Below are 60,665 nucleotides of genomic sequence, written 5' to 3'. Positions count from 1 at the left end.
TAGCAAAACAGAATACGAAAAACAAACGTTTCTTATTGGACAACTTCAGGCCGTTTTCGATCGGTTTTCTTCCATGCGATGCCAAATGAACACAACCCAGGAGTGTCAGTCTGTGTGTAATGTGTCAGGTGTGAGATCTGTATTTGAGACCAGAAGATACAGCCTTTTATTCTCTGGTAGTGTTAAAGGATTAGTTAACCAGGTTTACATTTCCTCAGGCTTGTTCAACATTACAGGCCGACTGATCTACACAGACCCTTGCATCATAAATATCTACCTCATTGTTCATTTGTAGAGGAGTCAAGTCACATTAGGGTTTTGACCCTCGAGAACACGGCCCTCCTCCTATTCAGTCCCTCTGCTCTGGGCTCAGTTCCTCCTCTCTTCTCTCCCTTTGGTCTTTTTCCCTAAGTGCTACTTTGTTTATGGATTAGAAATTGCTTCCTTCCTTCCTCCGGCAGCTCGCCCCCCTGGGGCCAGTGTGTGTGTGTTGTATTTACCACGGGGGTGACCTGTAAACCCATATATGATGGAAGTAATAATGCTCCCGTCTCTCTCCTGTCCCATTCTACTTTGGACACCATTTTGAGATCTCTGGATCCACCTCAAGTCGTAAGTGGTTTCTTTTTAATAATATAGATGATGCGCCTCACCCTCTTCTCTCGCTCTCCGTTGGAGAATGAACAGTATGATGTCCGATGTTTCCGTGGTCGGAGGAGATGGGAAGGTCACCGTCTGCTGTTAACCTTTCGGTCTGTTTTGTCCTTCAGAAGAAAGAGCCAGACAACAAGAACTTACTTATAAATCAATTGACTTTATTTAAAATCAGCAACGTCAGGCAGTTTACACTATGAACAATAAGAAAATAAAAAGACAGAAACATAAAATAAAAAGATGAAAGATCCAGATAACAACCACTGCTCTTGGCACCGGATAGAACATTATGAAAACAACTAATATTATACTAGGCTTGTGTGGGGGGGGGGGTAATCATGTTGTGATGGTGAGAGCCGGACTAGTGAACTTAAATACCAGCTTTTTACTTCGTCTCAGAGGACATGTTCCAGGCTGATTACGCTGTTTAACCTATCAGCTGACCACATCTAGGTCCAGTTAACCAGACAGATTAACCCTTCAGTGTCTGGATAGGTGCTGACCACATCTAGGTCCAGTTAACCAGACAGATTAACCCTTCAGTGTCTGGATAGGTGCTGACCACATCTAGGTCCAGTTAACCAGACAGATTAACCCTTCAGTGTCTGGATAGGTGCTGACCACATCTAGGTCCAGTTAACCAGACAGATTAACCCTTCAGTGGCTGGATAGGTGCTGACCACATCTAGGTCCAGTTAACCAGACAGATTAACCCTTCAGTGTCTGGATAGGTGCTGACCACATCTAGGTCCAGTTAACCAGACAGATTAACCCTTCAGTGTCTGGATAGGTGCTGACCACATCTAGGTCCAGCTAACCAGACAGATTAACCCTTCAGTGGCTGGATAGGTGCTGACCACATCTAGGTCCAGCTAACCAGACAGATTAACCCTTCAGTGTCTGGATAGGTGCTGACCACATCTAGGTCCAGTTAACCGGACAGATTAACCCTTCAGTGTCTGGATAGGTACTGACCACATCTAGGTCCAGTTAACCAGACAGATTAACCCTTCAGTGGCTGGATAGGTGCTGACCACATCTAGGTCCAGTTAACCAGACAGATTAAACCTTCAGTGTCTGGATAGGTGCTGACCACATCTAGGTCCAGTTAACCAGACAGATTAAACCTTCAGTGTCTGGATAGGTGCTGACCACATCTAGGTCCAGTTAACCAGACAGATTAACCCTTCAGTGTCTGGATAGGTGCTGACCACATCTAGGTCCAGTTAACCGGACAGATTAACCCTTCAGTGGCTGGATAGGTGCTGACCACATCTAGGTCCAGTTAACCGGACAGATTTAAGTCTGGTACCTGTTTCAAAATGTATTCCAATGAAAAATCTCCATGGAGAATGTTTAGTCCAGGACAAATCTGTGTCTGGGAAACAGATACCATAGGATGTAGCAATCTGATACCCGACGGTGAAGTCCATGACGTGGCATAGAACCATTGGTTGTGGTGTGCAGCTCGACTGGAACAGACCTAATCAGCACAACTTTCAGATTGAACCATGTTTTATATATCATGACCCTCACACAACCCCACTCCTGAACCCCCGACCTTTGAACCCCACTACCGTCACTCAGGTCAGGGGGTCATGTCCCTTATAATCATCTTCACCATCATCATCATCATCATCATCAATTCTTCATTAAAAACAAGGAGGAATTTTCATATGACATATGCTTCGTTTTAAAATGGTCGTTCACCACAAAAAAATACAATTATGTAAAAAAAAAATCTAAATTAAAAAGTAAGATAAAGAGGATCTGTATACATCCAACAGAAGAATCAAGACATCCCTCTCCCAAAAAGAGAAATTAATAAATCATGATATACAAAACATAACATCATATAAAAACATGATCGGTTCTCCACGAATACTAGGTTTGTCTGTATACTGGACTGGCCAATGCCTGTATACTGGACTGGCCAATGCCTGTATACTGGACTGGCCAATGCCTGTATACTGGACTGGCCAATGCCTGTATACTGGACTGGCCAATGCCTGTGTACTGGACTGGCCAATGCCTGTATACTGGACTGGCCAATGCCTGTATACTGGACTGGCCAATGCCTGTATACTGGACTGGCCAATGCCTGTATACTGGACTGGCCAATGCCTGTATACTGGACTGGCCAATGCCTGTATACTGGACTGGCCAATGCCTGTATACTGGACTGGCCAATGCCTGTATACTGGACTGGCCAATGCCTGTATACTGGACTGGCCAATGCCTGTATACTGGACTGGCCAATGCCTGTATACTGGACTGGCCAATGCCTGTGTACTGGACTGGCCAATGCCTGTATACTGGACTGGCCAATGCCTGTATACTGGACTGGCCAATGCCTGTATACTGGACTGGCCAATGCCTGTATACTGGACTGGCCAATGCCTGTATACTGGACTGGCCAATGCCTGTATACTGGACTGGCCAATGCCTGTATACTGGACTGGCCAATGCCTGTATACTGGACTGGCCAATGCCTGTGTACTGGACTGGCCAATGCCTGTATACTGGACTGGCCAATGCCTGTGTACTGGACTGGCCAATGCCTGTGTACTGGACTGGCCAATGCCTGTGTACTGGACTGGCCAATGCCTGTGTACTGGACTGGCCAATGCCTGTGTACTGGACTGGCCAATGCCTGTGTACTGGACTGGCCAATGCCTGTATACTGGACTGGCCAATGCCTGTGTACTGGACTGGCCAATGCCTGTGTACTGGACTGGCCAATGCCTGTGTACTGGACTGGCCAATGCCTGTGTACTGGACTGGCCAATGCCTGTGTACTGGACTGGCCAATGCCTGTGTACTGGACTGGCCAATGCCTGTGTACTGGACTGGCCAATGCCTGTATACTGGACTGGCCAATGCCTGTGTACTGGACTGGCCAATGCCTGTATACTGGACTGGCCAATGCCTGTATACTGGACTGGCCAATGCCTGTGTACTGGACTGGCCAATGCCTGTGTACTGGACTGGCCAATGCCTGTGTACTGGACTGGCCAATGCCTGTATACTGGACTGGCCAATGCCTGTGTACTGGACTGGCCAATGCCTGTATACTAGACTGGCCAATGCCTGTGTACTGGACTGGCCAATGCCTGTATACTGGACTGGCCAATGCCTGTATACTGGACTGGCCAATGCCTGTATACTGGACTGGCCAATGCCTGTATACTGGACTGGCCAATGCCTGTATACTGGACTGGCCAATGCCTGTGTACTGGACTGGCCAATGCCTGTATACTGGACTGGCCAATGCCTGTATACTGGACTGGCCAATGTCTGTATACTGGACTGGCCAATGCCTGTATACTGGACTGGCCAATGCCTGTGTACTGGACTGGCCAATGCCTGTATACTGGACTGGCCAATGCCTGTATACTGGACTGGCCAATGCCTGTTTACTGGACTGGCCAATGCCTGTATACTGGACTGGCCAATGCCTGTATACTGGACTGGCCAATGTCTGTATACTGGACTGGCCAATGCCTGTATACTGGACTGGCCAATGCCTGTATACTGGACTGGCCAATGCCTGTATACTGGACTGGCCAATGCCTGTATACTGGACTGGCCAATGCCTGTATACTGGACTGGCCAATGCCTGTATACTGGACTGGCCAATGCCTGTATACTGGACTGGCCAATGCCTGTATACTGGACTGGCCAATGCCTGTATACTGGACTGGCCAATGCCTGTATACTGGACTGGCCAATGCCTGTATACTGGACTGGCCAATGCCTGTATACTGGACTGGCCAATGCCTGTATACTGGACTGGCCAATGCCTGTATACTGGACTGGCCAATGCCTGTATACTGGACTGGCCAATGCCTGTATACTGGACTGGCCAATGCCTGTATACTGGACTGGCCAATGCCTGTATACTGGACTGGCCAATGCCTGTATACTGGACTGGCCAATGCCTGTATACTGGACTGGCCAATGCCTGTATACTGGACTGGCCAATGCCTGTTTGAGATACATCCTGATTATGACGTCCTAGAAAACTTATGGTAGGTTGCCTCTAAATAACCACAGATTTAGGATCAGTCAACCCTAACCGTACCCTGACCTTAAAGGACCAGTGCAGTCAAAAAAAGTGATTTACTCGTTGTTGTTTTTTTATATATAATCTATTTCCATACTATGAGGATGGAATAATACTGTGGAAATGTTAAAATGATGATGATGCCCTTTTAGTGTAAGAGCTGTTTGAAAAGACTGCCTGAAACTTCAGCCTGTTTTGGTGTCCACAAGTTCATCTGAAAAAAAAGTCTTAATTGCCCAAAATCTCACACTATCCCTTTAACCATTTGGGAAATGAGATACCATCTGACCCTGCATCAGCAAATAGGGACAGCTTCTAGCGACTCCTTTATGATACCATCTAACCCTGCATCAGCGATTAGGGACAGCTTCTAGCGACTCCTTATGATACCATCTGACCCTGCATCAGCGAATAGGGACAGCTTCTAGCTACTCCTTTATGATACCATCTGACCCTGCATCAGCGAATAGGGACAGCGTCTAGCTACTCCTTTATGATACCATCTGACCCTGCATCAGCGATTAGGGACAGCTTCTAGCGACTCCTTTATGATACCATCTGACCCTGCATCAGCGATTAGGGACAGCTTCTAGCTACTCCTTTATGATACCATCTGACCCTGCATCAGCGATTAGGGACAGCTTCTAGCTACTCCTTTATGATACCATCTGACCCTGCATCAGCTATTAGGGACAGCTTCTAGCGAGTCCTTTATGAGACCATCTGACCCTGCATCAGCGATTAGGGATAGCTTCTAGCGACTCCTTTATGATACCATCTGACCCTGCATCAGCGATTAGGGACAGCTTCTAGCGACTCCTTTATGATACCATCTGACCCTGCATCAGCGAATAGGGACAGCGTCTAGCGACTCCTTTATGATACCATCTGACCCTGCATCAGCGATTAGGGACAGCTTCTAGCGACTCCTTTATGATACCATCTGACCCTGCATCAGCGATTAGGGACAGCTTCTAGCTACTCCTTTATGAAGAGGACAGGGAAGTTTGAAGTGATTGATAAGGAGAGGTTTAACTGATCTAGGGGTGGGTCTCAATAGTCTAACGTTGTTCTCCTCGTCTCCTCGTCTGCATTAAGGTTGGGGACCATTCTGTTTTCACTTTCTTAAAAAAAAAATAGAATTCTAAACTGAAATTGACCTCAACCCTGATCTGCACTAGTCAGGGTAAAAAATAGCACAGTGAGGAAATAGACTCCTTGACTCACTTTCCACCATATTGCTTTCCCCGTGTTGTGAAAATGTGAATTTCTATCTTCAGGAGACTTGATATTCACCGTGAACTCTACTACCAAAATTCCTACCAACCCTGTGCTAAACTATACTAGACCATCAGACGACAGGAGGAGAGGCGGGCTGGAGGAGTGGTGTCCTGAACTCTACTACCAACCCTGAGCTAAACTATACTAGACCATCAGACGACAGGAGGAGAGGAGGAGGGCTGGAGGAGTGGTGTCCTGAACTCTACTACCAACCCTGAGCTAAACTATACTAGACCATCAGACGACAGGAGGAGGGCTGGAGGAGTGGTGTCCTGAACTCTACTACCAACCCTGAGCTAAACTATACTAGACCATCAGACGACAGGAGGAGAGGCGGGCTGGAGGAGTGGTGTCCTGAACTCTACTACCAACCCTGAGCTAAACTATACTAGACCATCAGACGACAGGAGGAGGGCTGGAGGAGTGGTGTCCTGAACTCTACTACCAACCCTGAGCTAAACTATACTAGACCATCAGACAACAGGAGGAGAGGAGGAGGGCGTCATCCCTCCCTACGGTGATGCCGTGATTCTGTTGTTTAGAAGAGGAAGAAGGATAAATAGATATCTAGTCTGCCATGGGGGAGGAAACCGTGTGTGTGTGTGTTTTAGACATACACCATTCTAGGTGCTTCTCTATGATGACCCTTCAGTGTTTGGGTGAATATATGGATATTTATATGTGTGTGTGTGTGTGTGTGTGTGTGTGTGTGTGGTGTGTGTGTGTGTATATGTGGTCATTAACATTGCGGAGGTCTTTATCTGACAGTGACTCCCAGTTTCTCCAGCACCCTGACACCTTTCTCCTGGTACTCCTCCCTGGTCAGCCAGAAGTTATCTTTGTCCTTCATGATGTCCGCCAGCACGGCCCCGCCCAGGAACACCATGTGCTTACGCCGCGGAGGGTCCTCGATGCGGATCTTAAATTTCTACAGAGGGAGACAATTCAGCATTATGTCCGAGGGGAGGAGTTTGGGGAGGAGTTTGGCACAGGATGGATGAATCTTGGCCTCATCATATAACGCCTAGTAATTCAGGATGCAAGGTGATTTGTAGAGCAGCGACTATATGTTCTACTTCTGTTGTGTACTATGAGCTGACTACTTAAGAGATGTTTCTTCTGTCTCCACCTAGTGGGTTAACTACAACACTGCACCACGTTGAGGAAGTGGGCACTGTCCCAATACTTTTCAACATACATCCTTCCTCCCACCCTTCAGGTCCATTAGGGACCGGTTGGACCTTTAGACAGGTCATCATTGCAAATAACAATCTGTTATTGACTTAAATTTACGAATAGAGAGTTAAATAAAAATAAAAAATATATTTTAAAAGAGTTGTTCTCACCGAGAGTTTGTCCACGTCGCCTTTCAGCACGCGTTCCAGGTAGAGCTGTTTGAGCTCCCTCTCTAGTCGAGATGGAAGACCTGGATACATGGTGGACCCACCTGACAACACTATGTGTTTATAGAACTCAGACCTGAGAGAGAGGTGAGAGATGGGGGGGGGGGGGGGGGGGGGGCAGAGAGAGAGAGGTGAGAGAGGGGGGAGGCAGAGAGAGAGGTGAGAGAGGGGGGAGGCAGAGAGAGAGAGGTGAGAGAGGGGGGAGGAAGAGAGAGGGGGGGCAGAGAGGGGGGAGGCAGAGAGAGAGAGGGGAGATTAAAACAGGTGTCGATAAAAAAAGTAGTGTGTGTGTGTATTGTCGGTCTGTGTCTGTGTGTGTATTGTCGGTCTGTGTGTGTACTGTCGGTCTGTGTGTGTACTGTCGGTCTGTGTGTGTACTGTCGGTCTGTGTGTGTACTGTCGGTCTGTGTGTACTGTCGGTCTGTGTGTACTGTCGGTCTGTGTGTGTACTGTCGGTCTGTGTGTGTACTGTCGGTCTGTGTGTGTATTGTGTGTCTGTGTGTGTATTGTCGGTCTGTGTGTGTGTGTATTGTCGGTCTGTGTCTGTGTGTGTATTGTCGGTCTGTGTCTGTGTGTGTATTGTCGGTCTGTGTCTGTGTGTGTATTGTCGGTCTGTGTCTGTGTGTGTATTGTCGGTCTGTGTGTATTGTCGGTCTGTGTCTGTGTGTGTACTGGCGGTCTGTGTGTGTACTGGCGGTCTGTGTGTGTACTGGCGGTCTGTGTGTGTACTGTCGGTCTGTGTGTGTACTGTCGGTCTGTGTGTGTGTATTGTCGGTCTGTGTCTGTGTGTGTATTGTCGGTCTGTGTGTATTGTCGGTCTGTGTCTGTGTGTGTATTGTCGGTCTGTGTGTGTACTGGCGGTCTGTGTGTGTACTGGCGGTCTGTGTGTGTATTGTCGGTCTGTGTGTGTACTGTCGGTCTTGTGTGTGTACTGTCGGTCTGTGTGTGTACTGTCGGTCTGTGTGTGTACTGTCGGTCTGTGTGTGTATTGTCGGTCTGTGTGTGTACTGTCGGTCTGTGTGTGTACTGTCGGTCTGTGTGTATGAGTGTCTGTGTGTGTACTGTCGGTCTGTGTGTGTATTGTCGGTCTGTGTGTATGAGTGTCTGTGTGTGTACTGGCGGTCTGTGTGTGTACTGGCGGTCTGTGTGTGTATTGTCGGTCTGTGTGTGTACTGTCGGTCTTGTGTGTGTACTGTCGGTCTGTGTGTGTACTGTCGGTCTGTGTGTGTACTGTCGGTCTGTGTGTGTACTGTCGGTCTGTGTGAGTATTGTCGGTCTGTGTGTGTACTGTCGGTCTGTGTGAGTATTGTCGGTCTGTGTGAGTATTGTCGGTCTGTGTGTGTACTGTCGGTCTGTGTGTGTACTGTCGGTCTGTGTCTGTACTGTCGGTCTGTGTCTGTACTGTCGGTCTGTGTCTGTACTGTCGGTCTGTGTCTGTACTGTCGGTCTGTGTGTGTACTGTCGGTCTGTGTGTGTACTGTCGGTCTGTGTGTGTTAGTTACCTGGTGTCGATGTCTGCTGCATGGATAGTGTTGAAGAGCAGCTCTGCCACCCCGACTCCCTCTACGTTGATGAGATGGGGCTGGAACAAAGCCTCTGGAGCCTCGAAACGCTCCCCTCCCACCTTGATCACCCTGCCGTCTGGGAGCTGGAGGGGGGGAGGGAGGGAAGGGGGAGGGAGGGAGGGAAGGGGGAGGGAGGGAGGGAAGGGGGAGCGAGGGAGGAGGGAGGGAGATTGAAAGTCAGAGGGTGGTGTGTGTATGTTGTTCAGGCTTATCAGGCTTACGTGTGGTGAATGTGTAGTAGTGTCTTGTTGATGATCACGTGTGGTGGTGAGTGTGTGTGTGTGTGTGTGTGCGCATTTACTGTAAAACGTGTTCATCTGTATTTTATGCGTTGTGTGTGTCTTTGTAGCTTGCGTGCGTGTGTGTGCGTGTGTAAAGGCTCTATTCAGCTCAGGCCGTGGGAGGAAGTTGAGAGCTGCCCAGCCACCGCCGCCCTGTGGCCACAAAGGATATGATGTCACGCCCCCACAGACACACTACCCACCTTGTCTCTCACACACACACTACACACACACACTCTTAAGATGTGTGTGTTTTATAATGAGTTCCCTTCTTATGAAAGAAAAGCAATATCATGGAGGAATATTCCACCCACTCTCTGGAAGCTGCTCAGCACTTCCTGGTTCCTCTGAAGCTCCACCGACATTAACATATAGAGACCAATCCAGTTCTGTTACTTATCAGCTGCTCAGAGTCGTGTGGTGGTATATTCTGTTACTCATCAGCTGCTCAGAATCGTGTGGTGGTATATTCTGTTACTCATCAGCTGCTCAGAGTCGTGTGGTGGTATATTCTGTTACTCATCAGCTGCTCAGAGTCGTGTGGTGGTATATTCTGTTACTCATCAGCTGCTCAGAGTCGTGTGGTGGTATATTCTGTTACTCATCAGCTGCTCAGAGTCGTGTGGTGTGGTGGTATATTATGTTACTCATCAGCTGCTCAGAGTCGTGTGGTGTGGGGGTATATTCTGTGGGGGTATATTCTGTTACTCATCAGCTGCTCAGAGTCGTGTGGTGTGGTGGTATATTATGTTACTCATCAGCTGCTCAGAGTCGTGTGGTGTGGGGGTATATTCTGTGGGGGTATATTCTGTGGGGGTCATTGGGGGGGGTTCTATGCACCATAAATGTTATTTTAGACTGAAGCTCCAGACAACAACAAAACAGCTGCAAAAACGCTATTGATACTGGCCTGTTATTTAGGGTCCAAAAGTTCTGAATTGGTCACTAGGGGTCTATTTACACTGACCGTGCAGGACTCAACCAGCACAGAGGTTAGTTACTGACCTGGTACGACTCACCTGGTACGACTCACCTGGTAGGACAGTGGTACTGACCTGGTAGAACTGACCCAGTAGGACTGACCCGGTAGGACTGTGGTACTGACCTGGTACGACTCACCTGGTAGGACAGTGGTACTGACCTGGTAGAACTGACCCAGTAGGACTGACCCGGTAGGACTGTGGTACTGACCTGGTACGACTCACCTGGTAGGACAGTGGTACTGACCCGGTAGGACTGACCCGGTGGGACTGACCCGGCCGGACAGTGGTACTGACCTGGTAGGACTGACCCAGTAGGACAATGGTACTGACCCGGTAGGACTGACCCGGTAGCACAGTGGTACTGACCTGGTAGAACTGACCCAGTAGGACAGTGGTACTGACCCGGTAGGACAGTGGTACTGACCCGGTAGGACTGACCCCGTAGGACTGACCCGGTAGGACAGTGGTACTGACCCGGTAGGACTGACCCGGTAGGACTGACCGAGTAGGACAGTGGTACTGACCTGGTAGGACTCGACCAGCACGGTGGTCTCCAGAGCCAGTTTCTGCTCCTGTTCGATGTTGTAACCCACGTAGCACAGTGGTACTGACCTGGTAGGACTCGACCAGCACGGTGGTCTCCAGAGCCAGTTTCTGCTCCTGTTCGATGTTGTAACCCACGTAGCACAGCTTCTCCTTCATCATTCGCACCGTCTCAAAGTCCGCCGAGTGGTTGAACGCATAGCCCCTCAGCAACAACAGCTGGAGATCAGAGACGTAGAGAGGTGTTTCCACCAAGCTTATTAGGGAAAGGGGGATACCTAGTCAGTGGTACAACTGACATGTGTCTTCCACATTAAACCCAACCCCGCTGAATCACCCTTAACATCCACGTCTTCAGAACCCGGGGAACAGTGGGTTAAACTGCCTTGCTCAGTGGCAGAATGACAGATTTTTACCTTGTCAACTCGGTTACTGGCCCAACACTCTAACCACTAGGCTACCTGCTGGTTACTGGCCCAACGATCTAACCACTAGGCTACCTGCTGGTTACTGGCCCAACACTCTAACCACTAGGCTACCTGCTGGTTACTGGCCCAACACTCTAACCACGAGACTACCTGCTGGTTACTGGCCCAACACTCTAACCACTAGGCTACCTGCTGGTTACTGGCCCAACACTCTAACCACTAGGCTACCTGCTGGTTACTGGCCCAACACTCTAACCACTAGGCTATCTGCTGGTTACTGGCCCAACACTCTAACCACTAGGCTACCTGCTGGTTACTGGCCCAACACTCTAACCACTAGGCTACCTGCTGGTTACTGGCCCAACGCTCTAACCACTAGGCTACCTGCTGGTTACTGGCCCAACACTCTAACCACTAGGCTACCTGCTGGTTACTGGCCCAACGCTCTAACCACTAGGCTACCTGCTGGTTACTGGCCCAACACTCTAACCACTAGACTACCTGCTGGTTACTGGCCCAACGCTCTAACCACTAGGCTACCTGCTGGTTACTGGCCCAACACTCTAACCACTAGGCTACCTGCTGGTTACTGGCCCAACGCTCTAACCACTAGACTACCTGCTGGTTACTGGCCCAACACTCTAACCACTAGACTACCTGCTGGTTACTGGCCCAACACTCTAACCACTAGGCTACCTGCTGGTTACTGGCCCAACGCTCTAACCACTAGGCTACCTGCTGGTTACTGGCCCAACGCTCTAACCACTAGGCTACCTGCTGGTTACTGGCCCAACACTCTAACCACTAGGCTACCTGCTGGTTACTGGCCCAACTCTCTAACCACTAGACTACCTGCTGGTTACTGGCCCAACACTCTAACCACTAGGCTACCTGCTGGTTACTGGCCCAACACTCTAACCACTAGGCTACCTGCTGGTTACTGGCCCAACGCTCTAACCACTAGGCTACCTGCTGGTTACTGGCCCAACTCTCTAACCACTAGGCTACCTGCTGGTTACTGGCCCAACTCTCTAACCACTAGGCTACCTGCTGGTTACTGGCCCAACTCTCTAACCACTAGGCTACCTGCTGGTTACTGGCCCAACACTCTAACCACTAGGCTACCTGCTGGTTACTGGCCCAACTCTCTAACCACTAGACTACCTGCTGGTTACTGGCCCAACTCTCTAACCATTAGGCTACCTGCTGGTTACTGGCCCAACACTCTAACCACTAGGCTACCTGCTGGTTACTGGCCCAACACTCTAACCACTAGGCTACCTGCTGGTTACTGGCCCAACTCTCTAACCACTAGGCTACCTGCTGGTTACTGGCCCAACACTCTAACCACTAGGCTACCTGCTGGTTACTGGCCCAACACTCTAACCACTAGGCTACCTGCTGGTTACTGGCCCAACACTCTAACCACTAGGCTACCTGCTGGTTACTGGCCCAACGCTCTAACCACTAGACTACCTGCTGGTTACTGGCCCAACACTCTAACCACTAGACTACCTGCTGGTTACTGGCCCAACACTCTAACCACTAGGCTACCTGCTGGTTACTGGCCCAACGATCTAACCACTAGGCTACCTGCTGGTTACTGGCCCAACACTCTAACCACTAGGCTACCTGCTGGTTACTGGCCCAACTCTCTAACCACTAGACTACCTGCTGGTTACTGGCCCAACACTCTAACCACTAGGCTACCTGCTGGTTACTGGCCCAACACTCTAACCACTAGGCTACCTGCTGGTTACTGGCCCAACGCTCTAACCACTAGGCTACCTGCTGGTTACTGGCCCAACTCTCTAACCACTAGGCTACCTGCTGGTTACTGGCCCAACTCTCTAACCACTAGGCTACCTGCTGGTTACTGGCCCAACTCTCTAACCACTAGGCTACCTGCTGGTTACTGGCCCAACACTCTAACCACTAGGCTACCTGCTGGTTACTGGCCCAACTCTCTAACCACTAGACTACCTGCTGGTTACTGGCCCAACTCTCTAACCATTAGGCTACCTGCTGGTTACTGGCCCAACACTCTAACCACTAGGCTACCTGCTGGTTACTGGCCCAACACTCTAACCACTAGGCTACCTGCTGGTTACTGGCCCAACACTCTAACCACTAGGCTACCTGCTGGTTACTGGCCCAACTCTCTAACCACTAGGCTACCTGCTGGTTACTGGCCCAACACTCTAACCACTAGGCTACCTGCTGGTTACTGGCCCAACACTCTAACCACTAGGCTACCTGCTGGTTACTGGCCCAACACTCTAACCACTAGGCTACCTGCTGGTTACTGGCCCAACGCTCTAACCACTAGGCTACCTGCTGGTTACTGGCCCAACTCTCTAACCACTAGGCTACCTGCTGGTTACTGGCCCAACACTCTAACCACTAGGCTACCTGCTGGTTACTGGTCCAACACTAACCACTAGGCTACCTGCTGGTTACTGGCCCAACTCTCTAACCACTAGGCTACCTGCTGGTTACTGGCCCAACTCTCTAACCACTAGGCTACCTGCTGGTTACTGGCCCAATACTCTAACCACTAGGCTACCTGCTGGTTACTGGCCCAATACTCTAACCACTAGGCTACCTGCTGGTTACTGGCCCAACACTCTAACCACTAGGCTACCTGCTGGTTACTGGCCCAATACTCTAACCACTAGGCTACCTGCTGGTTACTGGCCCAACTCTCTAACCACTAGACTACCTGCTGGTTACTGGCCCAATACTCTAACCACTAGGCTACCTGCTGGTTACTGGCCCAACTCTCTAACCACTAGGCTACCTGCTGGTTACTGGCCCAATACTCTAACCACTAGGCTACCTGCTGGTTACTGGCCCAACTCTCTAACCACTAGGCTACCTGCTGGTTACTGGCCCAATACTCTAACCACTAGGCTACCTGCTGGTTACTGGCCCAACACTCTAACCACTAGGCTACCTGCTGGTTACTGGTCCAACACTCTAACCACTAGGCTACCTGCTGGTTACTGGCCCAACGCTCTAACCACTAGGCTACCTGCTGGTTACTGGCCCAACTCTCTAACCACTAGGTTACCTGCTGGTTACTGGCCCAACACTAACCACTAGCCTACCTGCTGGTTACTGGCCCAACACTCTAACCACTAGGCTACCTGCTAGTTACTGGCCCAACACTCTAACCACTAGGCTACCTGCTGGTTACTGGCCCAACACTCTAACCACTAGGCTACCTGCTGGTTACTGGCCCAACACTCTAACCACTAGGCTACCTGCTGGTTACTGGCCCAACGCTCTAACCACTAGACTACCTGCTGGTTACTGGCCCAACACTCTAACCACTAGACTACCTGCTGGTTACTGGCCCAACACTCTAACCACTAGGCTACCTGCTGGTTACTGGCCCAACGATCTAACCACTAGGCTACCTGCTGGTTACTGGCCCAACTCTCTAACCACTAGGCTACCTGCTGGTTACTGGCCCAATACTCTAACCACTAGGCTACCTGCTGGTTACTGGCCCAATACTCTAACCACTAGGCTACCTGCTGGTTACTGGCCCAACACTCTAACCACTAGGCTACCTGCTGGTTACTGGCCCAATACTCTAACCACTAGGCTACCTGCTGGTTACTGGCCCAACTCTCTAACCACTAGACTACCTGCTGGTTACTGGCCCAATACTCTAACCACTAGGCTACCTGCTGGTTACTGGCCCAACTCTCTAACCACTAGGCTACCTGCTGGTTACTGGCCCAATACTCTAACCACTAGGCTACCTGCTGGTTACTGGCCCAACTCTCTAACCACTAGGCTACCTGCTGGTTACTGGCCCAATACTCTAACCACTAGGCTACCTGCTGGTTACTGGCCCAACACTCTAACCACTAGGCTACCTGCTGGTTACTGGTCCAACACTCTAACCACTAGGCTACCTGCTGGTTACTGGCCCAACGCTCTAACCACTAGGCTACCTGCTGGTTACTGGCCCAACTCTCTAACCACTAGGTTACCTGCACTGGGACAGTGAATGAGGACCGTAGCTGGAGTACAACTACAGACCAAAAGCTGCATGTTCCAGTCGCATCGGGGACAACCATCACCCAATTATCCTAACCTGACGCGTTTCCTAACCTGACGCGTTTCCCCACCTGACGCGTTTCCTAACCTGACGCGTCTCCTAACCTGCCACGTTCCATTCTCCTAACCTGACGTGTTTCCCCACCTGCCGCGTCTCCTAACCTGCCGCGTTCCATTCTCCTAACCTGCCGCGTTCCATTATCCTAACCTGCCGCGTCTCCTAACCTGCCGCGTCTCCTAACCTGCCGCGTCTCCTAACCTGCCGCGTTCCATTCTCCTAACCTGCCGCGTCTCCTAACCTGCCGCGTCTCCTAACCTGCCGCGTTCCATTCTCCTAACCTGCCGCGTCTCCTCACCTGCCGCGTCTCCTAACCTGCCGCGTCTCCTAACCTGCCGCGTCTCCTAACCTGCCGCGTCTCATTCTCCTAACCTGCCGCGTCTAACCTGCCGCGTCTCCTAACCTGCCGCGTCTCCTAACCTGCCGCGTCTCCTAACCTGCCGCGTCTCCTAACCTGCCGCGTCTCCTAACCTGCCGCGTTCCATTCTCCTCACCTGCCGCGTCTCCTAACCTGCCGCGTTCCATTCTCCTAACCTGCCGCGTCTCCTAACCTGCCGCGTTCCATTCTCCTAACCTGCCGCGTCTCCTAACCTGCCGCGTCTCCTAACCTGCCGCGTTCCATTCTCCTAACCTGCCGCGTCTCCTAACCTGACGCGTTCCATTCTCCTAACCTGCCGCGTCTCCTAACCTGCCGCGTCTCCTAACCTGCCGCGTTCCATTCTCCTAACCTGCCGCGTCTCCTAACCTGCCGCGTCTCCTAACCTGCCGCGTTCCATTCTCCTAACCTGCCGCGTTCCATTCTCCTAACCTGCCGCGTCTCCTAACCTGCCGCGTTCCATTCTCCTAACCTGCCGCGTCTCCTAACCTGCCGCGTTCCATTCTCCTAACCTGCCGCGTTCCATTCTCCTAACCTGCCGCGTCTCCTAACCTGCCGCGTCTCCTAACCTGCCGCGTCTCCTAACCTGCCGCGTCTCCTAACCTGCCGCGTCTCCTAACCTGCCGCGTTTCCTTCTCTTCTTTCCATAGTTGTACTCCATTTAACCAAAACAGTGAATGAGGGGGCAATCAATGTGTATGAGATCCAGGGGTCAGAGGTGAGGGGTCAGAGGTACCTTAATGAGGTAGCGGGTTATGTCCCTCCCAGCGATGTCCAGGCGTCGTGTCAGATGGGGCAAGCTGAAGCCCTCGTACACCGGACAGATGTGTGTCACACCGTCCCCAGAGTCCACCACAACACCTGTCAGCAGGCCTGAGGGCAGAAACACACAGAGAGGTCAGACACGCACACAGAGAAATCAGACACGCACACAGAGAAATCAGACACGCACACAGACAGTGGTCTCACACACACAGGTCACAAAGACAGGTCACACAGACAGAGGTCACACACACACACACACACAGAGGTCAGACACACACACACACACACACAGAGGTCAGACACACACACACACACACACACAGAGGTCAGACACACACACACACACACACACAGAGGTCAGACACACACACAGAGGTCAGACACACACACAGAGGTCAGACACACACACAGAGGTCAGACACACACACAGAGGTCAGACACACACACAGAGGTCAGACACACACACAGAGGTCAGACACACACACAGAGGTCAGACACACACACAGAGGTCAGACACACACACAGAGGTCAGACACACACACAGAGGTCAGACACACACACACAGAGGTCAGACACACACACACAGAGGTCAGACACACACACACAGAGGTCAGACACACACACACAGAGGTCAGACACACACACACAGAGGTCAGACACACACACACAGAGGTCAGACACACACACAGAGGTCAGACACACACACACAGAGGTCAGACACACACACACAAAGGTCAGACACACACACACACACACACACACACACACACAGAGGTTAGACACACAGAGTAACATAATTAACACCCCTCCGATACGTTTCACAAGCCCTCTGAATGGGAGGGAGTAAGCTGTGTTGAGTTGGGGCTTAAAGTGAACCAGAGAGAGTTGAAGAGGCTGTGTGTTCCTCTAGTCTAGTACCTTGGGCGTAGAGCGTCAGCACAGCCTGGATAGCAATGTAGACCCCTGAGAACTGATACGTCTCAAACATCACCTACCAGAGACAGAGAGACAACTTTAAAAGACTGCCGTCAAATACAGTCTTACAGCTGGACTGCTTCTGTAATGATGAAAATGTGTAACACACTGTTAATGCTGAACCCACTGACCCTCACACAGCTTTAGAGTTCTGTTAATGCTGAACCCACTGACCCTCACACAGCTTTTAGAGCTCTGTTAATGCTGAACCCACTGACCCTCACACAGCTTTATAGAGCTCTGTTAATGCTGAACCCACTGACCCTCACACAGCTTTATAGAGCTCTGTTAATGCTGAACCCACTGACCCTCACACAGCTTTATAGAGCTCTGTTAATGCTGAACCCACTGACCCTCACACAGCTTTAGAGCTCTGTTAATGCTAAACCCACTGACCCTCACACAGCTTTAGAACTCTGTTAATGATGAACCCACTGACCCTCACACAGCTTTAGAGCTCTGTTAATGATGAACCCACTGACCCTCACACAGCTTTAGAGCTCTGTTAATGCTGATCCTCACACAGCTTTAGAGCTCTGTTAATGATGAACCCACTGACCCTCACACAGCTTTAGAGCTCTGTTAATGCTGATCCTCACACAGCTTTAGAGCTCTGTTAATGATGAACCCACTGACCCTCACACAGCTTTAGAGCTCTGTTAATGATGAACCCACTGATCCTCACACAGCTTTAGAGCTCTGTTAATGATGAACCCAATGACCCTCACATAGCTTTAGACCTCTGTTAATGCTGAACCCACTGACCCTCACACAGCTTTAGACCTCTGTTAATGCTGAACCCACTGACCCTCACACAGCTTTATAGAGCTCTGTTAATGCTGAACCCACTGACCCTCACACAGCTTTATAGAGCTCTGTTAATGCTGAACCCACTGACCCTCACACAGCTTTAGACCTCTGTTAATGCTGAACCCACTGAACCTCACACAGATGTTCCTACATTAGTTCTCATACGGTAATGAGGTCAGAGTGGTAGCTAGCTGTTGCTATGCACTTGGAGTCAACTTGCTACACACCCCCCACCCCCTCCGACATACACACCTCGATGATCTTCTCTCGGTTCTTGGTGGGGTTCATGGGCGGCTCGGTGAGCAGGATCTTGCAGTTCCTGGAGTCGATGTTGAGCTTCTCAGGCCCGAAGGTGTAGTCCCACAGGTGCTTCATGTCGTCCCAGTTCCTGACGATGCCGTTCTCCATGGGGTAGTTGACCTCTAGCATGGAGCGCAGCTCGCTGGCCTCGTCGCCCACCATCAGGTCCTATAGACGTTGAGGGGTTTAAGGTTCAGATAGACACCCCTGGGTCGTGTTCATTAGCACACGACGTGACAAAGCATTTTGCAACAGTAAACAGAAACAAGCGTTTTTTTTCTTATTGGAAAAGTTGGTGTTGTTCTCCGTGGGATAGTTTGGGTTCGATCGGTGGAGGGCCTCATGAATACGGCCCTGGAGAAATCAGACCGTTAGCTTAGCTGTACCGTCACCTTTCACCAGCAGTAACAGAGGGGCATGTAAACACTGCCTCCATGACGGCTCCACGACGGCCTAGAGACACAGTAATGGGATATACACATACGCAGCAGCGCTCAAAAAAAAAAAAGAGGCAAGTCACATCCGTCAGCAATTACCCAGCATGCATTCTTTAAAAAACAGCATGTTTCCATGCATTCACTCTTAAAACCTGTTCCCTTTCTGACCAGAGCACAGGGCTACAATCCTAAACTTGAGAAACATGCAAGTAACTTACTTACTTTATTTTATGAAAATAAAACCTAACATAACTCAAACGGAAAGCATTTGCATTTCTGCGCAGTCCAGACACCATCGACGTCAATGAGAAGTTTGCCTGACAATCTGTGCATGCAGGTCAAGTTCAGATTCAGTCTCATTTGAGCAAGGCTCAGTCAGAGTTACATGCAAACCAGGCATTGGGAATCACTACATGATTGGTTAGCCAAGTGTTAGTCACACAGTACAACGTTTCCTAGTTCACTGGCACACACTGAGCCTGATGGTCATCAGCGCAGAAAACTGTTGCCCACGGAAGCTACTTGACACGTTTAGAAACCGTAGCCTGGTCCCAGATCTGTTTGTTTTGGTTTGACTTGTGCCAACTGCTATGGTCAATGGTTGGGACAAACAGATCTAGGACCAGGTTAAAGAAACAGTTGATACAGTGTGTGTTTTGGCACTGAAGGAGCCCCCGTCTGGCAGTGCCATGTGTTTTCAATGAAGACCTGCTGCTTCCATCCTGTCTGTTCTGCCAATCAACAGCCATGTACACACACCATCACACACACACCACCACACACACACACACACCACCATCACACACCACCATCACACACACACACCACCATCACACACCACCATCACACACACACCATCACACACACACCATCACACACACCATGTACACGCACCACCACACACACACACCATCACACACACACACCATGTACACGCACCATCACACACACCATGTACACGCACCACCACACACACACACCATCACACACACACCATGTACACGCACCATCACACACACCACCATCACACACACCATGTACACGCACCATCACACACACACACACCACCATCACACACACACACACACACCATCACACACACACACACCATCACACACACCACCACACACACACCATCACACACGCACCATCACACACGCACACACACACCATCACACACACACACCATGTACACACACACACACCATGTACACACACCATGTCCACACACACCATCATCAGACACACACACCATCATCACACACACACACCATCATCACACACACACACACACACCCACCATCATCACACAAACACACCATCATCACACAAACACACCATCATCACACAAACACACCATCACAACTTTCAATTCATTATCTGAAAGCTGATTGACATTTGCTGCACTATTATTGTTGTTAATAAGTTCAACTTGTCTTCCTAAACCATATCTGAAGACAGTTTAAAATCTCCCTCTACTGTTGTATTAAAGGTACAGGTGGGGGAGCATAAAACACAATATGACAAGGCCCCCAGCCAAAAGTGCACGAGTAGTCGCCCGATAGTCATCTCATTGTCCCTCGTTTGTTTGCATGTTCGTCCACCACTTGTAGGTCTTCCACCACTGATGTCACTCAACCCTGATCATCATCTTCTCTCTCTGCATCAACGACTACCTGTCCACTCCAAACATCTTGGAGAGAGCACCGAGGTTTCTAATCTTGGTGAAGGCACCAGGGTTAGATGCACAAGATGCACAACTGTAGTGTTTTGTGTTTTAATCAACTTAAAACGACGACAAAAGACAGTTATGCTCATCATCATTGAGTAGGGATATCATCATTGATTAGGGATATCATCATTGATTAGGGATATCATCATTGATTAGGGATATCATCATTGATTAGGGATATCATCATTGAGTAGGGATATCATCATTGATTAGGGATATCATCATTGATTAGGGATATCATCATTGATTAGGGATATCATCATTGATTAGGGATATCATCATTGATTAGGGATATCATCATTGATTAGGGATATCATCATTGATTAGGGATATCAACATTGATTAGGGATATCATCATTGATTAGGGATATCATCATTGATTAGGGATATCATCATTGATTAGGGATATCAACATTGATTAGGGATATCATCATTGATTAGGGATATCATCATTGATTAGGGATATCATCATTGATTAGGGATATCAACATTGATTAGGGATATCAACATTGATTAGGGATATCAACATTGATTAGGGATATCAACATTGATTAGGGATATCATCATTGATTAGGGATATCATCATTGATTAGGGATATCATCATTGATTAGGGATATCATCATTGATTAGGGATATCAACATTGATTAGGGATATCAACATTGATTAGGGATATCATCATGAGCTAGCACCAGCAGTGTGATCTGTACATGAGCTAGCACCAGCCGGGACAGTCTCCCTCTAGCGCGAGTGAAGGGAGTTGGGAACAGCTGAATGTATGGGTCTTAGAAGTTGTTCACATACAGAACCTTTATGTCCCAACTCACAATCTAATATGCTTCCCCAAAATAACATTTTTTTGTTGTGGGAGAACATTTATATTCATTGCTGATTTGAAATGATTTATACTTTTACTTTTGATACTATATTTTAGCAATAACATTTATTTTTAATAGTTAAGTATATTTATTTCCTCAAGTAGTATTTTACTAGGTGACTTGAGCCATTGTCTATTAAAGGTATGTTTACTTTTACTCAAGTATGACCATTTAGAACTTTTTCCACCACTGCATGTGCATATAGGCACATTCATTTCTTAAATTTTAAATGAAAGTATGATCACTTATCTGAGAAGGTACCAAAAAAACGTCTGAACAATCGGTTACCTGAGGGTTGACTCAACACCGAGGTTTTTTTCTTCAGTTTTGAAATTGGCCACTAGGGGAACACAACTCTAACTGAATAATGAAACATCTGATTGGCTAAGAATACAAACTGTTATGGATATAACAACCAGATTAATTGGCTGAAACATAAAACAGCGGGAAAAGTTGATTATAAAGCTAGTTTTTTATTATACATTTGAATCCAAAGCTGGAAGTGGGCTTAATGGGTACGTGGGCTTAATGGGTATGTGGGATTAATGGGTATGTGGGCTTAATGGGTATGTGGGATTAATGGGTACGTGGGATTAATGGGCACGTGGGCTTAATGGGCACGTGGGCTTAATGGGCACGTGGGCTTAATGGGCACGTGGGCTTAATGGGCACGTGGGCTTAATGGGCACGTGGGCTTAATGGGTACGTGGGCTTAATGGGAACGCTGACCCTATATAGGGAACCGGATGTCATTTCAGACACAGGCCATGTAGCATTCAAGTTCCTTCTGCTAAACTAACTTGAGATGAAAAACAGGAACAAAACAGTGAAATGAGTGGACTCTTAAAAATCGCTAGATTTCTGTCTGCCTAGTCATTAGGAATCCATTTTTCTCCACAGAAGTACTTCAAATGTTATAATTAGCCAAATATTTAGCCAAATAAAACACCAATTAGAGACAAATTAAATATAGAAAACAACAAATAAAAGGCACTCCAAATGTAGTAGCTATGTAGTAAAAAACACAGCATCACTCTCTCTCTCCCCGTCAGGCAACCAGGGAGGACATGGGCCTGCACACGCCAGCCAGGAATTCACACCACTTACCATCTTCTGAATACTCTACTTCATCATGTGATGACAGGTGAAGGATTTGGAGCATAAAGTAGAGAGTCAGCCAGTAAAACAAAGAGAGAGGAAGGGATGTCATTTTAAAAATAGGTGTTACTAGACTCAGGGAGTCAGTATGACAGACATAGATGAGATTAAGCCTAGTCCATGCTTCTTGGTCCAGGAATAGGGTTGTTGTGTCGGGGTAACTTTTGAACCAACGTTGGAGTGTTGCACAGGAGAGGGGAGCTTCGTAGTATTACCTTAATCTCAATGTTGCCCACTTTGGCTGTGGAGCGAATGATTGGCCTGCCCACCAAGGCAGGGAAGATGTGCTCGGGGAAGTTGGAGCCTGCATAGCCACACTTCACAAACTGAGAGAGAGACAGAGAGAGAGAGAGATTTATATATTTTCTTTAGTTAAAATATTTTACTAGGCAAGTCAGTTAAGAACAAATTCTTATATACAATGTCGGCCTACCAAAAGGCCTCCTGGGGATTAAAAATAAAGATACAGAGAGCGAGAAAGAGATAATATATTCAAATATATATATATATTAACACTGTATATTGCCCTGGCAATACTGGTCTGTTCCTTCCATGTGAATAAATATTGTTTGTATTGGACTGGTTTGAATTAAAAGACAGGAGGAAGAGAGAGTGAGCACGGGTGGAGAGGATGTGGAGAGATGAGGCAAATGTGGAAGACATGGGCTTTATTTGAACTCCCCAAAGCAAAATAGCCTAGTTATTATGCCTAATCTCAGTTACCCAGAAGTAACGAGAGATTAAGTTAAGGCAAAATTATAGTCCACACTTCTTTGGGCATCAGAAAGCAATTACTGATAATATTTGTGACCTTCGCTTCAGTAGACTTGAGTAAGGGTCACAAGCTCTAGCCTAGCAGTGAATGTGTGTGGTGTGTGTATCTTAGAATCCTAGCTGTGGTTAAGAAACTAGTCTCACTTCCGCTTGACTCATTTCTTCAGCCCTTCACAGTGAGCACTTTTTAGCTGCATACACACTATGCCAGCGTCGCTTCAAATCGCTGAGAGTCAGAAGTACAATCCAAAAACAACCACTAAGACCCCTTTGGTGTGTCCAGATTTGAAGGATCCGAGTACTGTAAGCTATTTTTACTACCTATGTCCTAAATGACGGAGGGACCTCAGAATCCCTAGAAACAGTTGTCAGGAGCACAGCCCCGATGCTGTTTCCCAGATAAAACTATTTTATAGCGTTCCATAAAAAAATATTGGAAATCTTACCGGATATTGCCAGCTAGCTATTAACACACAGGCATGGGTTATGGTTAACGTGAACTAGCTTAACTAATTATGTCGTTATAACCTGAGGCATAAGGACCAGTATAAACAAATGTGAATTTACTAAACATTCAAAACATGTCGACATCAACATTGAGTGAAAATGTAGTTAATTGGCTAACGCTGGTTAGCTGACCTAACTAGACTAGCTTACCAGCTAACTAACTAACACGAAAGCTGGGTCAAACGATTTAATAGGTTTGAGCTAACAGGCCGATTTAATTTTTGCACCGTGAAATTGATTGTTATTGAATGTATTGGGAGATGACAACATAGCTAGCCAGCGGTAGATAATTGTAAAAACGGACAGACATTCCTGCCTAGCGTTACCCACCGACTTAACTAGCTAACGTTAGGGCGCTAGCAACACATCATCCACTTCCTGCTTCAGATAAAAATGTTCTCCTGCCATTCTGCCTTGGAAAAATACAGCATTAATAGAACTCGGTCATATGCAGCTTTCCATTCATAAACTTACCCCGGTTCCATTGTCACAAACCACCACTTTCCTTCCCTGGCTATCCATTTTGCAAAACCCAGGAGCCAGCAAACCTCCCCAGCTCAACTTTCTTCAGCAAGCCGGAAGTCACCACCCAGACTGTCTTGGCATCTTCCGGGGGGGGGGTTCGAATACCTTTCGATGGCATTCATCCTTCTTTCCTTCCTAGAAATGTCACAGAACAAAATAAGTATAAAATCCAGGGGCCAAGTAGGCTACTGTGGCTATTTGATCGTAATGTAGACCTACCAGAGTGGCCTACCATAAAACAACAATGAAGAAAATACATCCCATAACACTTGAATAGCTATTTTATCGTACAGCCGACAGCAGCAGCCAATGTGTTGAGTTCAATGCCTACATTCCATGAGACTTTTGGGGGGGGGGGAAATGCAGGGCTTGACCTTCAGACAAGGTGACTGAAAATGTTGTGTTGTTTAAGGCAAGAAACCACTTTATAAAATAAAATGCATTATTATTCCAATACCAATATTGAACGAATCAGACAAATAAAAGCTACCCTCTGCCCATTCAAGCCTGTCTCAAAATACAACACTGCCCCTTTAAGACAAAAAAAGCTCTTTACTTGACTTGCTTTTCAGAGATATCTAGAAATGTACATGTTTTGTGCTCTTTTAGGAAACAATCACCCCCTTATTGTTGACTAATTATGATCTATAACTGGGCTAATAAGTCACTAACAATCACTCTCCTATTGTTGACTACTAATGATCTATAACTGGGTTAATAACTCACTAACAATCACTCCCCTATTGTTGACTACTAATGATCTATAACTGGGCTAATAACTCACTAACAATCACTCCCCTATTGTTGACTACTAATGATCTATAACTGGGCTAATAACTCACTAACTAGCAAAGGATATGAACAAAATGTGCACAAGTGACTACATGCAGTTCTTTCTTTGATCTCAAAACAAGCGCATCTACTCTGGACCACAGCTGTAAACACAGTCCAGTTCAGAGGAAATAGCACAGATCCATATATGACAATAGTCTGTTTGCATATAGACCTACTGCAGATGTGATTGGCTATGCCACATTGGTCTGTGTAGATTAAGGCTCTGTCATGTGCATGTACTTTGATTAGAGGGAACATTGGTGCCAATGCACAATCCTAAACAGTAACATAAACATTGATCTCTGACATAGACCCTACAATTATTACTTTAAAAAAATACCATCCAATGTACTGTACAGGTGGGCTTGAGACATTTTATTTATTTTTTAAAATGTATTTCCCCTTTATTTAACCAGGTAGGCTAGTTGAGAACACCTTTATTTAACCAGGTAGGCCAGTTGAGAACACCTTTATTTAACCAGGTAGGCCAGTTGAGAACACCTTTATTTAACCAGGTAGGCCAGTTGAGAACAAGTACTCATTTACAACTGCGACCTGGCCAAGATAAAGCAAAGCAGTGCGACAAAAACAACAACACAGAGTTACACATGGAATAAACAAATGTACAGTCAATAACACAATAGGGAAACAATCTATATACTGTGTGTGCAAATGAGGTAAGATTAGGGAGGTAAGGCAATAAATAGGCCGTAGTGGCAAAGTCATTACAATTTAGCAAATAAAACACTGGACTGATACATGTGCAGAAGATGAATGTGTAAGTAGAGATACTGGGGTGCAAAGGAGCAAAAAATAAATAACAATATGGGGATGAGGTAGTTGGATGGGCTATGTCTGTGGGTTCAAAACCATACATAATTGGTTTGAACCCTAACTGCCTAGGTAAGCAAGTGTAAAGAACATCATGTTGCTAGTTTAGCCAATACCACTTCCCCCTGATTCAGCTCATAATGAGACTTGAACCGAGAATCTCTGCCCACCCAAACACACTTGACTTTCCTCTTGAAGCATTCCAACCCATCATGCTATTGAAAAGGGCATTCTTCAACAGCACGAGGGGCGACACTTCAGGCTGAGCAGTGAGTTTCACAGCTCCCCATCTGATACACTGGCTCTGACCTACCCCAGGAGGATTCACTTTATTACAGCAGTGGCTAATAACAAGTGTGCCTATGGTCTGGGAGACCTACGGTGTATTGCTCTGTCAGAAGAGGGAAGGTGTCTGTGAGGCCTTGAACCCCACTAAATGGTCATGTAGCTGGAGAATAAAAAAACTAATGAGAATATTTAATTAGACAAGTCAGTTAAGAACAAATTCTTATTGACAATGATGGCCTAGGCACAGTGGGTTAACTGCCTTGTTCAGAACGACAGATTTTTACCTTGTTAGCTCGGGGATTTGATCTAGCAAACTTTCGGTTAGTGGCCCAACGCTCTAACCACTTAGATACATTTTACAGTATTCCCTCTCTTAAGAAATATCCTTGTGCACATAGCCCCCAAGTGCAGTGAGAATGTTTCCCCAACTCCATGTAAGACCACTGGACGTGATCCCATTGCTGCCACTAATGTAGTAGGAGAAAATGAGAGCTGCAGCAGGGACTCGAACTATGGCTAAAAAGAGCCTAATGCAGCCTATGACACAAAAGGGAAGATGCAGTACAATGCTCACAAACACTAGGTGTTACAGTCTTTTAAAATACATTCTTTGTCATTACAGTCGTTTCAAATACTGTAGTATGCTCACAAACGTAATGAAGACCAGGTCCCATGCCATCCTCATACACTGCAGTAGCATGGCATCATACACTTTATTATAACAAAATAATGTAATTTGACACATTTGTTTACATGGCATTTTTCAAAATGTTCCCTCAAAAACTCACTGGATTATTGATGAACAAGTTCTATACCCATATGGTGGGTAGTGAGTATAACTACCGCATATATCATTTTATTGTGACAACTCAAAGTCAGTACACAAAAACAAAAAAGTCCACTGCGGATGTTTATGGATTTATGACCGGAAACGACGACAGAATCTCACTGCGCAAAGCTTGTCGGGATACAGAGACTGCTTGAGCGCCATATTGGAGTGTAACTAACTAGCTATTGTTATAAATAGGGTCGGGGCTGCTGCTGGCTGAGTTTACATGTTTTCTACAAGTTTGTTCTAAGGAAAAGAGAAAGTTATCGGTGGGTCATGAAAGAAATGTCAGCGTAAGTTGCACATATGCTTAAGACATTGTAATGTTGTTCACTCTTCAACATGTGTGCTGTTGTAGAAATATGATCGAATATGTAACGTTAGCTAGCTAGGCTAACACTGCTAGCTAGTTGCTAACGAACGGCTATCATCACAACAATGCGAGGCTGAGGGAGTTAGCGTAGCTAACAAAGGCCTAGCTATTTGGTGCATCTGTTAACTTTGCTAACTTGCTCCCCGACATCATATATATTTCTAAAGTAGCTTGATGACTCGATGGGTTTTTATATGTCGTTGTTTTGTATTTCATCATAGCTAACTAACGTTATCTAGCTAATTGTTGATTAACGGTATTTTGTTTATAATCAGCGCTAGCTAACTTGTTAGCTAACGACGTTAACGTTCCAGCCTTTGAGTTCCTGTTTTATAACTAGATGGTCATATAGATGTATTTTCGTTAACGTGTGCTAGCTACCCAACTTAATAGCCAACGTTGTTGCTAACTAACGTGCTTACAAATGCGCTAACATTAGCTGGCTGGTTTATTTTGTTGTAAACGTCCCTGTCTCTAGTGACCTATACCTGGTAATTTGGAGCTGACGCCTGCGTCCCGGCATCATGGCAGACAGATACTGACCTCGTTAGTTACCTATTTGTGCTTAATCTATCCAGACCAGCTCAATGAATCGGAAATGAATGAAGCACCATCAAAGTAACTTTAAGTTAGTCCCCGGTTTGTGTCTTTGTGTTTACTTTTCATCCAGTGTGTGCACTAAACATAGGATGGCTCTTCAAATGCGAATATTGTTTATGGCATGTAGCTCACTATAGAGTAAATTTGGTGGCTTGGGGAAACAAAGCAAAAAAAAATATTGCTAACATTTAGGTAGCTACGTGATAACTAGTAAACAGATTGCTCAAGAAAGTATTGACTTCCGGTGAATCAATCTAGTCAGGGCTGAATTCCACAAAGCCTGGTCACTCAATTCCTTTGGTGGAGTTAATCAGGAACTTCCTTCACTGTTGCGTTTAGTCGGCTAGGCTGCAAACAACTTTGAACAATTCAACAGGGCATCTATCATATCTATAACATACTATTCCTCCTCTCTGTTGACTTGTACAGGAACAGTAACAGTATGCATGGCGGGCAGCAGCCTCAGAAACACTATGGCATTACCTCATCCATTAGCATGGCCTTCCCCAGGGAGGTGGACCATCAGTACACACACAAGCTCAGCGAGGCCATGAAACCCTTTGGGGTGTTTGAGGATGAGGATGAACTCAACCACAGGTGAGATGTTGTTCTCATGAAATAAAGAAAAAATGCCTGCACAGAGATGAATACTCCCATAGTTTATTTGTATTTTTTATTGTGCAATGTTTCCACCCGGAGGTCTTTGTCAGACTTAACCCAACTAAGTAAAAAAACAAAATGTGTTTACTTACACACCTGGGCCCATATTAAAAAAGTGTCTCAGAGGAAGTGTGCTGATCTAGGATCAGCCCCCACCTCTCCTTATAATCGTATTCATTAAGATCTAAAACATAGAACTGATCCCGTATCAGCCGCACTCGTGCACTGAGACTTTAAGTGAATACAGACGCTGGTTGAAGTTGAGTGGTATTTGTTCATTTAGATTCCCTTTATTTTGCTGAAATGTTTTCCAGGTTAAAGAGTTACAGGTTTACGTTCTTTTCATGTGTGTTTGGGATATGCTGGGTTTCGTATGTGTGTTTGGGATATGCTGGGTTTCGTAGTGGACAGGTGAATTGATTGACATTATGCTACTTCCCACAGACTCGCAGTTCTTGGAAAGTTGAATACATTTGTCAAGGAATGGATTGCCGAGATCAGTGAAACGAAGGTAGGTTCCTAGGAAGAACAACGATGACTGAACTGTGTGTGCATTAGTGGTTGCTTTACAGAGAGCACATCATTCCTACTCTGCTATGATATCAATGGGAGAATGATGTGTAATACATGTTGACTGATATTGACATTAATTCCCCTCAGAACCTCCCACCATCGACGATAACCAATGTGGGGGGGAAGATCTTCACCTTTGGGTCTTACCGGCTTGGAGTTCACACTAAAGGTAATGTCCTATCCTGACTTCTTAAAGAGAACACGTGCATGTCTGCATGAGACACCTGTTGTGTGCTGTCAAATGTGTAGCTAAGTTTTGTTTGTGTGCGTTTGCGTTGCAGGGGCGGATATTGATGCCTTGTGTGTATCGCCGCGACACGTGGAGAGGACAGACTTCTTCGACTCATTCTTTGCGAAGCTCAAACTGCACGAAGAGATCAAAGACCTACGGGTGAGGTTAAATAAAATAAACTTTCTCAGGATAATATTCGTATAGTAAAAATAAAAGAAAGGAATCTCCTATTTTATTGAACAGTGTGCGAGAGGATGACAGTGTAGGGGAAAATTAAGAGCGATTGTGTCAAAAGGCAGTAGACCGGATTGTAACCTACGTTGACACTGTAAATGTGCCGGAGGCCGAGGCATGACCACCAAAATTGCCAGTCCTCAAGTTATCTCCTTAATGTATATTATGGCTATCATCTCTGTTCTGCTGTACCTTTGACTTGGCCTGTCAAATTGCTTTAAACATGACACTTATTCTTTCAGGCGGTGGAGGATGCCTTTGTACCTGTGATCAAATTCAAGTTTGACGGCATCGAGGTAAAGGGGGTTTTGGATGTACAAATGGTGTCTATTTCAACACTCTGTGAGATGGGTATACCATCAGAGTGGATTTTCACCAACCCAAATCTTTAACGATGGAGCGAACACATTCATTCAACATTCACATCCAACACATTTACGTTCATATTGATCTAGAACAGAACCCAGGTCAGGCTGTAGATCAACCTCAACACAGTCTTGAAGTTAAGAACAGACCCTGGAAATGAGAGGTTTATGATGCAGCTCGTTTCTCACCATGCGTCAGACCCAAGATTGCGTGTATTTTTTGCATATTTGAACAGAAAGCATAGGTAGCTATAGTACACTATTGGCATAAACATAATTATAACATAATCACTATTTAATCATCACCCAAAATCACAATATCCTGTAGTAGATACAGACTATAAGTAGTATTGTACTTCAACATTTTAGAATTCACAAACCTTCAATAGGAGTACTGATCTAGGATCACGTTTGGCCTCTCCCCCCCCCCCCCCCCCTTTTTTTAAAGTCCTACTGAATTAGCGGGTGGTCCCACCTGATCCTAGATCTGTACTTCTACTGAATTTGAGCCCAGTGTAGTTAAAGTGTACCTGCTCTGTCTTGTTGCTGGGCAGATTGACCTGCTGTTTGCGCGGCTGGCTCTGCAGTCCATCCCAGATAACCTGGATCTGAGAGGAGACTCCCACCTGAGGAACCTGGACATCCGCTGTATCCGCAGTCTCAATGGTACTAATGCTCTCTTCCTGTGGTGCTAATGCTCTCTTCCTGTGGTGCTAATGCTCTCTTCCTGTGGTGCTAATGCTCTCTTCCTGTGGCGCTAATGCTCTCTTCCTGTGGCGCTAATGCTCTCTTCCTGTGGCGCTAATGCTCTCTTCCTATGGCGCTAATGCTCTCTTCCTGTGGCGCTAATGCTCTCTTCCTGTGGCGCTAATGCTCTCTTCCTGTGGCGCTAATGCTCTCTTCCTGTGGCGCTAATGCTCTCTTCCTGTGGCGCTAATGCTCTCTTCCTGTGGCGCTAATGCTCTCTTCCTGTGGCGCTAATGCTCTCTTCCTGTGGCGCTAATGCTCTCTTCCTGTGGCGCTAATGCTCTCTTCCTGTGGCGCTAATGCTCTCTTCCTGTGGCGCTAATGCTCTCTTCCTGTGGCGCTAATGCTCTCTTCCTGTGGCGCTAATGCTCTCTTCCTGTGGCGCTAATGCTCTCTTCCTGTGGCGCTAATGCTCTCTTCCTGTGGCGCTAATGCTCTCTTCCTGTGGCGCTAATGCTCTCTTCCTGTGGCGCTAATGCTCTCTTCCTGTGGCGCTAATGCTCTCTTCCTGTGGCGCTAATGCTCTCTTCCTGTGGCGCTAATGCTCTCTTCCTGTGGCGCTAATGCTCTCTCTTCCTGTGGCGCTAATGCTCTCTCTTCCTGTGGCGCTAATGCTCTCTCTTCCTGTGGCGCTAATGCTCTCTCTTCCTGTGGCGCTAATGCTCTCTTCCTGTGGCGCTAATGCTCTCTTCCTGTGGCGCTAATGCTCTCTTCCTGTGGCGCTAATGCTCTCTTCCTGTGGCGCTAATGCTCTCTTCCTGTGGCGCTAATGCTCTCTTCCTGTGGCGCTAATGCTCTCTTCCTGTGGCGCTAATGCTCTCTTCCTGTGGCGCTAATGCTCTCTTCCTGTGGCGCTAATGCTCTCTTCCTGTGGCGCTAATGCTCTCTTCCTGTGGCGCTAATGCTCTCTTCCTGTGGCGCTAATGCTCTCTTCCTGTGGCGCTAATGCTCTCTTCCTGTGGCGCTAATGCTCTCTTCCTGTGGCGCTAATGCTCTCTCTTCCTGTGGCGCTAATGCTCTCTCTTCCTGTGGCGCTAATGCTCTCTCTTCCTGTGGCGCTAATGCTCTCTCTTCCTGTGGCGCTAATGCTCTCTCTTCCTGTGGCGCTAATGCTCTCTCTTCCTGTGGCGCTAATGCTCTCTCTTCCTGTGGCGCTAGCGCTCTCTCTTCCTGTGGCGCTAGCGCTCTCTCTTCCTGTGGCGCTAATGCGCTCTCTCTTCCTGTGGCGCTAATGCGCTCTCTCTTCCTGTGGCGCTAATGCGCTCTCTCTTCCTGTGGCGCTAATGCGCTCTCTCTTCCTGTGGCGCTAATGCGCTCTCTCTTCCTGTGGCGCTAGTAGTAATAATACATTACATTTAGCTGATGCTTTTATCCAAAGCAACTTATGCAAGCATGCGTTTTACACAGGAATTGTACCCACAACCCTTGGTGTTCAAGCACTATTCTCTCTGTACAGGACTAGTACATAGGGTTCAAAACAGAAATGCTATTGCAACCTCTTTGCAATAAGAAATTGAGACTAAAAGCGCAAGAGAAGTTTTGTTTTAATACAAATGATGCCATCAGCTGAGTACATACATTTAGAAAGTTCACAAAAGATCTCGTAGTCTTCCCTCCTTGTAGGTGTCACCTCCACAGCTATACATTTTGTAATTCCAATGAGTTTCCCTCCTTTCTCCTGTGGAGTGTCCATGGTCCTCTCTTTCTTTAGCCAGATAGTCAGAATCACACCCGGTTTGTCTTCATTGTCCTGGGTCTGACCCTGCTCTCTGATCATAGGTGATTTCCTCTTATCTGATTAGGTCAACCTTTCAAAATTAGCATACACACAGTTTCATGTCCTGAACTCCATTAATACTCACAGTAATCATTCACTAAACAGGAGACAAACTACAGTTTATCTTCAAACATGTTACATTTTAATGGAATCCATCAACAGTAATATACTGAACAACAACAGTTAAGAGGATATGAATACTTTCTGAAGGCACTGTACGTAGGAATATTACATGGTACTACTTAGAATATAGTACTGTAATACATGGTACTACTTAATACTAGGACATAGTAATACATGGTACTACACAGAACCTCGTATTAGCACATGGTACTACATAGAACCAAGTACTAGTACGTGGTACTACATATAACCTAGTACATGGTACCACATTGAACCTAGTATGTAGTAATACTTGGTACTACATATCTTACTACGTACTAGGTTCTATGGTACCACATACATGGTACCCATACCTGTAGCCAGGTTAAACTCTGTTATAGTATAACACCATACCTGTAGTCAGGTTAAACTCTGTTACCCAACTACAGCACCAGCTTTGGAATGACATCAGTGTGGAACTAACATCCCTCCCTTTACTCTTGTTGTGAGCAATTAGACTTGTCTGAGACTAGCGATTTCTTCTCTCTCCTCCTCCTCCAGGCTGCAGAGTGACAGATGAGATCCTGTACTTGGTACCAAACAAGGAGAACTTCAGACTAACCCTGAGGGCCATCAAGCTGTGGGCCAAACGTGAGTCAGCACCTAGAATAGAATGTCATATATTTGTCATTTTATATTTACCATTTTAATAATTTAGGATATTGAGGTCATTTAATATCTACCATTTAATATTATAGGCTGTAATGTATGATATTTAGCAAGACGATTTTATCCAAAGTGACTTAAAGTAATGGGTTCATACATTTTCCGTACGGGTGGTCCTGAGAATGGAACACACTACCCTAGCATTGCAAGCACATACCACCCTGCATCCAACTGCTGGCTTGCATCTGAAGCTAAGCAGGGTCCGTCTGGATGGGAGACCAGAAGCTGCTGGATGTGGTGTCGGAGAGCCAATAGGGGGAACTCTTGCCTCTGGTCTAAGAAGATCCCAGGGCAGTGAAGGGGACGTTTCCCTGTGTAGGGTGCCATCTTTCGGGATGGGACGTGAAATGGGTGTCCTGACTCTCTGTGGTCACTAAAACTCACATGGCACTTATTGTACGAGTAGGGGTGTTGACCCCGGGGGTCATGGCTAAATTCCCATGGCCACCTAATAATCCACCTCATTCCTAATTGGCATGTATCACTCCTCACCTCTCCGCTGATAGCTGATGTGTGGTGAGCGTGTATCACTGGGGTGGATGCTACACATTGGTGGTGGATGAGGCGAGTTTCCCCCTTACTGTGTAAACAGCTGTGACTACATGGGCTGATAGAAAGTCACTATATAAATCTATTATAACCAGCTGAGTTACAGAGGACCTCTCTATACATCTATTATAACCAGCTGAGTTACAGAGGACCTCTCTATACATCTATTATAACCAGCTGGGTTACAGAGGACCTCTCTATACATCTATTATAACGAGCTGAGTTACAGAGGACCACTCTATACATCTATTATAACCAGCTGGGTTACAGAGGACCCATCTATACATCTATTATAACCACCATTGCAGACAGTTGACCTTGTAACTGTACCTAACCGGATACAGCACTCTGCTGTAGGGCACTGTGTGACCTGGGACGTGCTGTAGGGCACTGTGTGATGTGCTGTAGGGCACTGTGTGACCTGGGACGTGCTGTAGGGCACTGTGTGACGTGCTGTGTGACGTGCTGTGGGGCGCTGTGTGTCGTGCTGCGGGGCACTGTGTGACGTGCTGTGGGGCACTGTGTGACGTGCTGTGGGGCACTGTGTGACGTGCTGTGGGGCGCTGTGTGACGCGCTGTGGGGCGCTGTGTGACGCGCTGTGTGACGCGCTGTGGGGCGCTGTGTGACGCGCTGTGGGGGGCGCTGTGGGACGCGCTGTGGGGCGCTGTGTGACGCGCTGTGTGACGCGCTGTGGGGGGCTGTGTGACGCGCTGTGGGGCGCTGTGTGACGCGCTGTGGGGCGCTGTGTGACGCGCTGTGGGACGTGCTGTAGGGCACTGTGTGATGTGTTCATTAAGGCACACGTAACATTTCTAGATATATTTTAAGACTGGGGAAACTAAATGTAGCTTTTTTTCTTGTACTTCCCCTTTTCTGGCTGGTCTTTTCTTGGCTGGTCTTTTCTTGGCTGGTCTTTTCTGGCTGGTCTTTTCTGTTTTGAACCTACTGAATATGACTCATTTTGTTAACACATTTTAATGCACACGTGAATGTTAGTTGCTTTGCAATAAAGCATCTGGTAAATGGCATATATGATTACCCCTGTCCCCCCCCACCCCCTCCCTTCCCTGTCCCCCAGGCCGGGGGATCTACTCCAACATGTTGGGCTTCCTGGGTGGAGTCTCCTGGGCCATGCTGGTAGCCAGGACCTGCCAGCTCTACCCCAACGCTGTGGCCGCCACTCTCGTACACAAGTTCTTCCTCGTCTTCTCCAAATGGTACACAAGGAGCCCCATTACCCTCAATTTACATTCCACATCCAGGACTCACAAAGCATCTCAGAGCAGGAGAACTCATCTAGGATTGTGCCTTTTTTTAAATCACAATGTATAAGGGAGACCTGACTCTAGATCAGCACTAATCTGAGGCACTGTGTGTATGGGCTCTGATTGGTTTAAATGGGTGGTGATGATATGGGCCCCTGATTGGTTTAAATGGGTGGTGATGATGTGGGCTCTGATTGGTTTAAATGGGTGATGATGATGTGGGCTCTGATTGGTTTAAATGGGTGATGATGATGTGGGCTCTGATTAGTTTAAATGGGTGATGATGATGTGGGCTCTGATTGGTTTAAATGGGTGATGATGATATGGGTAGCCTGTGTAGTCGATGACCCGCTATGATAAAGAAACATTGTTGCTTTGAAATCTCCATTGTTTTTGAAAGGCTATCAATTCACTCAATCTGTTCTGTAGGGAATGGCCAAATCCTGTGCTTTTGAAACAGCCCGAAGACAGCAATCTGAATCTGCCTGTTTGGGATCCACGAGTAGGTGTCTGCTGTTGAGTTTGTGTGTGTGTGTTTGAGATACACAAATTGATAAAATGCTTATTTTGAAGATGCTGTGTCTGTGGGAGATGAAGCTGCTCTTGCGCTGTATCAACTCTCCTCTCCACCCGTCTCCAGGTGAATCCGTCAGACCGGTACCACCTGATGCCCATCATCACGCCAGCCTACCCCCAGCAGAACTCTACCTACAACGTCTCCTCTTCCACACGCACCATCATGAGCGAGGAGTTCAAATACGGTGGGTACCTAACTCCTGATCTAGGATCAGCCCCCCCCCACCACCATCCCTCTGTCCATAATATTGTGTTCATTATGAGCTAAAAGGCACAACTGATCCTGGTTCAGGCCACCAATACATAAATATGTAGGCAGATGTGACTGCGAGTCGCTTTGGATAAATGTGTCGGCTAAATGGCCCAAAAAATAAATCAATATTTCTCTCTATATGCAGCAGGATTCATCTCAATGCTTTCTTTTACATCCTATTATTGCACCGTGCAGTGAGGAAGGCTTTGTGCTAATTCTGTATAGTGGTCCTGTATGATAGAACATGGTGGTGTTCATTCTAAATGTCTCATCTGGGAAACCTAGAAGTAGAATCTTGTGTAATTGTGTCAGATGTTTGATTATGTTCTGGGGGTGTCTGTATGAGAGGAGACCCTAACCAGCCTAGAGAATTCTCCCTCCTCCCCTAAACAGAGACTCTCTCAGGAAAGCAATGGCCAAATGTTCCTTCCACTTCTGAAATCCAGAAGATGTGAAGTCCTGATTTGTCTAAATGATCAGTGAGGGGGGGGGGTCTGTGCAACCGGAAGGAAGTTCCTCGTTAATCGTTGCATCCCACATTCTGTTGACGGATGCTATGACACCATCCTATGTTACATGCGTCTGTCCACAGGAGATGACTAAATGTGTTCCACCAACAGGTCTCAGTGTCACAGATGACATCCTTCAGGGGAAAACCGACTGGTCCAAACTGTTCCAGCCACCCAACTTTTTCCTGAAGTACAAGTACGTATTTATATATATATTTTTAATGTTTAGAACTGTAATTGGTTGTGAATGTTGAAATAGTAGGTGTTTATTTGCAGCCAATGTGCTTTTGTCTTTAACAGGCATTATATTGTTCTGACTGCCAGTGCTTCCACAGAAGAAAACCAATTAGAATGGTAAGTGTTTTGTTTTACATGGGAATGTGGTGCTCCTAAGGTCCTACAAAATATCTGTTTGTTTTACCCCCGGGCATTTTACCCCCGGGCATTTTACCCCGGCCATTTTACCCCAGGCATTTTACCCCCGGCCATTTTACCCCCGGGCAAACGAGTCAAACGGGTAAAAGCAACACTTTTCTATTATATTGACGAGATGGTCGAGTGTCTGCTCTGACAATGGAAATACTTGTCCTCAAAAATGACGGCCAATAACACACTGATAACACACACGGCCAATAACACACTGATAACACACACGGCCAATAACACACTGATAACACACACGGCCAATAACACACTGATAAAACACACGGCCAATAACACACTGATAACACACACGGCCAATAACACACACGGCCAATAACACACTGATAACACACGCGGCCAATAACACACTGATAACACACACGGCCAATAACACACTGATAACACACGCGGCCAATAACACACATGGCCAATAACACACTGATAACACACACGGCCAATAACACACTGATAACACACGCGGCCAATAACACACATGGCCAATAACACACATGGCCAATAACACACATGGCCAATAACACACATGGCCAATAACACACACGGCCAATAACACACACGGCCAATAACACACACGGCCAATAACACACACGGCCAATAACACACACGGCCAATAACACACTGATAACACACACGGCCAATAACACACTGATAACACACACGGCCAATAACACACTGATAACACACACAGCCAATAACACACTGATAACACACACGGCCAATAACACACTGATAACACACACGGCCAATAACACACTGATAACACACACGGCCAATAACACACTGATAACACACACGGCCAATAACACACTGATAACACACACGGCCAATAACACACTGATAACACACACGGCCAATAACACACTGATAACACACACGGCCAATAACACACTGATAACACACACGGCCAATAACACACTGATAACACACACGGCCAATAACACACTGATAACACACACGGCCAATAACACACACGGCCAATAACACACACGGCCAATAACACACACGGCCAATAACACACACGGCCAATAACACACACGGCCAATAACACACACGGCCAATAACACACACGGCCAATAACACACACGGCCAATAACACACTGATAAAACACACGGCCAATAACACACTGATAAAACACACGGCCAATAACACACACGGCCAATAACACACTGATAACACACACGGCCAATAACACACTGATAACACACACGGCCAATAACACACTGATAACACACACGGCCAATATCACACTGATAACACACACGGCCAATAACACACTGATAACACACACGGCCAATAACACACACGGCCAATAACACACTGATAACACACGCGGCCAATAACACACTGATAACACACACGGCCAATAACACACACGGCCAATAACACACTGATAACACACGCGGCCAATAACACACTGATAACACACACGGCCAATAACACACTGATAACACACACGGCCAATATCACACTGATAACACACACGGCCAATAACACACACGGCCAATAACACACTGATAACACACGCGGCCAATAACACACTGATAACACACGCGGCCAATAACACACTGATAACACACACGGCCAATAACACACTGATAACACACACGGCCAATAACACACTGATAACACACACGGCCAATAACACACTTATTTATTTATTTCACCTTTATTTAACCAGGTAGGCTAGTTGAGAACACCTTTATTTAACCAGGTAGGCTAGTTGAGAACACCTTTATTTAACCAGGTAGGCTAGTTGAGAACACATTTATTTAACCAGGTAGGCTAGTTGAGAACACATTTATTTAACCAGGTAGGCTAGTTGAGAACACGTTCTCATTTACAACTGCGACCTGGCCAAGATAAAGCATAGCAGTGTGAACAGACAACAACAGAGTTACACATGGAATAAACAATTAACAAGTCAATAACACAGTAGGAAAAAAAGAGTCTATATACATTGTGTGCAAAAGGCATGAGGAGGTAGGCGAATAATTACAATTTTGCAGGACCTGAATGAAATAGTTTGTTTTTTTGTTTCCAGTGTTTGTTTTTTGCCAGGCATAATGTGACCCATGTCGTCCAAAAACATTATACTTTTGACTCACCTGTCCATAGAACATTCTTCCTAGAGTCTTGATGATCATCCAGGTGCTTCCAGGTGTTTTTTTTTTTGCCCAACTTGAGTCAACTTGCTGGATGAGATGGGTTCTATAATGTCTGGCGAAAACCAAACCCTGCATTCCACAGTAAGGGCCTCATACCAACGATCAAGCATTGTGGTGGTAGTGTGATGGTTTGAGCATACGTTGCTGCCTCAGGACCTGGACGACTTGCTTTAATAAAAGGAACCATGAATTCTGCTCTGTATCAGAGAATTCTACAGGAGAATATCAGTCCGTCTGTGAGCTGGAGGCCAATATCAGTCCGTCTCTGAGCTGGAGGCCAATATCAGTCCGTCTGTGAGCTGGAGGCCAATATCAGTCCGTCTGTGAGCAGGAGGCCAATATCAGTCCGTCTGTGAGCTGGAGGCCAATATCAGTCCGTCTGTGAGCTGGAGGCCAATATCAGTCCGTCTGTGAGCTGGAGGCCAATATCAGTCCGTCTGTGAGCTGGAGGCCAATATCAGGCCGTCTGTGAGCTGGAGGCCAATATCAGTCCGTCTCTGAGCTGGAGGCCAATATCAGTCCGTCTCTGAGCTGGAGGCCAATATCAGTCCGTCTCTGAGCTGGAGGCCAATATCAGTCCGTCTCTGAGCTGGAGGCCAATATCAGTCCGTCTCTGAGCTGGAGGCCAATATCAGTCCGTCTGTGAGCTGGAGGCCAATATCAGTCCGTCTGTGAGCTGGAGGCCAATATCAGTCCGTCTGTGAGCTGGAGGCCAATATCAGTCCGTCTGTGAGCTGGAGGCCAATATCAGTCCGTCTGTGAGCTGGAGCACATCTGGTTTGTGCAATGATCTAAAACACACAATCAAGACTACATGAAAAGGGCTAAAAAAAAGCATCAAATTTGAGGTTTTGAAAAGTCCAGATCTAATCCCAATTGAGATGTTGTGGCAGGACTTGAAACGAGCAGTTCAGGCTTGAAAACCCACAAATGTTGCTGAGTTAAACCAGTTCTGCATGGAAGAGTTGGCCAAAATTCCTCCACAGCGACGTGAGATACTGATCAACAACTACAGGAAACATGTGGTTGCTGTCATTGCAGCTAAAGGAGGCACAACCAGTTAGTGTACTTTTTCACACCGGTGATTTGCACTGCACAATTTTGTTATTTATTAAATAAGTATATTTATTAAATAAGTATTTTGGGGGGGTTATTTGTGAACTCAGGTTCCCTTTATAAATAAATTTATATAATATTAGGTTTTGATTGAAGATCTTATAACATTCAGTATCACAAATATACAAAAATAGAGGGAATCAGAAAGGGAGCAAATGCCTTTTTCACGCCACTATGTATTTGCACCCCTGTGTCAATACGTTAGAATCACCTCTGGTTGCTATTTACAGCTGTGAGTCTTTCTGGGTAAGTCTCGAAGAGCTTTGCATTTTCAGAAACCTAAACAGTGCTTTGTACAATATTCCAAGTTCTCGTCGTGACTGGATAAATGGAATGCTCAAAGGCGTCCATTTTAAAAGGTGGCCCAAATCTAAAGATATGTCTCTGACCACAGTAATGTTATCAACCTCCTGTCTGTTCCTCTCCCTCTAGGATTGGTCTGGTGGAGTCTAAGATCCGTGTCCTGGTGGGGAACCTGGAGAGGAATGAGTACATCACCCTGGCACACGTCAACCCCACATCCTTCCCCGGGAACAAGGAGAGCTGTAGCGAGTGAGTCTTTAGGCTCCACACCTCCACGGGGCGGCAGGGTAGCCTAGTGGTTAGAGCGTTGGACTAGTAACCGGAAGGTTGCGAGTTCAAACCCCCGAGCTGACAAGGTACAAATCTGTCGTTCTGCCCCTGAACAGGCAGTTAACCCACTGTTCCCAGGCCGTCATTGAAAATAAGAATTTGTTCTTAACTGACTTGCCTGGTAGAATAAAGGTAAAATAAAAAAAAATAAAAATAAAAAAACCTTTTGAACTTTGAAGGCACCAGAAATATTGGGGTTGTGTTCATTAGGGCACAAGACGGAAACCTTTTTTAAAAACCTTTTTGCACTGAGCGAGTTTATATTGCATGGCCTTGTGCCCTGCGTAGGTGGATATTTCACTTAATGGAATACTTTGAGGTTTTGGCACTGAGGCCCTTTATCTACTGACGCAGAGTCAGATGAACTCGTGAATATCATTTTGTGTGCAGTTTGAAGGACGTTGCTAATTAGCGCTAGCGCAATTGCTAACTAGAATTAGCACAATGACTGGAAGGCTATGGGGATCTGCTTCGTTACGCTAACGCTAGTTAGCATTTTTACATATACATTTTTAGTAATTTAGCGAACACTCTTATCCATAGCGACTTAGTTATTGGATCGATCTTAAGGTAGCTAGGTGAGACAACCACATCTTAGTCATAGTAATTACGTTTTCCCTCAAAGTAGCAACAAGCTAGTCGGAGAAGAGAAGTGCTAGTGCAAAGCAGTCAAGGGTGTTTGTTTTTTAGTGAGACACCCCACAGGGCGAACTGACCCAAGCTTCCACCAGGGAGCACATGGAGACGATTTGGATCTTGTCTGTCTTGAATGATCAGATTGAAGCATTTTTAAATGTCAGACAAATATACCCAGCTGATGGTGGTGGGTCTTCCAACAGGAACCAGTTTATCTCCTTGTACCCAGCTGATATTTGTGTCTTCCAAAAGGAACGAGTTTGTCTCCATGTGGTTCATTGGGATCATCTTCAAGAAAGTGGAGAACGCTGAGAGCGTCAACATCGACCTGACCTACGACATCCAGTCCTTCACAGATACAGGTAATACCACACACACGCTCGCACGGTTAGTTCACCCAAATTACCAAAGGACCTATTGGTTTCCTTCAGCTGTAACAGACTGCTGACAACAGTCCATGCTTTGGTTTAGTTTCCCCGGCACAGTTACCACATGCTCACGTTTTAGCATTTGTGGCACAAATCCCAGTCAAGTCATGGGGCTGATATTAGCATTTTTGGCGCGTCATGTTCAAATCATCTATAAGTGATTTTCGTTGAGCTTCACAGTCAATTCTAAATACTTTTGGATGATTTGAATATGAAAAATGCGAATAGCGGTCCCATGACTTGAATGGGATTTGTGCCACAAATGCTAAAACGTTAGCATGTGGTAACCGTGCCAGGGAAACTGCTGTCAAATTGTGTCCGTAGAACTGCTTCTATGCTAAGGAAACTAATGTGTAATTTAATCATTTGAGTCAACTATCCCTTTTACATCAGTCTATGCTGGTAGAGAAAGCTCTAAATGACCCCATGACCCCTTTCTGCAGTTTACAGGCAGGCCAACAACATCAACATGCTGAAGGATGGGATGAAGATCGAAGCGACACACGTGAAGAAGAAGCAGCTCCACCAGTACCTTCCTGTTGAGCTGGTGCAGAGGAAGAAGAGGGTAGGATGGATGCTCTCTTCAGGCAGAGGCTCTAGGCTCCATTCATTTTTCTGCCATTCCTTGTCTCCTTCTCAACCCTATTTCAAGGGCCCTCCCCTCGGCCCTTGTTCTCAATGCGTTTTGAAAAGGGGGCCAGGAGAGAGGATATTGAGGGGAGCTACATTGAGAAAAGCCTGTGTGTAGTTTAGACAAATATTTATTTTAAGAAATGCATTTGAATAAAACACCATTGTGATTGGCTTTGTATTTAAGTTCTCTCTCCTTGTCCCTCTGGCTTCCCCCTCTCTCCACACCCATCTTTCCCCACTGCCCTCCCTACAGAGCATAGTGGAGCTGAACCGGAACTCCAACGGCGGGAGTTCCAAGCGGTCCTCTCTCGACGGCAGTCAGCTGGACAGTTCCAGAGACACTGACTCCGGGACTCCCTTCAGCTCTCCCACCTCCGTCTGCAAGCCGTCCAGGCCGGCCGCCTCAGACACAGACGACAGGTGGGTACTCCTCACGTAGAACGGTGGGAGAACCAGGGAGACTTGTATAATTAAGCGATAAGGCACGAGGGGGTGTGGTATATGGCCAATATACCACAGCTAATGGCTGTTCTTACGCACGACACAACGTGGAGTGCCTGGATACAGCCCTTAACCGTGGTATATTGACCATATACCACAAACCCCGAGGTGCCTTATTGCTATTATAAACTGGTTACCAATGTAATTGGAGCAGTAAAGACATGTTTTTGTGATACCCGTGGTATACGGTCGGATATACCACAGCTGTCAGCCAATCAGCATTCAGGACTCGAGCCACCCATGTTTATAATATGTTCAAGGCTACAGCAGAAGATCGGTCACATGTAGTTTATGCTTGTACCTCATCACTACTGAACATAATGGTACCGTTTGACACTAGAAGTTTTAGGATTTTGTTTCCTGAAAAATGTATTATTCCCAGATACATTTTCTTTCCACAATTGAGAAAAGAAATGAAATGTGTATTTTTATTATTTGATGTTCCTTGTTTCAGGTCTTCATAACATGTTTAACTTAATAGTGCAATTATGAATATAACAATATTCCTCTTGTTCTGTCCCGTACCCCCCCCCCCCAAGCTGCCAGCCAATCATCTTGTTGTTCTGTCCCGTGCAGTTTGACCCCCCCCCCAAGCTGCCAGCCAATCATCTTGTTGTTCTGTCCCGTACCCCCCCCCCCAAGCTGCCAGCCAATCATCTTGTTGTTCTGTCCCGTACCCCCCCCCCCCCCCAAGCTGCCAGCCAATCATCTTGTTGTTCTGTCCCGTACCCCCCCCCCCCCCAAGCTGCCAGCCAATCATCTTGTTGTTCTGTCCCGTGCAGTTTGACCCCCCCCCCAAGCTGCCAGCCAATCATCTTGTTGTTCTGTCCCGTGCAGTTTGACCCCCCCCCCAAGCTGCCAGCCAATCATCTTGTTGTTCTGTCCCGTACCCCCCCCCCCCCCAAGCTGCCAGCCAATCATCTTGTTGTTCTGTCCCGTACCCCCCCCCCCCCCCAAGCTGCCAGCCAATCATCTTGTTGTTCTGTCCCGTGCAGTTTGACACCCCCCAAGCTGCCAGCCAATCATCTTGTTGTTCTGTCCCGTGCAGTTTGACCCCCCCAAGCTGCCAGCCAATCATCTTGTTGTTCTGTCCCGTGCAGTTTGACACCCCCCAAGCTGCCAGCCAATCATCTTGTTGTTCTGTCCCGTGCAGTTTGACCCCCCCAAGCTGCCAGCCAATCATCTTGTTGTTCTGTCCCGTGCAGTTTGACCCCCCCAAGCTGCCAGCCAATCATCTTGTTGTTCTGTCCCGTGCAGTTTGACACCCCCCAAGCTGCCAGCCAATCATCTTGTTGTTCTGTCCCGTGCAGTTTGACACCCCCCAAGCTGCCAGCCAATCATCTTGTTGTTCTGTCCCGTGCAGTTTGACCCCCCCAAGCTGCCAGCCAATCATCTTGTTGTTCTGTCCCGTGCAGTTTGACCCCCCCCCCAAGCTGCCAGCCAATCATCTTGTTGTTCTGTCCCGTGCAGTTTGACACCCCCCAAGCTGCCAGCCAATCATCTTGTTGTTCTGTCCCGTGCAGTTTGACCCCCCCAAGCTGCCAGCCAATCATCTTGTTGTTCTGTCCCGTGCAGTTTGACCCCCCCCCCAAGCTGCCAGCCAATCATCTTGTTGTTCTGTCCCGTGCAGTTTGACACGCCAATCATCTTGTTGTTCTGTCCCGTGCAGTTTGACACCCCCCAAGCTGCCAGCCTCTCTGTTTGTGGAGAGCAGCTCCTCGGTGCCAGACGTCTCGCCACCCAGGACCGATCCTGAGAAGGGGTTGTCCATCCCCGTCATTGGATCAAGTGAGTGTCCAGCGTTCGTCTCTCCTCTCAGATATACGTGGTCTACATACTAGTGTTGTTGATAGTCACGGCTGTGAAAAATGACACTAAAGAAGTGTTGAAATGTGGTTGATTGGCTTATTAACCTGTCTCCCTCTCAATCATTCTCTCCCCCCCCCCCCCCCCTCATTTCTCTCTCTCCTTTCTGTCTTGCTCTCTTTCTCCCTTGCCTTCTCTTTCTCCTTTCCTCCTCTCTCCCTCTAGAGTCCAAGCCCTCTGCCCCAACGGGCCCAGTCGGTAGCACCATTCCTACGGTAGTGGGTAGGAGCGTGGTCTCTCTCGGCACTACAGAGCAGCACCAGAACGGATCCAAGAGACTCCACTCCCCTACGCTGGAGGATCAGTCCAAGAGGCTGAAAGACAGCGCAGAGCCGGTGAGTTGAATTTGTATTGTAAAATGAATTCCCCCGACTCCCCAGAACACCGGTTACATCTAGATTACTCAACAGAACCTCTACATGGAAACCTATTGCAGGCTTGCTAGAGCTCCCGTAGAAAACAATGACTCCTGTCAGTTTGAACAGAAACAATGTGCACCGGTCATGGTGCACACACACACTCTTATCGTCTCTGTCCTTTGTGTACAGCTGGCTGATGTGTTGACCTTCAAGGAGCCGTTCCCTCCATCTGGCGACGGCAGGGAGCAAGGGGACGGAGTCCAAGTGGTGAGAACCCCTGTTTTACCCCTCCCCGTTAACGGGATTCAAGAAATACACACGACAGCCCCACACAATACCCAATTTTAAAAAAAGACAAAATGTCCTTTGTTGGTGTGAATGCCACTTTGTGATTTTGACACAGAACACAACTTGAATGTTCAATCACTCATTGGGTTTTTCACCCCCCAGGTGAGTCCTCCAGCAGGCAGCACCATTCCTACAGTAGTAGGCAGGAGTGTTGTACCCTGCCTGGGCTCCTCTAGAGATACATCCGGCCCGACAGAGCAGAGCCAGAACGGAGCCACCGCTGCAGCCAAGAGACCTCACTCCCCCACACAGGACGGACCCCCCAAGAGGATACGAGACCCTGCAGATCTGGTGAGGGGGAGTGGTCCCTGGATGGATATGTCACATCCAGACTAAATCCTGCCAAATGCTTCGTAGACTAACAGTGAAATGCTTTCTTATGCCTTATTTTCCAACCATGCAGAGATAAAGATCAAATATAGTGACATGAGGAATAAATACAAAGTGGATAACAATGAGTAAAAATAACATATATACAGGAAGTAGCAGGTAATAAAAGGGCTATATACAGGAAGTAGCGGGTAATAAAAGGGCTATATACAGGAAGTAGTGGGTAATAACAGGGCTATATACAGGAAGTAGCGGGTAATAGCAGGGCTATATACAGGAAGTAGCGGGTAATAGCAGGGCTATATACAGGAAGTAGCGGGTAATAACAGGGCTATATACAGGAAGTAGCGGGTGATAACAGGGCTATATACAGGAAGTGGCGGGTAATAACAGGGCTATATACAGGAAGTGGCTATGTACGTATAGGAAGAGGTAAAGTGACTAGGCAACAGGATAGATAATAGACCGTAGCCGAGTCCAGGTTCTCTCGTGCATGGCTCAGTGTTGCTTGCCTTGGAAGCGAGCATACGGCATTTAGCTGCTCTGGTAGGCTCACGTTGCTGGGCAGCTTGCGGCTGGCTTTCCCTTAGTAATTCGTGATAGTTTGCCAGCCCTGCCACATCCGCCGAGCGTCAGAGCCAGCGTAGTGGGATTCAATCTTAGTCCTGTATTGCCGCTTTGCCTGTTTAATGGCTTGTCGGAGGTCATAACGCGATTTCCTGTAAGCTGCCGTATTAGTGTCCCACTCATTGAAAGCGGCAGCTCTAGTCTTCCGTGTGGATGTTGCCTGTAATCCACTGTTTCTGGTTGGGATATGTACGTACGGTCACTGTGGGGGCACTTATTAATCACCCTTTTCTCTATTGTCTCACTGGAGCTGTATAAATATGCAGATTTTTTTTGAGGGAAAATGTTTTTGCACGGGTTAATGAGGTCATGATGTTGTCAGTCTCTCACTTTCTCTCCCTCTCTCTCCAGCTGGTGTCCGGTGATGACTCTGCATTCAAGGAGCCGTTCCCTTTGTCTAGCGACGGCCAGGAGCAAGGGGACGGAGTGAACGTCGTGAGTACTCTCCTTTCAACCCACTGCACCCCGAACACCAACTGAACTCTAGAAATACACACCTCACATTATTCAGAGATTTTATGTCAGTCGATTATTGCATTTCATAATTTTGTTTTGTTTCTCTTAACAGGAAAGTCTTGGAGGGGTAAAGGCTATGCCTATTCCAACTATCGACACATCAAGAACACAGGTACTTTACTGATTTTTATTAGCTAGAATGCATGAAAGCAGTCTTCAAATGAATAGTTGATTTTGACATCTTATAATATGCGTGTCTGTGTTCATGCATGTGTCTGCTTCTGTGTCTGTCTCGTGTGTGTGTGTGTGTCCATTCTCCAGAGACTTCCCAGTATGGAGCTGCCAGACGTGACCTCTCCCCTCCCCAGCAGTAACCACCAGCGGGTGGTTAAGAACTCCATCAGACTAGCCCTCAACAGGCACAGGTAACCCCAGGTAACGCCCCCCCCCCCCCCCCCCCCCCCCCCCCCCCAAACCCCTTCCTTCACGAGGCCAGGACCTACAACACTGACTAGCTCCAGACCTGAGAGATCCAAAATCAAGACTACTGTGGTAAAACCTAGTGAGGAAGCCGATTTTTAACTCTCCCGCTCACCCCACCCTGTCACTGGACGATGTGCAAACGACAGTCCCTTGTTCCCCCCCCCCCCCCCCCAAAAAAAATGTCATCTCTGTTTCTATGGTCCCCTTCCCAGTTGAGCCTGAAGCAGAAATTAAAATGCTGATTTAAGATTGGGTTGGAGAAGAGTTGGATTTATTTATTTATTTTTTGTAAATTTCCCCCCCCTCTTCCTTTACTGTGTGTAGTTTTTAAATGGCCTTAACGTGTCGATGCTTGCTACTACACCTGTCTGTACCATCCTACTGTTTTGACAAATGGGAAAGTTCTACAGTAGGTGTAGTTTATTGTACATAGCTCGTCTTTAAAAAAAAAATTAAAAAAAGAATCACAGACGTTTAGTCTTTCCATACAGCTGTTATAGTTTTATGATCTAAAATGAAGAAAAAAAAATGTTTAAAAAATGTATTGCCCCCCCCCCCACTGTTTGTCAACCACATTACAACGTGACCTTGATAGCCAATCTCAGCCTTCCCACCCAGTAGACTCAGCAACTTGGGTTGTGTTCATTTGGGCCCAACATATGAAAATGTTTTGCAACAGAAACCTAAAATGAGCATTCCTTTTTGGATAAGTTCAGATGGTACCTCCCTTTTTTCTTCCTGTATATTCCCCCCTCTAGGTTAACAGGACCTCCTGTGTATATTCCCCCCTCTAGGTTAACAGGACCTCCTGTGTATATCCCTTCCTCTAGGTTAACAGGACCTCCTGTGTATATCCCTTCCTCTTGGTTAACAGGACCTCCTGTGTATATCCCTTCCTCTTGGTTAGCAGGACCTCCTGTGTATATCCCTTCCTCTAGGTTAGCAGGACCTCCTGTGTATATCCCTTCCTCTTGGTTAGCAGGACCTCCTGTGTATATCCCTTCCTCTTGGTTAGCAGGACCTCCTGTGTATATCCCTTCCTCTAGGTTAACAGGACCTCCTGTGTATATCCCTTCCTCTTGGTTAGCAGGACCTCCTGTGTATATCCCTTCCTCTAGGTTAGCAGGACCTCCTGTGTGTATCCCTTCCTCTTGGTTAGCAGGACCTCCTGTGTATATCCCCCCCCCCCGCCCCCTCTAGGTTGGTTAACAGGACCTCCTGTGTATATCCCTCCCTCTTGGTTAGCAGGACCTCCTGTATATTCCCCCCTCTAGGTTAACAGGACCTCCTGTGTATATCCCTCCCTCTTGGTTAGCAGGACCTCCTGTATATTCCCCCCTCTAGGTTAGCAGGACCTCCTGTGTATATCCCCCCCCCGCCCCCTCTAGGTTGGTTAACAGGACCTCCTGTGTATATCCCTCCCTCTTGGTTAGCAGGACCTCCTGTATATTCCCCCCTCTAGGTTAACAGGACCTCCTGTGTATATCCCTTCCCACTAGGTTAACAGGACCTCCTGTGTATATCCCTTCCTCTAGGTTAACAGGACCTCCTGTGTATATCCCTTCCTCTAGGTTAACAGGACCTCCTGTGTATATCCCCCCCCCGCCCCCTCTAGGTTGGTTAACAGGACCTCCTGTGTATATCCCTTCCCACTAGGTTAACAGGACCTCCTGTGTGTATCCCTTCCTCTAGGTTAACAGGACCTCCTGTGTATATCCCTTCCTCTAGGTTAACAGGACCTCCTGTGTATATCCCCCCCCCGCCCCCTCTAGGTTGGTTAACAGGACCTCCTGTGTATATCCCTTCCCACTAGGTTAACAGGACCTCCTGTGTATATCCCTTCCTCTTGGTTAACAGGACCTCCTGTATATTCCCCCCTCTAGGTTAACAGGACCTCCTGTGTATATCCCTTCCCACTTGGTTAGCAGGACCTCCTGTGTATATCCCTCCCTCTTGGTTAGCAGGACCTCCTGTGTATATCCCTCCCTCTTGGTTAGCAGGACCTCCTGTGTATGCCCCCCCCCCCCCCTCTAGGTTGGTTAAAAGGACCTCCTGTGTACATCCTCCCTCTTCGTTAAAGGGCCTCCTGTATGTTCTCTCTCAAGCTTTGACACCCACTAGAATAGAGAACCAACTCTCCTGGAGATCTACTGGGTATTGTAGGCTTTTGCTCCAGCCCTGCACTAGATTCACACAACTGATACAGCCAACCAGGGTCCTGAGGGGCAGATCATTAGTAGAATCAGGTGTTTTTATAGTAGGGTTGGAACACAACCCTGCGTGCGGTAGGCTACTGTTCCCCAGGCAGCTCTAGAACCCAGGGAATGTACTGAACATGAGGGACTGGACGGTTGTGTTGCGCTAGCAGGGTCATGGTTGTGAAGTGGTTCACCGCTGGATTTGTGTTACGGAAAGGGTTTCAAGCTTTTGCTGGTGTGTGTGTGTGAGGATGTTGGTGTACATGAGTTAGTGTGTGTGTGTTGTAATTCCCTCAGTGTGGGGTGTTGATCCTCTGCACCTCCCGTGGAGGTTCTTAAACATGGCGTCTCCTGGGGTCATCCTGGGCTGAGTCCCAAAAAGCACCCTATTCTATATATAGTGTACTACTTTTGACCAGAGCCATAAATGGCCCTGGTCAATAGAAGTGCCCTCTGTAGGGAATAGGGTGCAATTTCAGATGCGGTCTGGTCGAGGAGTTGACCTCTCAAATCAAATTTCAGGACTCATACTCACAAAATGTCTGAGTACGAGTGCTGATCTAGGATCAGGTCCCCCTTGTCTATATAATGTTGTTCGTTTTAAGCAATCGGCCACGAGCGGGTGTGGTATACGGCCAATATTCCGCGTCTATGGGCTGTTCTTATGCGCAACGAGGAGTGCCTGGATACGGCCCTTAGCCGTGGTATATTGTCCATATTCCACAAACCCCCGAGGTGCTTTATTGCAATTATAAACTGATTATCAACGTAATTACACTAGTAAAAAATAAATGTTTTTGTTATACCCGTGGTATATGGTCCGATATACCATGGATGTCAGCCAATCAGCATTCAGGGCTTGAACCACACAGCTTATCTGATTTTTAAATGTCAAAACCGACTGTAGATCAGCTGTGGTGCTCTGAGGCCCTTTTGAGTACAAGCCCTGCTCTCTGTTAAACAGTGATCTCTCTCTCTCCATTCTACCCTGGTTCGGTGTACAGAAAGCATCTGCTTGCATCCCAAATGGCACCCTATTCCCTACATGGGGCTCTGGTCAAGAGTAGTGCACTAAATAGGGAAATAGGGTGTTATTTGGGACTCACCCTATGTATTATAACAGGTGTATTCTCTTCATATCTTTTTGTTTTCTTATTGCTTTGTGTGTATTTGTACGGTTTTGTATCATCTGCTCTAACAGCTGAAGCCTCTCAATGACTTTTACACCACTCGGTTTTCCAACAGCTTTCTCTGTGCTTTTTGAGAAACAATTAAACAGGTCATTTATCCGTTGTTTTTTTTTGTAGGGCAACAAGTTGTATTGGAAAAAGGTATTTTTGTATGTATTGTCTATCACCTTTAAACGAGACCATTAAATCCATAAAACCCCTAGCTCTCCTTTTGTCTTGTTTTGTCATCTCATTGACTGCGTTCCCAGTAGACTCTAGAGAATCATTGTATCACCTAAACTGTTGTGAAATATCTTTCCAATAACCTAAAACTTTGTATTTTCAGCTTTTTGAAGCTCAAAGTAAAATGCACAGAACGGATCTACCGCTTACCAGATTGTCTTTTAAATGGGAATGACAGGTCTATAACTCACATTTCTATCTGAAACTGAAATGATTCACAGCTACATAATGGACCTACGTTTATTATCATACAGGCTTCTAATAAGAATCAATGAATTAGGCACCACTAACATCACCCTCTAACGACACGCTTAAGGCTTTCGGTGGGGTCCAGCCGCACGGAATGTTGCAATGAACTGGACTGGACTGGTTTTAGATGAATGGAACTGGACTGGACTGGTTTTAGATGAATGGAACTAGACTGGACTGGTTTTAGATGAATGGAACTGGACTGGTTTTAGATGAATGGAACTGGACTGGACTGGTTTTAGATGAATGGAACTGGACTGGACTGGTTTTAGATGAATGGAACTGGACTGGACTGGTTTTAGATGAATGGAACTGGACTGGTTTTAGATGAATGGAACTGGACTGGACTGGTTTTAGATGAATGGCACTGGACTGGTTTTAGATGAATGGAACTGGACTGGACTGGTTTTAGATGAATGGAACTAGACTGGACTGGTTTTAGATGAATGGAACTAGACTGGACTGGTTTTAGATGAATGGAACTAGACTGGACTGGTTTTAGATGAATGGAACTGGACTGGACTGGTTTTAGATGAATGGAACTGGACTGGACTGGTTTTAGATGAATGGCACTAGACTGGACTGGTTTTAGATGAATTAGACTGGACTGGTTTTAGATGAATGGAACTGGACTGGACTGGTTTTAGATGAATGGCACTAGACTGGACTGGTTTTAGATGAATGGAACTGGACTGGTTTTAGATGAATGGCACTGGACTGGTTTTAGATTAATGGAACTGGACTGGTTTTAGATTAATGGCACTGGACTGGTTTTAGATTAATGGAACTGGACTGGACTGGTTTTAGATGAATGGAACTGGACTGGTTTTAGATGAATGGAACTGGACTGGTTTTAGATGAATGGAACTGGACTGGTTTTAGATGAATGGAACTGAACTGGACTGGTTTTTGATGAATGGAACTGGACTGGTTTTAGATGAATGGAACTAGACTGGACTGGTTTTAGATGAATGGAACTAGACTGGACTGGTTTTAGATGAATGGAACTGGACTGGACTGGTTTTAGATGAATGGAACTAGACTGGACTGGTTTTAGATGAATGGAACTAGACTGGACTGGTTTTAGATGAATGGAACTGGACTGGACTGGTTTTAGATGAATGGAACTGGACTGGACTGGTTTTAGATGAATGGAACTGGACTGGACTGGTTTTAGATGAATGGAACTGGACTGGACTGGTTTTAGATATATGTTGTAATGGAACTGGACTGGTTTTTTGGATTAATTGTACAGCATATCAACATGACATCAGATGTTGATCCCTTCAGTGTTTATTTATTAGTATGGAAAGCAAATCAGATCCTGTAGCACAGTTAAAGATACTGTGGTCAGGATGCCAATGTCGTTTCAACATCTTATCTACAGTGGATCTAAAACTGCAGACAAAACATCCTGAACCATTTATAATTGAATACGTTTGTGTGTGAGACTACCTGGTTGGCACCGTTGATGCAGGCAGTGCCTGGTGAAGTCTCTGTACCCTGGATCTTATGTCTAGTACTGGTACCACTAAAGCCAAAGAGTTTGTTTCATCGAAAACCAATGTCATTAAGACAAGGAGTTACTTAGAAATGCTTAATGGCAATAATGCCTGAAACAATTGGCAATGTAAGGTGCCATGGCCTGTAGGCTAAGGTGGTGGGATCATCCACTGTAAGGTGCCATGGCCTGTAGGCTAAGGTGGTGGGATCATCCACTGTAAGGTGCCATGGCCTGTAGGCTAAGGTGGTGGGATCATCCACTGTAAGGTGCCATGGCCTGTAGGCTAAGGTGGTGGGATCATCCACTGTAAGGTGCCATGGCCTGTAGGCTAAGGTGGTGGGATCATCCACTGTAAGGTGCCATGGCCTGTAGGCTAAGGTGGTGGGATCATCCACTGTAAGGTGCCATGGCCTGTAGGCTAAGGTGGTGGGATCATCCACTGTACATCTGGTCTGCTACATACAGATGTGGCCAAAAGTTTTGAGAATGACACAAATATTAATATCCACAAAGTTTGCTGCTTCAGTGTCTTTAGATATTTTCGTCAGATGTTACTATGGAATACTGAAGTATAATTACAAGCATTTCATAAGGGTCAAAGGCTTTTATTGACAATTACATGAAGTTGATGCAAAGGGTCAATATTTGCAGTGTTGACCCTTCTTTTTCAAGACTTCTGCAATTCGGCCCTGGCATGCTGTCAATTAACTTCTGGGCCACATCCTGACTGATGGCAGCCCATTCTTGCACAATCAATGCTTGGAGTTTGTCAGAATTTGTAGGTTTTTGTTTGTCCACCCGCCTCTTGAGGATTGACCACAAGTTCTCAATGGGATTAAGGTCGGGGGAGTTTCCTGGCCATGGACCCAAAATATTGATGTTTTGTTCCCCGAGCCAGTTAGTTACCACTTTTGCCTTATGGCAAGCTGCTCCATCATGCTGGAAAAGGCATTGTTCGTCACCAAACTGTTCCTGGATGGTTGGGAGAAGTTGCTCTCGGGATGTGTTGGTACCATTCTTTATTCATGGCTGTGTTCTTAGGCAAAATTGTGAGTGAGCCAACTCCCTTGGCTGAGAAGCAACCCCACACATGAATGGTCTCAGGTTGCTTTACTGTTGGCATGACACAGGACTGATGGTAGCGCTCACCTTGTCTTCTCCGGACAAGCTGTTTTCCAGATGCCCCAAACAATCGAAAAGGGGATTCATCAGAGAAAATGACTCCCCCAGTCCTCAGCAGTCCAATCCCTGTACCTTTAGCAGAATATCAGTCTGTCCCTGATGTTTTTCACTAATGCTGCCAAACATACCCTCGTAAAACTGACCATCCTACAGATCCTCGACTTCGGTGATGTCATCTATAAAATACCCTCCAACACTCTACTCAACAGACGATGCAGTCTATCACAGTGCCAATCCGTTTTGTCACCAAAGCCCCATACACTACCCACCACTGCGACCTATATGCCCTCGTTGGTTGGCCCTCGCTTCATACTCGTCGCCAAACCCACTGGCTACAGGTTATCTACAAGCCCTTTCTGCTAGGTAAAGCCCCGCCTTATCTCAGCTCACTGGTCACCATAGCAGCATCCACTCGTAGCACGCGCTCCAGCAGGTATACAGTGCCTTGCGAAAGTATTCGGCCCCCTTGAACTTTGCAACCTTTTGCCACATTTCAGGCTTCAAACATAAAAATACAGTTTTATATTTTTTTTGTGAAGAATCAACAAGTGGGACACAATCATGAAGTGGAACGATATTTCAAACTTTTTTAACAAATCAAAAACTGAAAAATTGGGCGTGCAAAATTATTCAGCCCCTTTACTTTCAGTGCAGCAAACTCTCTCCAGAAGTTCAGTGAGGATCTCTGAATGATCCAATGTTGACCTAAATGACTAATGATGATAAATACAATCCACCTGTGTGTAATCAAGTCTCCGTATAAATGCACCTGCACTGTGATAGTCTCAGAGGTCCGTTAAAAGTGCAGGGAGCATCATGAAGAACAAGGAACACACCAGGCAGGTCCGAGATACTGTTGTGAAGAAGTTTAAAGCCGGATTTGGATGCAAAAAGATTTCCCAAGCTTTAAACATCCCAAGGAGCACTGTGCAAGCGATAATATTGAAATGGAAGGAGTATCAGACCACTGCAAATCTACCAAGACCTGGCCGTCCCTCTAAACTTTCAGCTCATACAAGGAGAAGACTGATCAGAGATGCAGCCAAGAGGCCCATGATCACTCTGGATGAACTGCAGAGATCTACAGCTGAGGTGGGAGACTCTGTCCATAGGACAACAATCAGTCGTATATTGCACAAATCTGGCCTTTATGGAAGAGTGGCAAGAAGAAAGCCATTTCTTAAAGATATCCATAAAAAGTGTTGTTTAAAGTTTGCCACAAGTAACCTGGGAGACACACCAAACATGTGGAAGAAGGTGCTCTGGTCAGATTAAACCAAAATTGAACTTTTTGGCAACAATGCAAAACGTTATGTTTGGCGTAAAAGCAACACAGCTGAACACCCCATCCCCACAAACATGGTGGTGGCAGCATCATGGTTTGGGCCGGCTTTTCTTCAGCAGGGACAGGGAAGATGGTTAAAATTGATGGGAAGATGGATGGAGCCAAATACAGGACCATTCTGGAAGAAAACCTGATGGAGTCTGCAAAAGACCTGAGACTGGGACGGAGATTTGTCTTCCAACAAGACAATGATCCAAAACATAAAGCAAAATGTACAATGGAATGGTTCAAAAATAAACATTTCCAGGTGTTAGAATGGCCAAGTCAAAGTCCAGACCTGAATCCAATTGCGAATCTGTGGAAAGAACTGAAAACTGCTGTTCACAAATGCTCTCCATCCAACCTCACTGAGCTCGAGCTGTTTTGCAAGGAGGAATGGGAAAAAATTTCAGTCTCTCAATGTGCAAAACTGATAGACATACCCCAAGCGACTTACAGCTGTAATCACAGCAAAAGGTGGCGCTACAAAGTATCAACTTAAGGGGGCTGAATAATTTTGCACACCCAATTTTTCAGTTTTTGATTTGTTAAAAAAGTTTGAAATATCCAATAAATGTCGTTCCACTTCATGATTGTGTCCCACTTGTTGTTGATTCTTCACAAAAAAAATACAGTTTTATATCTTTATGTTTGAAGCCTGAAATGTGGCAAAAGGTCGCAAAGTTCAAGGGGGCCGAATACTTTCGCAAGGCACTGTATCTCACTGGTCACCCCCAAAGCCAATTCCTCCTTTGGTCGTCTTTCCTTCCAGTTCTCTGTTGCCAATGACTGGAACGAACTGCAAAATTCTCTGAAGCTGAAGACTCATATCTCCCTCACTAGCTTTAAGCACCAGCTGTCAGAGCAGCTCACAGATCACTGCACCTGTAAACAGCCCATCTACCTACCTCATCCCCATACAGTATTTATTTATTTATCTTGCTGTTTTGCACCCCAGTATCTCTACTTGCACATTCATCTTCTACACATCTACCCTTCCAGTGTTTAATTGCTATATTGTAATTACTTCGCCACCATGGCCTATTTATTGCCTTAACTCCCTTATCTTACCTCATTTGCACTCACTGTTGTCACAGGCCGGCTCATAGCCTGTGGCAAAAATGAGGGGACACGAACAGGTATCGGCCAATCAAAAAGGTTGTTTATTATAAACCAAACTATGAGGGGACACAAACAACAGGTATCGGCCAATCGAAAAGGTTGTTTATTGTAAACAAAACTATTAACTTTAAACAAAGAAAAAGGAATGAGGTGTGAAAGTATCATAATGTAAGGTGTATGTAAAGTGCAGGGATGTGTGAATCTGTGTGTGTGAATGACTGACTGAAAACTATGCAAAACTACAAAGGCACAAACAAAACAGGATCATACCTGGAGGAGCAGAGAGAGAGAGACGAGTGATTAGTGAAGCCGTTTAAATACCCTGAGCCCAGGTGACTCCAATCACTAACGACCCTCCTCTGCCTGCAGGAGGAACTGCCCCTGCACTGCAGAGGAGGAGCCGTGACACTGTATATAGACTTTTTGTTTTCTTTTGTTCTACTGTATTATTGACTGTTTTGTTTATTCCATGTGTAACTGTGTTGTTGAATGTGTCAAATTGCTATGCTTTATCTTGGCCAGGTCGCAGTTGCAAATGAGAACTTCTTCTCAACTAGCCTACCTGGTTAAAAAAAGTGAAATAAAATGTTAAAAAATAAACATAGTGATCTCCAGCCTTGTCCTCGTCAACACTCACACCTGTGTTAACGAGAGAATCACTGACATGATGTCAGCTGGTCCTTTTGTTGCAGGGCTGAAATGCTGTGGAAATGTTTTTTGGGATTCAGTTCATTTTCATGGCAAAGAAGGACTTTGCAATTAATTGCAATTCATCTGATCACTCTTCATAACATTCTGGAGTATATGCAAATTGCCATCATACAAACTGAGGCAGCAGACATTGAAAATTAATATTTGTGTCATTCTCAAAACTTTTGGCAATGGCTGTACACACAATCACATTAGTGGAAACAGAGGGTGTTCTCAGGGCAGGCCTGGTTGTAGCTAGATCCTAACCCATTTCCTAACCTTAACCTAATTATCCTAACCTGCCACTTTAATTATACTAACCTGTGTAAGTTCTCCTAACCTGCTACAAACAGTCAAAACCGGCATGCCTGCCCTGAGAACAGCGTGGGTTGTGAATAACGCGATACTGCATATGCACCATTCAACCCAGGTACTTCTGCTGCGTTTCACGAACTAGTTGAAATTAGGGAACTCAGAGATTGTGTGTGTGAACACGTTTTAATGCGGTTTACGAAAGTTCAGTAAGTAAGGCTGGTCTGAATGGCTTGTCATTTTCACATTTTTATCTAGTAAGCACAATATAATTCACATCGTTTCCTATCCCGGTGGCATTGCGTGTAATCACATGGTAGTGTTTACAATGTTACCTCATTAGCAGAGCAGGTGTTCAATATGGTAGCTTTTAGTTCACCTTGGAAGCATAGCGTCACATCTCTCCTTCACTGGTAGCAAGCTTGCGGAATGTCACTCGCCTTTTCACTTCAGCCTATGAGCACTTCCTGAATAACCTCACCTTGTGCAATAATCACTCGGTTCTTTCAACCAATGGGCATAAGCCTATGGGAGTATTGATGCCAACTCACCTCTTGTCTCTCACTTGCTGTTTTGTAGCAATAGTCTTCCAACGACCTTCCACCACCAACTAAAGGCCCGTCATCGGATGCATGTTCTCCCAGACGGGGGGGGTGGGGATCGATGCCAGCTGCTCAGCAGTCCTCTGAGACGAGGCCTACCCCAAACTATTAGAGACAATTCCATGTTGCGCTTTGTCTTTGTTGTCATTCAGTAAAGCCTGTACTCCCGGAAGTCCTCACCAGAACAGTAAACCAACCGGAAGTCCTCACCAGAACAGTAAACCAACCGGAAGTCCTCACCTGAACAGTAAACCAACCGGAAGTCCTCACCAGAACAGTAAACCAACCGGAAGTCCTCACCAGAACAGTAAACCAACCGGAAGTCCTCACCAGAACAGTAAACCAACCGGAAGTCCTCACCAGAACAGTAAACCAACCGGAAGACCTCACCTGAACAGTAAACCAACCGGAAGTCCTCACCAGAACAGTAAACCAACCGGAAGTCCTCACCAGAACAGTAAACCAACCGGAAGTCCTCACCAGAACAGTAAACCAACCGGAAGTCCTCACCAGAACAGTAAACCAACCGGAAGACCTCACCTGAACAGTAAACCAACCGGAAGTCCTCACCAGAACAGTAAACCAACCGGAAGTCCTCACCTGAACAGTAAACCAACCGGAAGTCCTCACCAGAACAGTAAACCAACCGGAAGTCCTCACCAGAACAGTAAACCAACCGGAAGTCCTCACCAGAACAGTAAACCAACCGGAAGTCCTCACCAGAACAGTAAACCAACCGGAAGTCCTCACCAGAACAGTAAACCAACCGGAAGTCCTCACCTGAACAGTAAACCAACCGGAAGTCCTCACCAGAACAGTAAACCAACTAAAATTCAGAGAACTGAGACTTTTTCTGGTCCTCACTTCTAAAGACTGTTTTAGGGGTTAGGGAAAATAGGATTTTGAATTGGAATAAATTGTTGGTCCTCAAGTATAGTAAGACATAGCTGTGTGTGTGTAGCTGGTTGGCACAGTGGATGCAGGCAGTCCCTGATGGAGTCTCAGTACACAGGATTTTCTGTCCAGTATTGGTCACATTAAAGCCACAGAGCCTGTTTCATGGAAACCAATTCCACTAAGACAGAGTTACTTAGAAACACAGATATACAGTAGTACCACGGCCTATAGACTAAGGGGTTAAGGCGCTAAGGTGTTGGGATCATCCACTGTACATCTGGTCTGCTACGTACACACATAATCACATTAGTGGAAACGGAGGGTGATTTCAGGACAGGTCTGATTGTAAATTAGATATTTCTGAGTCGCTTCAGGGAGAATTTGAGCATTTTAGCTAATCCTAAACTTTGCCTGACCTTAACCTAATTATCCTTAACCTGCTGTGTAAGATCTCCTAACCTCTCACTTATTGTAGACAAAACCGGCATGCCTGCCCTGAGAACAGCGTGGGTTGTGAATAACGCGATACTCCTACATATGCACCATTCAACCCTGGTATTTCTGCTGCGTTCACGTACGAGTCGGAACTCTGAAAAATCCGTCTTGCTAACTGGTGGAACGTGGCACGTGTATAACTACAACCAGTTGGCAAGTTGGAAATGTCTGAGTTCCGTCTTAACTCGCGAACGTGTCAGAAATCATGTCACAGAGTTTAGCGCCCATAGCCACTTCTAATAGGCTTGCCAGGCTACCACTACAGCTTCTCAGAAAGGGATTCCTTTAATGAAACCCAGAAAAGAAGCTACGTGGTGACAGTCCCATCTGTTACTTTTATTTTTTCTACACTAATGACGCACTCTGTCCTCTGCCTCGCCAGCCCACCAGGAGCGTCTAGTTCTAATCAAGCGTGGAGTGTACGGACAGAGCACTGCCTTCCACATCAAAATCCACAAATAATTAGTTATTTGACCATCTCGGTCTCAGGACTTTAACCCCATTGATAACCTGTTGGTTTGAGTTTAAGAGGACAGGACATAAGTGCAGATTAATGATATAAAAGATCGGGAAAGATTCTGTATGGAGGAATGGTCTAAGATCAGTGGAGGCTGGTGAGAGGAGCTGTAGGAGGACGGGCTCATTGTAATAGCTGGAATGGAATAAAATCAAACGCATGGAACCCACATGTTTGACTCTGGTCCATTTATTCCATTACATTAAGCCCGTCATATAGCTCCTCCCAACAGCCTCCTTTGT

The 60,665-nt window shown here is 46.5% G+C and overlaps 2 protein-coding genes and 2 long non-coding RNA genes across 13 annotated transcripts; 2 read left to right on the top strand and 2 right to left on the bottom strand.

The window, feature by feature from the left end:
- Window positions 1-837: 837 nt before the first annotated feature.
- On the top strand, window positions 838-2,364 carry LOC118943849. The gene is made up of 2 exons (XR_005039154.1): window positions 838-1,107; window positions 1,167-2,364. It is a non-coding gene; the product is annotated as an uncharacterized LOC118943849 (long non-coding RNA).
- Window positions 2,365-4,998: 2,634 nt separating this feature from the next.
- On the bottom strand, window positions 4,999-24,679 carry LOC118943888 (actin-related protein 2-A-like). 2 transcript variants are annotated; one of them, XR_005039214.1, is made up of 10 exons: window positions 24,522-24,679; window positions 22,982-23,092; window positions 18,515-18,730; window positions 17,396-17,468; window positions 16,449-16,585; window positions 10,846-10,995; window positions 8,907-9,052; window positions 7,348-7,480; window positions 6,451-6,929; window positions 4,999-6,292 (listed from the first exon to the last, which is right to left on the bottom strand). XR_005039214.1 is itself a non-coding variant. In XM_036960595.1 (9 exons), the coding sequence occupies exons 1-9, from the start codon at window positions 24,567-24,569 to the stop codon at window positions 6,759-6,761; spliced, it is 1,185 nt and encodes a 394-aa protein (XP_036816490.1). In that variant the 5' UTR covers window positions 24,570-24,679; the 3' UTR covers window positions 4,999-6,758. The 2 variants fall into 2 exon arrangements, 1 of the variants encoding a protein (XP_036816490.1); XM_036960595.1 differs by having other exon boundaries at window positions 4,999-6,929.
- Window positions 24,680-27,490: 2,811 nt separating this feature from the next.
- On the top strand, window positions 27,491-51,509 carry LOC110510589 (poly(A) polymerase gamma-like). Of its 8 annotated transcripts, none has more exons than XM_036960593.1 (27): window positions 27,491-27,647; window positions 28,757-28,924; window positions 29,432-29,498; window positions 29,648-29,729; window positions 29,842-29,951; window positions 30,269-30,322; window positions 30,946-31,057; window positions 33,579-33,668; window positions 35,372-35,510; window positions 35,988-36,060; window positions 36,199-36,319; window positions 37,008-37,092; window positions 37,197-37,250; window positions 41,052-41,171; window positions 42,141-42,250; window positions 42,760-42,881; window positions 43,203-43,369; window positions 45,120-45,238; window positions 45,482-45,651; window positions 45,865-45,942; window positions 46,126-46,314; window positions 47,332-47,415; window positions 47,549-47,608; window positions 47,758-48,677; window positions 48,750-49,073; window positions 49,419-49,538; window positions 49,803-51,509. In XM_036960593.1, exons 1-24 carry the CDS (start codon window positions 27,631-27,633, stop codon window positions 47,863-47,865), a joined length of 2,499 nt encoding a protein of 832 aa, XP_036816488.1. In that variant the 5' UTR covers window positions 27,491-27,630; the 3' UTR covers window positions 47,866-48,677; window positions 48,750-49,073; window positions 49,419-49,538; window positions 49,803-51,509. The 8 variants fall into 8 exon arrangements, with proteins under 8 accessions (XP_036816488.1, XP_036816487.1, XP_036816486.1 ...); XM_036960592.1 differs by having other exon boundaries at window positions 48,714-49,073; XM_036960591.1 differs by having other exon boundaries at window positions 47,758-49,001; window positions 49,382-49,538.
- Window positions 49,424-49,933, bottom strand: LOC118943889. Of its 2 annotated transcripts, none has more exons than XR_005039215.1 (3): window positions 49,814-49,933; window positions 49,550-49,706; window positions 49,424-49,501 (listed from the first exon to the last, which is right to left on the bottom strand). It is a non-coding gene; the product is annotated as an uncharacterized LOC118943889 (long non-coding RNA). The 2 variants fall into 2 exon arrangements; XR_005039216.1 differs by having other exon boundaries at window positions 49,429-49,501; window positions 49,587-49,706.
- Window positions 51,510-60,665: the final 9,156 nt, after the last annotated feature.

This window comes from Oncorhynchus mykiss, chromosome 23 (genome assembly GCF_013265735.2).
Source record: "Oncorhynchus mykiss isolate Arlee chromosome 23, USDA_OmykA_1.1, whole genome shotgun sequence".
NCBI lineage: Eukaryota > Metazoa > Chordata > Actinopteri > Salmoniformes > Salmonidae > Oncorhynchus > Oncorhynchus mykiss.
This window is presented reverse-complemented; position numbering and strand designations above follow the sequence as displayed.

Bases quoted from the DNA above. Each gene is read 5' to 3' on its own strand.
- LOC118943888 (XM_036960595.1), bottom strand. From the start codon at position 24,569: ATGGATAGCCAGGGAAGGAAAGTGGTGGTTTGTGACAATGGAACCGGG. The intron at 16,586-17,395 runs GTACTAGACTAG...TTCTGCCCTCAG, and splicing joins GCTGACGCTCTACGCCCAAG to GCCTGCTGACAGGTGTTGTG. The intron at 7,481-8,906 runs GTAACTAACACA...CCTCTCTCTCAG, and splicing joins GCAGCAGACATCGACACCAG to GTCTGAGTTCTATAAACACA.
- LOC110510589 (XM_036960593.1), top strand. The intron at 31,058-33,578 runs GTACTAATGCTC...CTCCTCCTCCAG, and splicing joins CTGTATCCGCAGTCTCAATG to GCTGCAGAGTGACAGATGAG. The intron at 36,320-37,007 runs GTGGGTACCTAA...TTCCACCAACAG, and splicing joins GAGCGAGGAGTTCAAATACG to GTCTCAGTGTCACAGATGAC.